At 45.4% G+C, this 72,089-nt stretch overlaps 1 non-coding gene and 1 pseudogene across 1 annotated transcript; one reads left to right on the top strand and one right to left on the bottom strand.

The window, feature by feature from the left end:
• Positions 1 to 40,097: 40,097 nt before the first annotated feature.
• Positions 40,098 to 54,261, top strand: LOC121838207 (annotated as a pseudogene).
• Positions 54,262 to 66,782: 12,521 nt separating this feature from the next.
• Positions 66,783 to 66,855, bottom strand: Trnav-uac. Its single transcript has one exon. It is a non-coding gene; the product is annotated as a tRNA-Val (tRNA).
• Positions 66,856 to 72,089: the final 5,234 nt, after the last annotated feature.

Raw genomic sequence — 72,089 nt, 5'->3', positions numbered from 1 at the left:
CGTGCTGACATTGCAGTCAATAAACACGTCTTTATCCGGACCCAAGGAACCTTCTTTGTTTTTCTAAGTGGTACCCTCAAAGAGGAAAATCCCACAACATGCATCGATTCTTTTCTGACAGGTACCCGGGCGTATGCCCGGGTACCTGTCAGTCTGTCAGTCTGTCAATCTCCTGAACCCTCCATCTACCACTGTACCTGGGCATGTCCCTCTCCTGTCGGGATAGGAGTCATGCCCGTACCGAACCCCACTACAACCTCCTGGGAGGCCGCTCTACTCGGCTCACGGCCCGTGGGGCAACGAGCGCTGCTTGAACGGGCTAGACGGGTAGCGGTGGCTTGTGGCGCCTTGGACTTGAGAACCGGACCCGGGGGGCTTCATCACTGAACAGACTTATGGCGAATTCAGGTGGTCAATCGCCGGCGAGACCAAGCCGGCGGAACCGGCAACCAGAAACGCGCCGGCGGCACACCACGTGACCCTCAGCACCCGAACGCGAAACGCCAGACGGTGGCAGTTTACTTCGCCTCTTGCCTGCGCGACACCGCTAGCGAGGGGCTGTCGCCACCGTCACCCATGTCCCAACGGCTTGGGTTGACTCGAGTAGTGCCTGCTGAAGTGACTTCAGATCAGTTTCATTCTTTCGTTCATTTTTTACACTGACCTTCTCTCCCATTTTGGAAGTGACGACAACGGATACAGTCTGGCGCCTGCTCGCCCGGCCGTTTGGAGCTCGGGCGGAAAAAGCGCCGGAAAGTTGCCGGTGCTTGCTGGAGAACCACCACCCGAACGGTGCGCGCCGGCCGGAAACTGACCACGCGAACACTATTGCCAGTTTTCCGGCAAAATAAGTTGCCGACGAATGACCAGCCGAATTCGCCATTAATTACAGTTTTTACCACCACCTCCACCTCTCCTCAACAAACGTAGTTTGCCACAAACAACTGCCGCAAGTACGCGCCTTCGGAAGCCATTTCCTTGAACTACCTGAGGCTACGTAGGAAACTTGAGACTGGTGGAGAAGCCATTTTCTTGAACCACCTCACACTGGAAAGCGCTGTGCGGGTGCTTGTTTTCGTAGCCGTATACTGGCCTAAAACTAGCCTCTCACGTCAACTATGCTGCTTGATCTGGATTGATTTTTTCGGTTTCCACATGTTGATGCTGAATAAAAATGTTGGTTCCCGTAAAAGCGGCCCGCTGTTTTGTGTATTCTGAAACCGTCGTGATTGCAACCATGGCTTCAATACCCGAGAAGATGCCTACACAAATAAGAACTTGCGAGCCATTTGGCTGGAGGCAATTTGGCGATCCGCAAGCATAAAGTTTATCTAGCTATGTTCCCGTCATTTCCCTTCAAAAGTTAAGTAGCCAAAGGAGGACGACGATGACGACGCACCTAAACGGATGCTTGATTCCTTACCTCTGCAAGTAAATCAGTTTTTTACTATTATTTTGGTAATTTAAAGTACAACCCCCTGGGAGCGTTCGCAAAACCTCTTGGGCAGTCACCCTGACCGAAGCCCGTACTCCGAACGATGCAACCATGAGCGAATCCACCCCCGGCTCTGAGAGCTTCGATGACAACGATATAGATGACGCAGAAAAAGAGGGTTCCGGCTGGACCCTCAACTGTAGGAAGCGACGCCACCTCTCCGGGGGCTCTGCTTCAAGTCAAGCCACCATCATTGATGCCCATCGCGAGAACCGGACGGTCACCGTCAAACCCCAAGACCCGACAAAGCTCATCGCGAAGCTTAACCCTCTAACCCTATCTCAAGAGCTAGATTCCACCACACCCCATGGAGTGATTCAAATTCGATCGACCTACAGACTGAACCTCCTTGCAATTGACATGCGGGACAACAGCTCCATGCAAACGATCCTTACTTAACAGTTCTATTAGGGATCAAAGTCCAGACCTACGAAGCTCACCCACGATCTTCGGCCGTAGGAATCATTCGCGACGTAGACAAGGACATCAAAGCGACCTCAGAAAGGCTATAAGCGCAACTACGCCAGTCATCCTAGTCAAAAGGCTAGGCGCTTCAGAAACGGTGAAACTTGTCTTTCAACCGAGACCATGCCAGAACACGTCGTTGTGGGGCATATACACTTCAGAGTACTGCAGTACACCGACAAACCACGACAGTGCCACGATTGTCGGCGGTTCGGGCACATTCAGACCGCATGCCCCCATGTGCAACGTTGCAGCCGCTGTGGCGGCACTCACGACCGCATCGACTGCCAAGCCGACCAACCTAGGTGCGTCAACTGCAAAAGAAAGCATGAGACGACCTCTCGAAGCTGTCCCTTTTATAAAACGGAAGCAGCTGTATCGAGCTATCGTCAAACCCACAAGGTCAGCTACCCACTAGCGAAATCAGCTGTCCTCTCCGACAACAAGAACAAAACTGCTGGAACTCTGAATCCATCTTCCAGGAACAGCCAAAACGAGAAAGTGGAGGATGCTATGATGCCGCCACTAGACGACGATCACTTTCCTGCTCTTCCACGTCAGTCAGCTGCGTCCACATCCGCATCAACTAGCGTTGGATCAGAAACATCACCGCGGCAACGCCAGGACAACTTCGCAAGAGTGACAAAAACTTCTGCTCAAAGGGCTAGCGACACAACGTACCGATCTCGTATCCAAGGCTCCGACAATAATACTGAATCTCAAGGACTAGGATCCGCGGTGTACACCCTTGCGACGCTACTACGTACCTTTCTGGCCACACTGGAGCACCCGCTCGCACGAGCAGGCATTACCCTAATCGACTTCAGATTACCTCTCGTCCACTCTTGGATCAAGTAGACTCAGACAACTGCCAGAGCCTTAACAGATATTAATACCAACACCATGCTTGATACCCAAACGATCTCCCAAAAACGATCACAAACCCCAAAACGCCTTAAAAAACTTCCATCTATCATCCAATGGAACACCAATTCGTTCCACCGTCGCCTGCCAGAGATTCCTCGCAGACTCATTGAACTTAAAACAGACGTACTTGCTCTGCAGGAGGGTTTCCAGCGAATCTCCCCTTACGTGGAGTACCACAGCGTCACTGCTCACCCCGGTGGAAAATCAAGGGCTTCCCTTTTAGTCAAGCGACACTTCCTGCATGGAGAAATAGATCTGTCTGACCTGAACACCACTGTTGCCGAACATGTTGCCGTCAAATTACAGATTGCTGATCAAACAATCGTAATTATATCATCCTACACCCGACCAGCCCAATCGTGGGACCCAGACCTGCTGAGAGTAATACGAGACCGATGCCCAGGGCCTATAGTCTGGTGCGGAGATTTTAATGCCAATCATTACGCCTGGGGAAGTGACACAACGACGGAACGAGGAACCGCGCTGCTTGAAGTCACCCGAGACCTTGGACTGCGTTGTCTCAACACCGGAGCTCCAACATTCGTTCGCGCGAATCTACAAAAGGCGAGTGTCCTTGATTTCACTTTTGTATCAAAAGAAATAAGCTTCCTATGGGACATCGAACCAGACACCTGGGGGAGCGACCACCTACCAATCCGACTCACCCCACGTTTTGGCACTCAACCAAAAGCCAGGGTTCAGAACATTACCAACTGGGACAGGTACAGAGAAGTATTCTCAAATCTGATGAAAAGCGCGAAGGCCCCTTGCTTAGAAGAAGCTATACTAACGTCCTTAAATATAGCTACAACAAAAATCACCCTTTCGATAAGCAAACCCGTACCCGATCTTACGTATCTTCAAATACGCGCCAATGCTAGACAAGCACAGCGAATCGCCCGACGCACGCACCAAGATGAAGATTGGATAAAATCTCGACGCATCGACGCAGCACTTCGTCGATATACCATAAGGCTGAGGAGACTACAATGGGACCAATGCAGTGAAAGTCTATCGACAGATACTGGGTCAAGGCGGCCTTGGACCACTGTGCAATGCCTCTTAGAACCAGTGACTCCCCAATGCCCCTATGCAGCAATTGCAATGGGAAATCAAACATCGCTCCAAGAACTGGCTGAACATTTTGCAGACGAGCTCTCACGCCCCATAAGTTCTCCCCAAGGAAATCCGCCTTCCAAAAGGCCCCCCCTTCCAACCTATTCAACAATCAACATAGACGATGACTTTACCTTGTCCGAGCTCCGATATGCCCTCTCCTGATGCCCTCGATGTGGAGCTCCGGGTTCTGACCGCATCACAAACCAGGCTCTAAAAAACCTAGACGGGTCATTCCTGTCCGGACTGTTACAACTTATAAACAATATTTGGCAATCTGGGGATGTTCCTGACACCTGGCGACACTCAGTAATAGTACCAATCAAAAAAACTAACAAGCCTGCAGCTGACATATTTTCGTACCGTCCGATTTCTTTGACTTCGTGCTTATGCAAACTGACTGTGCGCCTGATCCACCGCCGTTTAAATTGGCAATTGGAACGAACGCAAGCCTTTCCTTCTCAGCTGTCAGGATTCCGAAGAAGCCGGTCAACAACAGATGCCATCGGCGACATCGTATCGTCGATAGAGCAAGCAAAGGCAGAAGGAAAGGTCATCCACACCGTTTTTCTCGACATCCATCGAGCATTTGATGCTCTGCCACACTCTGTAATCCTAGAACGACTACAGAACACAGAAATAGAAGGGCGGGCCCTTCGCTTCATTACTTCTTTTCTTTACAACAGAACATTTGCTGTCCGACTGGCTGGCCGCCTGAGCACGATACAGCGCAGCACCCAGGGGGTACCACAGGGCAGTGTTTTGAGTCCTCTGCTTTTTAACATCGTAATGGCTGGACTACCGACTGCTCTTCCTCTGGGTGGACCTTATCCCATACACTGTGCCATATACGCGGATGACGTTGCGCTATGGTGCGCTGGGCCTACCCGACTGTCCACTACCGTCCGCGCAGTGCTACAACGAGCTCTAGATCGCACGGCCTCCTTCCTCCACCATGCCGGTCTGACACTCTTCTTGATTCTTCTGCAAAACGGTGGCCACTCTCTTCTGCCAACATCCGTTTTCTGAGATTATATTGCGTAGGAAAACGTTAGGTTTGTTTGTTATTTTTTTGCTGTGAAAAACACAGAGGTATACTGCTAGGCAGACGAGCCTATAGAGCTCTTTAAAGAAGGCAGGTTGAGACTCACACATGTTTTTTAGATTCGGATATCAAAGACCCCGACGGCTTCCTCTTGAGCAACACGAAGTGGTTCCTGAGGACGGCGTCCACCTCCGGCCGAAAAGACCCTTGTCCATGACGAAAAAAACTCCCATCTTGTCCAACTCGAGAAGCTTCAGCCGGGCGCCGCGCAGCTCCTCGACCACTGAACGCACAAGGGACTTGCCTGGTGGTGGAGGCAGGTGGGCTCACACGGATCAAACTGCAGCTCGCATGAACTCCTGGCGGTCATGCTCTTGGATGGGGACGGCTACATGGTGTACGGAGGCCAGCTGGTCCATCCTCAAACCCGAATGATCAGGAGCGATCTTCGGTCCCTGGGAAAGGAGCCCTAATGTGAAAAGAGTCAAAGTACAGGCTAGCTGGTGGAAGTGTGGAAGCCCTAATGTGTCCGGGAAGAGCGGCGTGTGCCAGGGTATACCCTTGGAGGATCCGGTCTGACAGCGGGACTGCTACACTCTAATAAAAACCTGCGCGTCTACTTACTCGCAAAACACTCGAAGAGCCCATCTCAACGATCTACGAAATCAGCTCAGCGAATGATGAAGCGGAACATCCGTTTAGACCTAAAAACGAAGTTATTAGGTCTAAACGACGAAAAAATTTCTCCGCTCAATCTAGCGGAAATATTTCCCCGCTAAATGTAGCGGAAAATTTCCCCCCAAAACGGGAGGCGAGCAGGGGAGGAAGAGGGGCATAACCTCCTGTCCGTACCTTGCCCTCTTCCTCCTCAAGAGCTGCGCTCTAATTCCGTGTTACAGGGGGTTGTAAACGGCTTTCATTTTTAAAGGACTTTAGATGTCAAAATAATTGCTAAAATACTTGCCTAGAGTATTTTTGTACCTGTGCTGAGACCAAATTTCACGATAATTTCGACCCCAGATACTTTCATCCTTACCTTACTGAACGAAGGAGCCCTTCGTCTGTAGCTCACCTGAGGAAAGGATAAGGTTGGCTTCTGCAACGAAATGACGCTTTTCCTTAAGTAAAGCGATTTTCTTTCGTTAGGTAAGATAACAATACGCAGACAGGAAAGGCCCCTTCTTGAATTCAGAGGTTAGTCCATCATACTTACCTCAAAACGTAGTTTCACCAGGCGTCTTATGTCTATTTCCAGATCTATTTTGAGATAGGAAAAGATTAAAAATAACGCAATGTTGGAATTTCCCATGTCCTATAACAGCCTGTTTGTCGTCTGGACACTGGTTTATAAGCTAGCTCCCAGGTGGCTTGCTGAAGGCGAAACTGCTGAAGACAAATAGCCCAGGCTGGCGATGAGCGAGGTAATCACAATAATTATTAGGCTTAACCAAATATATATAAATAATGATCGCCTGCAACAAGCTCACAAACCAGTGAGCAGACGACGAACACCAGGCAGATAAAACAGGAAATTGAAGGACGCCGTTTTTGCTCTTTTTTATATATATTTTGCCACGTCTGTCTTGAGCATTAAACAAATATACATAAAACTTCTTTGGAAACTAAGTTTGCGTGCCCACTTTTAGATATGTACATTGGGAATTCGAATTTCGCAACGCGCTCCAAATGTTTTAAGCATAGAACAAATGAACGCTGAAACTCTACACAGCGCGGCACTCGGCTCTCGCTGCTAGGTGCACTGTGCAGCATTATCTGAATCGAGCAGATCTGAGTGACGCAGCGCCGCTATAAAAAGAAACGTATTGACGCCAGCACCGATTGCTAGGGATGCTGCCGCGCGGTGTTCGTTTTCGTCCCTCATGTGTCCCCTGTTTCAGTTCTTATGACCGCACCGTGTATTATTTAAGAGCTGATGCAAGGAGAGTAATACAATAAATCATCACAACCTCCACAGGCTTCCTACAAAATATCTAGTCCCTAAATGCAGTTTTAATTGATTTACTCCCACTTGGCGTAAGAGAATTTAATAACGGACCAAAAAGGTTGTACTTTGTAATGGCTTCTAGAAACAAACGAAACGAGTGGTTGGCAGCACGTCTTCACAAAACAAAAAATTTGAAAATATTGGAAGAACACAATAGAATAACTTCAAAATATTGTCGAACACCAACTCTTTCGCCAACACAGCTGGCATGAAATATTCCATGACGCGGGGATCAGAATGCCGGGAGCAATTCCGGGTAAGAAATGTACAGGTTGATAAAAAAAAGCGAACCAAATAACGCCATTGTTACTTGCTCAAAAAGTGACTGCCACGTTAATCGTTACTGAGATTCGCCACGAACACATTACTAGCTCATAAGTAAAGCGTTAAAGCGGAAGCCGCTTTATAATGTTGTGGCGTCGCTAAGAATGCCTGGATTTCTAAATGCATTCGTGGACATACTGAATTTTCAGATCTTGTCATATGTTAGACGAAATAATCACCTCGAGGTTAGCCTTGTGGTGGGCGTAAGCACCTGTTATGTATGTGCATATAAGCGGTCTCGTAACCAAAATATACACTCAGTTTGAGGTACTAGCTGGTTGCTGATAGGATTATTTTCTAAACATGGAAACGCTTTTTAACGCCACCCCTAATCGCAAATTTTCTCCGTCCGTCCGTTCGTCCATGCATTCCCGGCTAAACTTAACGGGGAAACAGAATCTGTGTTTAGGTCACGTGATGTCAATTGATGTCACGGGACCTCACGTTACGTGGCCTATACTTTAATTAAGTTTTCATGCCAAAAAAAGGGGTAGGAGGAGGGGAGGAATTTATGTCATAAAAAATAAAAAAATAAAATCCCGCATCCTGAAGACGCGTTTACTCTTGCGGATTCTCGGGAGGATTAGTACGGGCAGAACGAGGATTGTTTAGGCGTGTGGAGAAATAGGCTTGTCCCTGGCGGAAAATCTGGATCAGTCCGTAGCGCATACCTGGGTTTTCCGCCAGTTAGGAGTCGAATTCGCCACCCGGCTCCAAAATCCGCTTGCCGCGTGGGCGGGTCCGCCCGCAAATCCGGAAGTGTAAACGCGCCATGAGACGGTCTTTTTTCTCGCAAAAACACTACATGGATATATTACCACTCTTACAATATATATCTGCAGAGCGGCATTGTTAGAAATACTGAAAGTTTGAGGAGGTTCGTTCTGTAAACCCCCGTTTTTGTGCGATTGATTATGTATTATTTTAAATTTCTTGCCACGTCTTTTAGTTTTAAACTCTACATGTGCTCCACTGTCGTCTGCGTTGATCTTCTAGGAAGTAATTCAACAAAAAAAATTAAAGTTGAAAAAATTAATTTTTCTACGCAAGTAGAAACCTATACCTCTTAGTGAAAGGTAGGTTTCTACCATAACCTACCTTTTAGTGAGAGAGGTGCTTCAATATTTCGTCCGTTTTATGTATCTTAAAGTTCTTAAACCATTTGTAGTGAACAGTTAATTTCGGTCTCGTGTCGAGTTGAGTTTTGGGGCCCCGTCCGTGAACCAATGAGATTTGGATCTGTGCTTCGACGGTATTTCGCATCAACGAATTCCAAGAAACGTCGGACCTTAATGCAAACTTTTAAGAATCTGAATTTGTCCTTTCGTTTATTCACGCCGTATGAACGGTGAGCAAGTTCAGGAATATCAACACCTAACCTGGAGGCTGTGTACCAAATGTTTCGGACGCTCCTGCTCTTTTCGTTTTGGAGATGATTCAGGAAAAAAAGAACGAATTTGTCATTCCAGCACAGGAGGTACCATTGTTTACCTCGGACAAACCTCATGCAGACTGCGGATGAGCGGTTGCAGGTGTCGCCACGTTGAGAGAGAACTCGGCTTAACAAGAATTGGGCGCTTCACGACTCCGAAGGAGTGTATTTTACTCCGTGCCCCCAGCCGCTCTCCTAGCACAGGGGAGGTGAATGTGAAAAAGGTAGGGTTTTTCATCGAATGCCGGTGTTTTCTGCTCTGAAGATACTCGTGCCAGGTGAGCTTGTGGCAAACGTGGAAGGGCCAGGACAGCAAGACGCAGAAAACATATAGCAGCAGGTCGCGGCAGCACTCAACTAGGTCTCTTGATGAACACACCCTTACAATGAGCTTGCATGGCAAAGCGTAATGCAAGTTTCGAGCTGCTTTCAGCATTAACAGCAAAGGAAGGACAATAAGGAAGTGAATAATCTGTATTGCTTGCATACACCTAAGAAAACCCTCTCTATATGGCAATCACGCCCCAAACAACGTAAAAAAGCGAATAAAAAAACTTTAAGAAGTAATAAACAATTTTTTTTAATTGTTTTTTGGCTTTCTTACTGGTTCGACATTTTGGCTCACCGTAAATCTCTTAACTCGTTTAATCTCTTAATTGCACCTCTCGGATCACATTTGATGTCTTGACTTATGTTGAACAACTCAAAAAGTATAACTTCTATTCGCCTTTAAAACACGGCATATTTCACTTCACACATATATTTCAGGACCCGTGATAACAGAGTGCAGTGTTAGTATATTGTAGCACAAAAACCCCGATCGAGGACTAGAATGACCGCCTTCCAGCAAACGTTTTCTATAAACCTAAAACAAAACAAAAAAACAAAAACAAAAAAAAAACTTGACCGGATATTAATTTTTGATTAGCACCGCTTATGTAATAGTGAGCTTGATTCAGGTAAACCAAATTCACTGTGGAGTTTAGGTTTAACTAACCACAGTTATCTTTAATAGTAGATCTTTGCAGTCGTATATATTGACTCGTTAAAACTCGACTTGTTGGACATCTTGACTTATATTGAATCTCTTGACGCGTTTGATCGCTTGACTCATTAAATCTCTTCACCCGTTGGATGTAGTGACCTGATCCAATCCACTTGAAACCGATGACATCTTTAATTTATGCACCGTGTCTCTATGAGTTGGAGCTGAAGGGAATCTGCAGGAACGAGCGCAACTCCTTGGTCGCGTCTTTTATGAAAGCGCGCTCGTAAAATAAACGCGCCATTCAAAAAAAAAAAAAAAAAAAAAGATGGCTTGTAGCACGGCCACTCGATCCCCCCTGTTGGTGCGGCCTGCCGATGTTTTTCCGGAAACAAAAGAGCGCGCGTGAAAGGAGAACTTTTCCCATTTTCTGTGGGGGCGCTGCATATCGGTGAGCGGTCTTGTGAGCTGAAAGCTATAGTCTGTGTCGCGAAGGCGATCAAAACATGGGCTGGTCCGTTCGTCAGGCAAGAATCGAATCTTTTATTCTCGAGCCAACGCCGCTCTCGTGCTCCCTGACCTCGGCTCGCGGCAGTTCACGAGCGTCGGCGCCAAACTGGCGGATTTGTAGTCGGCAGCATTTGCCGATGCTACAGGGCTCCCCCTCGAAAAAAGAAAGTGAGTAAAGTAAAAAAAAAAAAAAAAAACAACTGATGTTTGGATGACAAATGAAAGCGTACAGAGTGTCCTAAGAGGACTGTATGGTCATCGGGACTTGTCCCTAGCAGCGGTACTAGGGCGTGGTGCAAATGGCTGGGCGTGTGGTTCACGTTGTGGTGAAACTTGACTGGAGTGTTTGGGGAAGTTCGAAATGAGCTATGGTCGACAGCAGTCCTGTCAAAACACGTGGATCACTGTCTTCACGGTAGTCGGCGTGACGGATGAGGTGTTGGCGTCGCTACGCTCGCGGTCGAGGGTGGGGACGATGTACCGTCATCGTTGAGATAGGCCGGTTTCAAACGATCCATTGCCACTACGTCATGACGTCCGTTGACGTCAATGGTTATGTGTTTTTCTTTCCGATCGATGACTTTATAAGGGCCGTTTCTGTGAAGATGGACGACGAGGAGGACCAGGTACTCGCATCGCAGCAAGGGTGTCCACTATCTCGTCGAGCCGTTCTTCCAGGCGCGCGTGGAGTGCTTCGTGTGAAGAGCTTGAAGGCGTCGAAGGGGTCGACACGGCAGCAACGCCGCAGGGGGCTGAATAGTCCGCGATGTGGTCTGCTGTTTCAGCCAACTTGTCCAGATTCATGATGTCCGTCGCGGCCAAGACAGCAACCATGTTCTGTGGCAGTCGCTGTAGAAACAGTTCTCGCAGAAGGGGGCTATTGGAATCAGCCGCCTGATCACCCAGCAGCTGCCGCATACGGTGCAGCATCTGAGAAGGCCTACGGTCGCCGAGTTCTTCGATCGTAAGCAGTTGCTGTAGTCGAGCGCGCTCTGACGTTGTCTTGCGAGCGAGAATCGTTGCTTTAAGATTTTCGTAGGGTTCCGTTGTCGGCTGAGCAGCCAGGACATCATCGAGTTCATCGGCCACTTCGGGTGGGAGTGACGACACGATGTGAAAGTACTTGGTTAGCGACGATGTGATGCGGTGAATTTGAAATTGGGCCTCGACCTGGACGAACCATACTCGGGGATTTTTCGTCCAGAATGGTGGCAGTTTGAAATGAACGCCAGCGAGTGATTGTTGCCTGGGTACGGTGGAGCCTTGGGATTGCCCGGGATCTCCGTTCGCTGCTGCAGAACGATCGGCTGCGTCCATTGCTAATTGCGGGAGGCGATGCCGAAAAAAAAAAATCACCGGGATCACGTCCGGGTCACCACTTGTCGCGAAGGCGATCAAAACATGGGCTGGTCCGTTCGTCAGGCAAGAATCGAATCTTTTATTCTCGAGCCAACGCCGCTCTCGTGCTCCCTGACCTCGGCTCGCGGCAGTTCACGAGCGTCGGCGCCAAACTGGCGGATTTGTAGTCGGCAGCTTTTGCCGATGCTACAGTCTGTTTCACCTTATGTTGTACCGCAGGAAAGGCTGTAAGCGCGAACTCCTTGCTCTGGGGCAGATCTCGGCGGCACAAACTCTCGTGCAGTAAGGGCAGCTGACAATGCTATGAGCTCGCGCTTCTAGCCTTCGCTGCGGTACAACATCCGGTGAAACGGAGTATGGAGAAGGCGCCCAACACGCTCTTGCTCCGCTACCCAGATAAAATATCTGCCTGTCATTGGCTTCGCCGATACCGAGGCGCTGCCGCGGTTGCAGAAGGCAGCAAAACTCGCTTTCCCTCCACCTATGCACCTCTGTGCTCGGCGAAAATATCGTAGTGTCACTCTGCGCTCGCCTGTGTGGTTTGTGTTGGCATTTTGGAAGCTGCCGGAAATGTAAATGCGCGTTCTAGTTCTGAGTTCCAGACGGCGATGAAATGTGCCAACTCCACTTGTGAAACAGGAAATCCTGCAGTTGATGAAGTACAATGAAGTCTCTTCCGAACTTGAGTTCGCACCGCTGACTTACATGGCTGGCTACCTGGCCTTCGTTTGCGAACAAAAGGTGACCATTTTTATTTGTAAAAATTGTCGTAAATTCAAAGAAATTAGCTGAAACATTCAACCTAGCAAAGCAATAGGAATTTCTCAGTGAAAGCAAGGAAGGCTAATGTGTAGAACCCGCTAAACTTTGCAGGTGACGTGTCCTGATGCAAGCGCAACTTAAGGGAAATGCATCACATGACGGAGCATATCAGCCCATGTTTAGCCTTGACCAAGGAGGTCTCAGCTATCCACGACCTGAAGCTGTCTGGCTGTGCAAGGTCGTCTGCACTTTTGTCGAGAGGGCTCTACAGTCGGCAGAGATTCGTTATTTTGGAAGGATTTGCAAGGTCCTCTCGAGCGCTGTGCTTCCACACTTTATGGACTGCCCGCTGATGTGGTGCGTTAACTGCCGAGACCCTACCACAGCGAAGAGCTCAGCGAGCTCTTTCTCAGAAAACTCCTCAGACCTTTTTTGGCAAACTGGGCTGGTGACCTAAACAGCCCACTAGAGAATATATTGAGGCTTTCGCGGAAGCCTCTTTCCCGAAAGGTACTCCGCTTGTGAACTATATGACTCCCTTGGTCTGTTTCTTGTGAACAATGAAGTTTATATTGCTGAAGTTATGCACGCGGAATCCGATTTTATATTGTCCTTCACAGATGAATAAATGGCACAGCTCGCGTGTGCTCGAGCGTCGGTTAAAACCGGAAATCATACGGCCTAGCGATATCCAACTATAACTCCTATATTACAGTGGTAATAGAAACGGGGCAACAGTTACGGGAACAAGAAAACGACAATGCGCTCATACTGCCAGCAGAATGCAGCTTTAACGCGCAGCCTGCAGCTGAGTGAGCTTTTCACAGAAAGATTCATATGCTTTTATTCTACACAGATTTGTCACATCATTCATGCAATCTCGTACTCGTTTCATTTGAGACTTGCGGCTTCATGAAAAAAAAAAAAAAAATCTAAATAGCCACACCGGGCCGGGCCGGGCGTACTGCTTCTCTCTCACTATATTTCGTCTTACCTTAGCACGGACTAATCGCGAACGCCGTGCTAGCGCGAACGGCTAGCCTTTACTGCCTTGGCTGGAGCGCTCGCTGCACGAGCGCTCATGCAGCCGCTGAGGCTTCCTTTGAAGCTGCTATCTCGCGCTTTTAGCACGCGCGGCTAACAAGTACATACTAACGTGAAACGAAGTATAGAGTTCCTCGATATGCTCCCCCGAAAGGAACTCTATCTGTATGTATGTATGTATGTATATTTGAGGCACAATCTCTTTGTAACGAGAGTCTTGTAAGATATGCCAATAAAAGCAAAAAATAAAAACTAAATAAAAATATCTTTCACCGATAACGAGCGCCACGGCTGGCGCTGCGGGGTAAAGCAGAACTATCGCTCTCACCGGCGGAGTGAAGCATACGGCAGGCCGCTCCCAAGGGGAGTCCTAGAGTCACTAAATGAGCTGCGCTTAGAGTATCGGCACTCCGTTCCCCGGCATTGCTGTGGGCGCCGCCATTTTAGCTCGTATGCAGAGCAGACGCAACTGCCGATCGTCATGATTCAAAAGTGCGACTTCCTCAGATTTAGATTCGTTGTTAAGAAGGTCACGCAATATTGCTTTGCTCTGTTACGAACTGTTTAAACATTTGTGGAGGGCGGAAAGGCGTTTCCTGTGATTTCAGATAAAGCTTCAGATAACTGGCAACCATGATTTTAAGACACAATATGGCCAAGTGTCGTTACTCTGAAGCGTAGCTTATTTAGTGGCACTAGGGAGTCCTAATCGAGCGGCCGTGCTTGTAGTATATCGGCTCTGCTCATACTTATGGTTAGTGACGATTTCACAATTTGTCGTCTTCTAAAGTACACGGTAGCCCAACGGGAAACATGAACGCGCGAGCACATCGCATGTTGTCCCTAGAGCCACTGTATATGGCAGCGTAGCTGCCAGAGTAGCGACACGGCGCAAAATTGCGTCGTGCACGACGTGCATGAAATGCACGACGTGAGAAGCGCTGATAGTGATCTCCATTTTGGGCCTGGAGGTTGCCATGGTAACCGTGCTTCTAGCGACGCCATTGATATCTCCATTCGTTCATTGAAAAGTGGTATAAGGCACTTGGCATCGCGGTACGGCAAGAACCTCTGGAGGTACGGAGCCTGTTTTTTCTGAAAAGTGAGACGATTCGCAGCCCGGGGACTGTCGGGCGACGAGAGCTGTTATGGTATCGTACGTGCACGGACAAGGCGAGTGGTTTTTGGCGCCGCCGGGATGGCGGCCGCTTCGTAGGACGAACGTACGGTCCTAGTATTTTCGGACTTCGCTCTGATAAAACAACATCCGATTACGCCGGCCACGACAGGATGATTGGCTCGGGACATGGCTGCTGCTCAACTGCCCCATAGTGAGCGAGTATATGTTTAGCACCATACTTCTTCAAGACCCGATCATCCCTTCAAGATGAGATTTTCTCACCGACTGGCGAGGAGCGACGCCGACGGGGTTCAACCAAGAAGAACGGCATGGTGGTCTGTAGAGAATTGTTAACGCCATCAAAAGAGACGGACGCCGGATATGAGGCGTTCTTGCCTCCAGGCCAAAAAGTCGTTCGGTAGTTTACCGGCATTCAAAAAGTCAATATTTTTATCTGGTGTAGCACACATATCCGTTTTAAAGGGGCCATGAAATTATTTTGAAACTTCTTTTTCCTTACCTGTAACCCTCAACTCAAAAGCGAACTGTGAAATCACGCAGTCGTGACATGCTAGGGCGCCGGTGCGATAACCCCAAGCTTTCACCGTGCTTTTTTAAGCACACCGTAGAACTTGGCATTCGCAAGTGGTCATAAGTTCCATCAGGGCACTCATTGGACAGGAACGCGAATTCAAATATCCATGAACGAATTGATTGCTGACGAGCGCATACATCCGAGCGACGCAGTTTTCGTGTCCAATGCGTGAGTTGAGGTCGGCTGACGTCATTTTGGCCTCTGTTGGCATTGTAAAGAGGATATTTAGAACCATACACACATGATGATAACGCGGGCCCAGCTACAGAAAATAAATATTACACTCGTAAGAAATAAATACGTATGTAACTTGTTAATTACAACGACGAACACACCTCTGAGCATCTAAGTTTAATAGTATGTGTTGATGCATTGCTATTAAGCAGGACATTTTATATACGTTACTTGAGCAAAAGCCAGGTTTTCACTTGAAAAACAAACCAAAAAACACTGCGATCAAATGAAAGCTATTGCAACGAAAGCAAGTTATATTAAAATCTTCAGAACTGCCAATTCGTAAAATTGGCGATTAGTAAAAAAGGTTTAAGATCGCAGGAGCTTTCTCGCTAAGAAATGCTGTGATTATTCGCTGACCCAGGACTGAGACAATTTCCCCTAGGCCCTACACGCGCCGTATACCTTTCGTTATGAATCTCAGAAATTCAGACATTCAAAGGAAGCTAGAGAAATGCGAAAATTTTATCCTAAAAGCTATGTGGAGCGCAAGTTCGTCTGCTTCTTTTTGCAGGGGTTGTGGTGACGTCAGAACGCCGAGATCTGAGTGGCTCCGATTGAAGGATAGTGGGTAGACCTCAAAGCAAGCTGCCTTGAGGCTTACCCAATCTTCTTTATTCAGTACCAATCAGAGCTCCGCGTTCTGACGTCACCACAACCCCTGCAAAAAGAAGCAGACGAACTTGCGCTGCGCATATCGTAAAATCGTTGATAAGTATATACTTGGGAGTTGTGTGAATATTTATACAGCGTGTAGGTTGGTCAGCCATTTCAAGTTGCGACGAGCCACTCGCTGTAGACGAGCAGTCTAGCCAGTGCGGTATAACCGCTAGCCTGTGATCTTTAGGTCTTTAACGTGCACCACGCAGTAGTGATATACAACCGCAGGCCGGTACGATGCTCATCCAGATCAAAACGGGCAGGGGTGGGGATGGAGACCAGGTTCCTTGGTTGATTAGTACAGAACGTAAACATCGCAGGAGCGCGTGTGCTTGTCTTCCTGAGCGTCTGGTATGAGATTGATTTTTCCTGCGCTGTCACCATCAAGTATCGCAGGAGCTTCCTCGCTAAAAGTTTGTGATCATGCGGTTACCTGGGGCAAAAACAAATTCCCCAAGGCCCAACATGCGACGCATAGATTTCGCATCGATTCTCAGACACTCCAACGTTCAAATAAAGCTAAGAGAACGCGAAAATTGCATGCTAAATGTCTTATAGACCCTCAAACACATCCGGGAACCCGAGCACCGCTAAGGCGATATTACAGATGCTGTCGCACAGGTGCTATTATCCAGAGCGATCTTGCACAGGAAGGGTATAAAGTATCATTCTTTCAGATCTTCACGTTATACCTACGTCAGAAAGCACGAAGAAGCCCTAAATCGTCGGCAAGCTGTGGCACATGACGACTCCGCGCACCGAACAAACTCGCATCCACCACCTCTGGGCGCTGCCATCTTACCGGTGACATCCCGGCTCTTGAGAGGTCACGTGACGAGTCGTCACTCGGTTGCTACGGAAACCGAGCCAGCTCAGCTCGTTGCTATGGTACCGCGTGTGACCAATCGCCGTGAGAGGCAGCACAGGGAAAAGCGTGGCGCTACTCTGGCAGCTACGCTGCCATATCGAGTGGCTCTAGTTGTCCGCAGAACAGGAGGCGATCAAACGTGGTCAAAACACGCCCATTATTGATGCCCTTGAACTCAGCATTCTCAATTTTAGATATTTTTTTAAAGGACTTTAGATGTCAAAATATTCGCTAAAATACTTCTCTTGAGTACTTTCTTACCTGTGCTGAGACCAAAGTTCACGATAATTTCGACCCCAGATACTTTCATCCTTACCTTACTGAACGAAGGAGCCCTTCGTCTGTAGCTTACCTGAGGAAAGGATAAGGTTGGCTTCTGCAACGCAATGACGCCTTTCCTTAAGTAAAGCGATTTTCTTTCGTTAGGTAAGATAACAATACGTAGACAGGAAAGGCCCCTTCTTGAATTCAGAGGTTAGTCCATCATACTTACCTGAAAACGTAGTTTCATAAGGCGTCTTATGTCTATTTTCAGATCAATTTTGAGATAGGAAAAGGTTAAAAATAACGCAGTGTTGGAATTTCCTATGTCCTATAACAGCCTGTTTGTCGTCGGCACTCTGGTTTATAAACTAGCTCCCAGGTTGCTTGCTGAAGGCGAAGCTGCTTAAAACAAATAGCCCAGGCTGGCGATGAGCAAGATAATCGCAATAATTATTAGGCTTAACCAAATATATATAAATAATGATCACCTGCAACAAGCTCACAAACCAGTGAGCAGACGACGAACACCAGGCAGATAAAACAGGAAATTTACGGACGCCGTTTTTGTTCTTTTTTATATATATTTTGCCATGTCAGGTCTTGAGCATTAATAAAATATACATAAAATTTCTTTGGATACTAAGATTGCGTGCCAACTTTCATATATGTACGCTGGGAATTTGAATTTGGCAGGGCGCTCCAAAAGTGTTAAGCATGAAACAAATGAACGCTGAAACTGGGCACAGCGCGGCACTCGTCACTCGCTGGTAGATGCACCACAGGCGCACTTCCCTGCATTATCCGAATCGAGCAGGTCCGAGTGACGCGGCGCCGCCAGGAAGAAACGTATTGACGCCAGCACCGATTGCTAGGGATGCTGCTGTGCGGTGTCCGTTTTCGTCCCTCATGTATCCCCTGTTTCAGTTCTTACGACCGAACCATGCATTACTTAAGAGCTGATGCAAGGAGAGTAATACAATAAGGCATCACAACCTCCACAGGTTTCCTACAAAATATCTAGTCTCTAAATGCAGTTTTAATTTATTTGCCCACCACTTGGCGTAAGGGAATTTAAGAACAGATGTAAAAAGCTTGTATTTTGTAATAGCTTCTAGGATTAAACAATAAGAGTGGTTGGCAGTGCGTCTTTGCAAAATAGTAAATTTGAAAATATTGGAAGAACACAATAGAATAACTTCGAAATATTGGAGTACACCGACGCTTTCGCCAACACAGCTGGCATGAAATATTCGATGACGCGGGATCAGAATGCCGGGAGCGGTTCCGGGTAAGAAATGTACGCGTCAATCAAAACAAACGAACCAAATAATGCCATTGTTACTTGCTCAAAAAGTGACTGCCACGTCACATGTAACTCAGATTCGCCACGAACGCATTACTAGCTCAAAAGTAAAGCGTTAAAGTGGAAGCCGCTTTTTAATGTTGTGGCGTGGTTAAGAATGCCTGGATTTCTAAATCTATTCGTGGACATACTGAATTCCCAGATCTTGCCATATGTTACACGGAATAATCACCTGGAGATTAGCGTTGTGGTGGGCGTAAGCACCTGTTTTGTATGTGCATAGAAACATCGACGTAACCAAAACACACACTCAGTTTCAGGTACTAGCTGTTTGCTGATACCATTATTTTCTAAACATGAAAAGCTTTTTAGCGCCACCCCTAATCGCCAAATTTTCTCCGTACGTTCGTCCGTCCATGCATTCCCGGCAAAACTTAACGGGAAAACTGAATTGTACAGGTCACGTGATGTTAATTGATGTCACGGGACCTGACGTTAAGTAGCCTATACTTTATTTAACTTTTCATGCCAAAAGAAACTGGAGGAAGGGGGAGGGGAATTTATGTAATAAAAAAATAAAAAAAATAGAATCCCGCATCCTAAAGGCGCGTTTACACTTGCGGATTCAAGGGAGGATTCGCGCAGGCAGAATGCGGATTTTTTAGGCGTGTGGCGAAATCGGCTTGTCCCTGGCGGAAAATCCGGATCAGTCGGTAGCGCATATTCGAATTTTCCGCAAGTTACGAGTCGAAGTCGCCTCCCGGCTCCAAATTCCGCTTTCCCCATAGGCGGGTGCGCCCGCAAATCCGGAAGTGTAAACGCGCCATGAGACGGTATTTTTCTGGCAAAACACTACATGGATATATTACCACTCTTACGATATATACCTGCAGAGCGGCATTGTTAGAAATACTGAACGCTTGCGGAGGTTTGTTCTGTATACCCCCATTTTTGTGCTATTGATTGTATATTATCTTCGATTTTTTACCACGTCTTTTAATGCTAAACTCTACATGTTCTCCTCTGTCGTCTGCGTCCATCTTGTACGAAATAATATCACAAAAGGGATTTAAAGTTGGCAAAAATGAATTTCATTATGCTAGTCGTTGAATTCTATAACGTACCTCTTACCCCCCATTCACACTGGAAGCGGATCCGCGTTCGCGAAGCGGTTGCGAACGCGGTTGTATAAAGATCCAGTACAAATGCACGCGCATTTGATGTCATCAAATGCGCGTGCAATTGTACTGAATCCTTATACAACCGCGTTCGCAACCGCTTTGCGAACGCGGATCCGCTTCCAGTGTGAATGAGCCCTTAGTGAGAAACGTGCTTCTCTATTTCGTCCGCTCTATGTATCTTAAAGTTATACAACCTTGATAGTGAAAAACACATTTTGAAAGCTTCAATTTGTGAAGGACTTCAATTTCAGTGCACCCGAGATATTGTAGTACACCACATTTTTATTCCCCATTTTAACAATCGGCAACTTCCAAAGTTATTCCAGAGACAGGAGCAACCCTCGTTTGGTATATCATACTATTGCGCCTTTATTCTAAGCGTATCTCGCCCCTGCTGTTCTTCTCTATTAGCGGCGAGATGTTTTAGTGGCGCCCTTCTATGGTTACCTTTCGTGACGTCATTACCTTGCGAACAACAAGTTCGATGGTGTTTGTAAGGAGCATGGTGGAAGCTTGAAATCATTGCGCTCTTAAAACAACACTACAAACACCGTCGAAATTGAAGTTCTTCCGTTGCTCTTATTTCCGTCGATGAGAAATCCTTTGCTGACGTCATAGTCAGCATCTGGCCAGTCGTGGAAGGCCGACAACAGCGACGCTTTTGATTGCTCACGTCGCCAATCCTTTGAATCCGCACCCCTCTTCTTTTTGCTATTTTTCTTCTTATTCTGTTTCTTCTTCTGTCACACTATCCACTCCCAAAAATATTAATGACAATAAGTTTGGTTCAAGCTGAGCAGACCTCGTACAAAGAAGTGGTTTCCGTGAACCACAAGCATGCGCGAACGAGTATTGCGTTGCACGTGGTATACCACATCGTTCAAGCGCGTGACAACAATGAATGGTCCTTGACAGCTACGCTGTAGCTTGGGCGAAAGCCCTCGTTTTTGCAGAGGGTTGTAAAGTCACACTTTGTCTCCCGGTTGAAACATTTCTTGCGTGATGTGCTCGTCGTATCGTGCCTTCATTCGCTAGAAAGCGATAGACAGACGCCCTCGAACGAAGTCGTATGTCCGCTGAGGACGCGTCATCAAGTCACCAACGTAAGTCGCGGGGTCAGAAGAACGGTCTGGCGAACCTGACAAGGCGAGGTCGCGCGGCATACGAATTTCCCGTCTAAAAAGAGTCGCGGCGGGTGTATAACCGGTACCTTCGTGAACTGCAGCTCAATAAGACGAACAGAGGGACGAAGCAGCCACAGTCTTCTTGATAGCTGTTGACGAACGTCACCAAATTCTGGAGTATAATTCGATTAAAACGCTCCACGAGGCGATTGGACTGGAGACGAAGCGGCGTCGATCTTGTTTTCGTGATGTTAAACGGTCGACAGACATCTTGGAAGGCCTTTGACTCGAAGTTTCGTCCCTGGTTTGAATGTAATGACAAGGGTGCGCCTTACCGTGTTATCCAGTGGGTCACCAAAGCATCTGCCACGACAGGGGCGGTTTGTTTAGGAATTGTGATGGCTTCTGGCCATTTTGAGAAATAGTCTACTATGAGAAGAAGAAATCCGTTGCCAGTCTGTGTTCGTGGTAGGGCACCTAGGACGTCTATGGCGACCCGTTCAAATGGTGCTTTACTGACGCGTTCTTGCAATGGCGCGTCTGCCTTTTTGTGTGGGCCCTTACGCGAAGCCCACAGGTTGCATTGACGGCACCAAAACTCGACATCGTTCTGGAACTGCAACCAGTAGAAACGCTCACGTATCTTCTGTAGGGTACGGTTGACGCCAAAATGGCCTCCTTCGAGACCGCTGTAAAGCTGTCGAATATCTGGGCGCCGAATTCGGGTGGTACAACTAGTTGCCACACGACTCAGTCATTAGTGTGTGACTCCCAGCGTCGGTACAGAAGTCCGTCACGTAACTCTTGTGCGTCCCACTGGGCCCAATATCTTAATGCTGCTGGAAATAGGCGGGATATCCCAGTAAGTTAAGGCCGACGGCCGTCTAGTTTCCACTGGACGCACAGGCTGACAGCAGGATCACGTGACTGGGCCTCTTGTATCCCTTGCGGTGACCACATGCTGTTGGAGATGGTGACAGGGCAAAGGGTGCGACTCGGGCCCGAATTACGGCGAAAAGTGCTCATTTACTGTCGACAGGAGCCCTCACTACATGGACGCCTAGAGAGGGAGTCAGCGTTAGTATGTTGTGATCCCGCACGATATTCAATCCCGAAGTCGTACTGCTGGAGATGTTCTAGCCAGCGGGAAATTTGATCTTTTTTTTTCTTTTTTTTTTAACCAAAAAGCCATGTCGACTCTGCGTGATCTGTACGGATTATGAACTTCCTGGCACACATTTAGTGACCGAAATGGGAAAGAGCATTAACTATAGCGAGAAGTTCACGTCTTGTGGTGCAATAGTTTTGTTATGGCTTTGTGAAGGCTTTACTGTAGTACCCAATTAATCTTTCATAGTCTTCCTGTTGTTGAGACAGTACTGCACCTGCCGTATTGCTCGCATATGTGTCCAGAATGAACAGCGCTTTGTCTCTTCGGTAAGCCAGCGCAGGGAGCAACGTTAGCGCACACTTTAGTGCGTCAAAAATGCCTTGGCATTCATTAGACCATTTGGATAATTCGGACTTCTTGGTCAAGGCATGTGGAGGCTTGGTGACTCGTGAAAAACCAAGGACGAAGCGCCGGTGGTACTTCGCCAGAACGAGGAAGCTCAGAAAGTCACCACCTGATGCTGAAGTTGGCCACTCGATGATTGCTGATAACTTCAGTGGATCAGGAGAGACGCCACTGGCTGCAATAACGTGTCCTAGAAATCGGATTTCCCGAGCAAAAAAAGGTGCATTTTTTAGTGGTCAACATCAGGTTTGCGTCTTGAAGTCTCTTCAGCACCAACTTAAAATTAGTCAGGAGTTCGGTGAACGTATTTCCAAAGACAAGAATGTCGTCTAAATACACAAGGCAAGCGGACCAGGTTAGTCCCTCTAGGACTTTTTCCATTAGACGTTAGAATGTTGCGGAGGCGTTGCATAGCCCAACGGGCATGACTGCGAATTGATAGAGCGCGTTGCCGGTGTTGAAGGCTGTTTTTTCGCGGTCTGATGAATGTACGGGAACTTGATAGTAGATGCTCTTGAGATCAAGGGTGGAGAACCGAGTAGATCCAGCGAGCGTGTCTAGGATATCATCTGTCCGGTGTAGTAGAATATTTCCTTGTGATGTAACTTAGCTTAATATAATCGACGCAAAATCGAGTTGATCCATCCTTCTTTTTACCAGGCTGATCGTGGAAGACCAGGGTTCATAGGCCGGCTCAATGACATTTTGTCTGAGCATTTCTTTAACGAGGTCATTCATGTGCGAACGCTTTGCTAGTGGTACCCTGCGAGGCGCTTGCCGAATGGGGTCGGCATCACCGGTTATGATGCGCTGCGTAGCCAAATTGGTATTTCCGAAGTCAGTGTCACTAGCTCTGAATAGAGTCGAAAAACGTGATAGAAAGTTTTCCAGTTGAACAGCATCATTACTTTGAAGGCGAGGAGCAGTGGCAACATAGAGAGGGATAAGGTGAGTTTTGAGACCAAGGGAACATGGTGTTAGCGAGTTTAATGGCAGCCCATATGCATAGCACACTGATACAGTCGCCGAGCCGAAATGAAATGCTTGGGAACCAACGTGAAGGATACCTTGAGCAAATTTGAGCACGCATTTGTGTCTCTTTCAGAAATACATTATTAGTATGCAATCACCATGACATCTGCTATGACCACGGGTAGTGTCGTCTGCAGGCTACCAACTTGGAAGAGAACATTGGCTTGTCCCAAACCTGCATGGGTAGCGCAGTTGCAGTCTGAAGACTGGAATCAGGTCCCACAGGCATGGCTGACAGATGTAACTGATCGAAGACTGTGGGTCGGACGACTAAGTTTGTCGTTCTTGTGTCTATCAATGCTCGCACAGGGACGGCGCATTCATTGTACCTTCGAGGTGGATGGCTGAAGGTGAAGCTACCGAGCAAGTAGAAGTAATTTTCTGTCGTGACGCATTTTGAGCACCTATTGTTCGGGCATCTTGGGTTGTAAGGGAAGATAGCATCTGGGCTGTGTCCTTCTTGTCGGCAGTTCCAGCAGGTTATCTTTGGTAGGACTGAAGTGGGTGCAGCAGCTGGATGCCTCGTAGCCAATCGTGATGCTTTGCGGGCGGCCTCCACTTCTAGGCCAAAAATGTAGGCGGCTCGAAGTGTTTGAGGACGAGAAAGGCGGACTGAATCTTGGATCTCAATTAACGCAATTACATTAATGAAAGCCGTAGTGCCAACGGCAATTACAGTCTCTTCAGGCGAACCTACGAACGACAAACGTCTAAGACGCTCGATGTCGTCAGCGAGCTGAGACAATGCCACATCCGAATTTCGCAGTGTTGTACGGAACGGCGTTCCTGGAACGCGTTCCTTTTAGGAGAAACGAAGGAACGCCGCCGTTCCATTCTGCAACGGTGAAACTGGAACGGGAACTCGTTACATTTTTACTGAAACGGAAAAAGTAACGGCGTTCTTTTTTTCGTCCTGTGGGGCAATTTTTGCTTAATTTTTGAGAGGGAAATTTTAAAACTATAATAACAATATATTTACGAAGAGCACAATCGCGATAACGTTTTTGTTACTTAATCTAGGGTTTATGTTGCAGCGTCCTCGCTTTGTAACAGTCGGATAGAGGCGAGCTACAACAAACGACGAGGGCCAAAGGGTCATCTAAAGCGCGATCCAAACCAACGCTTCTTTTTGCGCCTGTAGGTCGTGCGGCTGCGGATGTGACGCATTTCGTGGCGTTTTTGCTGTTTCCGGGCGCGCTTTCTGAGTCAGAACCGTGCGCTTTGGTTTGGACGGGCGAAACTTCGGCACGAGCGCGCAAGCAAAGTGCAACTGCGACAGACTGGCCGGCCAGACGGCGAGAGAAAGAGAGAGAGAGAGATCGCGTTGTCATGTTGGAAGATAATAAAAGGGGGGGAGAGGGCAGCCAGACGGCGAGAAACGCGGAGCCGGAACAAGCTTGCCCTCCACCGATTGGCCGGGACACAGGAGCGTCCTACTACGTCACCGCGCGTTTTTGTGCGCGTTGAGAAGTTGAAATTATCCAACTTTCTTGTGCGCGCCCGGAAGGAGCGAAGAAGCGGCGCGACGTCACGAAAATAAGTCACATCCGCAGCCGCACGACCTACAGGCGCAAAAAGAAGCGTTGGTTTGGATCGCGCTTAAGGGGCGGTATCTTTGTGCGCTCAAAATGCAGGTGCGCGTTGACCCATGTTGCGAGCCCCCTCTCCTCTCTCTACCGCCTAAACCAGGGAGAGCGTTCGTTAGTCAGAAAAGAAGCCACCGCCATTAGCCCCGAGAGCGAACACAAGCGTCGCTGCGGTCGCCACGCCCTGATTGGGTGAGGTGTACCGTGACGTCAGGGGGAGTACTCCGCTCCGCGATCTCGCATCGGCTCGCTTCCCAGCACCGGTTTCCTGGTTTGGCGAATTGTGTGCTGCAAGCCCATCGAGGAGCTGGATTTCGTATACACGGTGTACAAGACGTTGAGTTAGGCCGACATTGACGTGCTTCCGTACATTTTATAAGTTTGCTTGTCCCTTTTACTTTTAAAATTGGGTTAAGAATCCCGAAAGCAATCGGCGGAGGCAATTCCAACGATGAACCTCCCCGTCCGTCCGAGCGACACAAGGCAATCTTGCGAGGGGTCCGTGAAGCGGTGGCGCAAGTGTTTCAGACGCTGGAATTCGGTTCCTTGCATGTTCATGATTTAGGACGATACTACATCCCGCTTTCAAGGCATTTGAAGAGGCATTTATACCATGGGCCATTGGGTGGTCGGCAAATTAGCTCGCGACCCCGAGTCTGCGCTGCCACTCTGCATGCGCTGGTTCGCAGATGTTTTAAAGGCCCTGTGTGGTTACCTTTGAAGTGCTCGTGAAACAAAGTTGTTTACATAAATGTAGTTTCTTCGTGTATTAATTATATTGCTTATACACGTATGCAGGCATATTTCCTAGAAGATGCACAATTACTTGAAATCAGTTTGTATGGTAGCACCAAAAACGGACGAATTGCCCCCAGTTGCCTGTATGATATGTATTGAACTGCCCAAAATATGCACAACAATAGTGCCGTAGTTTGGAATGTTTATACTTTTTTCCTGACATTCTTTATTCCAGTCTTGGGTATTCGGAAAATACACCGTTTAGTCTGAATGAACCTTTTCCACATACCGACGGCACCAGGCTGTGGCTGCACGAACTAAAAATCGAGGAAGTGACCTACCTGCGCTACCAATCGATTATGGGAGCTACGCTACCAGTTGCTTCGCTCTCTGAGCAGCGGCGCCTGCCCAACGCGACTTTAAAGATGGGCATCCGTGGCGTCCACCCAAACGTCATGTTTTCCTTTCCGTCGACGTTCTTTTTGTGTGTAACACAATTATATATATGCTGCAGTTACGTGTTCTACTCGCTGATATACCGCCTCCTTCCGAATTTCCTCGATTTTTCGTTCCGACTTCCGCCGCTTGGCATCAGGCGCTCGCGCGTGCGCAGAACGCTTCTCGGAAAAGGTCCATTGTCCTATTTCCAATTAAAAGAGACACTGCTGCAGGTCCCCAAAAGCTTCCTCAGCCTCCAAACTGCGTACAGCTGAACACTCTGACAACAGAGGAAAACAGGAGTAAAAGCAAGCATTCGAACGTCTGTCCAGTGGTAGATGCAGCACTAGTGGCAGAAAATGTGGAGCCTGTGAAGGGCGACAGTCTGCGTGAGAAAAGCTTCTGGTATTTTAGCTTCAGGACAATTCGACTTAAGTAAAATTTCAATTTTAGGGCTTAAGGGGCTGATAACGAGCTAGACACGTTCCCTTACGTTTGTGATGCATTACTTGAGGGTTGATATAAACAAGTTCACAGATACCACCCGTGTAGTCCATTGAAATACTATCCGAATCCAGCAAAGGTCAAATGCGAGCAATGTATAAAATAAATGTTCCTTGTTTTTTCGTTTTTTTTTTACTTTGCCCCTGCACTTGGGCTGTCTTACTTGTGATTCTCTTGTCATGGCTCAGACTGTATTTAGCATGTTGCTCGAGCAGCTTGCAGCTTTTCTGCTTCGGCGATCTTGTTTAAAAACAAATACAAAAAAAAAAATAGTATGCATAACCTGCCAATTCATTGAGAACACTCAGCAGCATTTATTGCGCGGAATGTAAATCTATAGTGATGCTCCTGCAATTGTGGTCATACTTCTTTATTTTCATATACCAGCTGTGATTCATGCGTTGCCTGACCTGTCAACCATGCTTAAAATGTTGGTTGACGTTTCGCCTGTAGCTACAGGCCATATCTCAATAAAGGCACATATAAAAATTTACACTTCCTACGAAAAACACGCAAAAAAAAATTAAATAGAAACGAGCGCGCCGACAGCTAGCGTAGTCACAGCCTCCACAGGGCGAGCGGGGCGAGTCGGGGAAGAATTCTCTCCTCGCCGTGACGTCACCCCAGTTCGCCGTAAGGGGGCGCCACGCGAACTTCTCGGGGCTAATAGCATGTCTAGCTGTCGGCGGGGCGCGCAGTGTGCCTCAAAAAAGGCCAATCGCGTTCACGCCGCTAGGCGGCGACAATCTGCGGCGTCACATTACAAGGTGACACGAGTGGTGCGGCTGACGACATTTGGCGGTGAACAAGTTAGGTTTGGCGGCGAATACAAACCCCAGCACCGCGTGGTGGAGCGCTAAAAGCGTTGGGCCACGTAATGCCAGCAAGCAAATCCGTGCGTTAGTCAGAAAAGAAGACCCCGCCGTGGCATGTCTAGCTGTCGGCAAGGCGCGCATTTCTGATATGCCTCAAGAAAGGCCAATCGCATTCACGCCGCTACGCGGCGGGGCCCTATTGAAAATTCCATCAAGCTACGTAATTTGGGACACTGACTGCCAGTCAGCAGCGTTGGTGGAACGTGATGGACCATCAGACGTCATCTGATGGTCCATCAGATGACGTCTGACTGCCGCTGCCAAGGTAATCTCATCAACAAGGGCAGCATTTATATAAGAGTAAAGCTATACGCACTCATAAATATCGCCAAATGCCTCAATAAAACAAAATGTCCGAGAAAAAAAAAAAAAAAGAGCAGCATCACCGCGCATCGAACCCGCGACCACATGCGTACAAAGCGGACACCGCTATGCTACACAACTTTTTTTTTTTCTTTATTGGCTATGCTACACAACCGTTAGAGAAACTCAATTTGACTATTCGTTTTATACGAAATGCTTTCGCTGTAAATGCAGTTAAGCCGTCAGCATGTTATGCAAAGCACTCGTACATCACTCGCCGTACTTCAGTTCTACTCACCTGCCATGTAGAGTACGTTCGCGTCGTAGAACGATCCTTGTGTTCGCGCATCACCGGCCCAGTAGACCTGGTACACCCTGTCGTCTTCAACTACACCGCTAAAGTCCCTTACATCGTCGGAACTCACAACAGGCTGGGTCTTGTCGAGTAGAAATTCTACTAAAACATAGGACATTGTAGAGCCCAGGCGGGATCGACAGGTTGGAGCGAGCGGGCAAACAAAACGAGTCGAGAGCGATCGTTCATGAAAGCCCGGGAAAGCGTCTATGGGCGAAGCGAAGTGCGAAGTGTCGTGTTCGGCGCTTCGGCGGGCTTCTGATCAAGGTTGTCGGTCGGTTGCGTGTCATATCTCTAACGTCAGCGGTTTTATGGGCTCACGTCCCAAAATCGTTTTCTCGTGCATAGATTACTTTTCGTATTCATAGATTTGACGAAATAGTGGTATCCGAACGAACTTTACGTCCTTTGACCGTACGTCTGTCTGCACGTCAAAGCTTTCTGACGTACAGTCAGAGACAATCGATGTACAGTCAGAATCACCACCAAGACATCCTGATGGCATTTCGCGGCGGCCGACTGCAACCAGGAAACCATCAGAAAGCCGACAAGCGGGGTCTGACTGGAGTTTGACCGTCGGTCAGAGTAACTTGTTGGCCAATCAGACATGCTTGACGTACAGTCAGGCACAGTCAGCGGTCCACTAGAAAACATTGACTGCCAAACAGGGTTACATTGATGGATTTTTCCTTCGGGGGGTCTCTGGCGGCACATTACGAAGTGACACGAGCGCTGCGGCTGACGATATTTGGCGAGAAACAACAGTTAGGTTTGGCGTCGAATACAAACCCCAACACCGCGTGGTGGAGCGCTAAGCGTTGGGCCGCGTAAAACCAGCAAGCAAATATCTCGAGGCGGCATCTCCATGTAGGAGGCGGCACCTATGTACGCGCGAAACATGGGCGCGCATTTACCTATGGCGCGAGGTGTTAGTCAGCGGTAGCTGTCGGCGATCGTGCATTTGTGACATGCCTCAAAAACGTCCAATCAGGGATTCCGCAATAGCCCCATGGTTTTACTCTATGAGGACGCAACTATACGCGCCCGGTATTTGTGGCGAGGACGCGCATTTTTGGGACTGGATCAACGGACCTCCTCTTGTCTTCTGTGGTTGCGTAATAACTGCCACAATGAGTGCCAACGTCTAAGTGGACTGTCTCTGGCCATGGCTGTCAACAATGTTCAAACCTGTCCAAGACAAGGGCAATGGTAACATAACATACCAATGCTTGACTCGTGCACCGTCAAGCAAGACGATCGGACATGTCCAGGTAAGGTTTATTTATATTTCTTTCATGCTCGGCCACTGTTGGGAGTTCGGCATTACGTGTCTAGGTTAATGGTTTGTTATTTTGCATTCATGTTACGTATCGCCCTGCGGACAGCAACATCGAAAAGCAACTATTGTTAAGTTCCAACAATGAACTTTGTTAGAATAAACGTGGTAGGTTGTAAAACGCCCGTGCAACGTGGGGCAACCCTTTAATAAAGAATAATAAAATTGACTTCGCTCCTACTCCCGGCGAACAGTACATTTTGCTCGTCTGAATAGCTCACCACAAACATGGATATGATAAAATGCTGGGATTTTTAAAGATGAATAACTGAACAAATAGAACCTTGCTTCAGCTTTGCTTTTCTTTTTTTTTGGTTTCCTGGCGTCCTTCCATCACGGTATTCAAATTTGTATGTTGCCTCTTGATGGGATAGATAAAAAACTTCGTTTAATTAAAATACAGCTAACAATAATTTTAATTAGCTAAAAAATTAGCTAATTAAAATACAAATGTAACGTATATGTAACGATACGTTACATTTTTTAAACAGTAACGGGAACGAGTTACTTTCTCTCAGATGGAACTTGTAACGGGAAGGCGTTCCAAAAATCTGAAGGAACGAGGAACGACCTTTCGTTCCTCTTCTTGAGGAACGTGTACAACACTGGAATTTCGTCGCCGGTGGCGCAGTTGGGTGTGGTGTAGGTAGCGTTGATGCCCATTACCGAAGCGTTGCTCGAACGCTTGAACTAGAGAGGTGTACGACGTACTAGATTCTGGCGACAAACGGTGAAGAACCTGCAATGCTGAACCTCCGAGATTTAGTGCAAGTGCCTGTGCCTTTTGCTCGTCGGTCCATCGATTGGCGGCAGAGAGGATCTGAAAATGTGTCTCGTAGGCGGACCAGGTGCCGGTGCCGTCAAATTGTGGCGACCGTAGCTTGAGATCCGTCGCAGACGGAGCGATGGTCGGTAGAGCCGTGGGTGGAAGTCAATTTTCACCAGCTGGTAGAGATCTTGGCTGTGCCAGCGCTCGGAAGCTTTCAACGATTACGCCTGATGTTCTCTCGAAGGAGCTTGAAATGGCCTGCAGGAGAGCCGCATTGCGTTCCCTGAGCTCTTTTGCAGCCCGCTGGTGGTGGACGTCCTGCAGAGCTGCTATGGCGGTCGAGGCATCGGCTTGTATGTTAGGCTCAACGGGATCAGGAACTGATCCGGGCGGGATGGCTCCTCCTCCAGGTCGCGGAAGCCCATCCTCGTGTTGTCGAAAAGGGTCCAGGCTTGCCGGAAGACGTTGTGCCGAACGGAACACCACCTCTAACGCCAGTTGTTACGCTTTATTCTGAGCGTATGTCGCCTCTCTTCGGAAACTCTTCAGAAGTAAAAATTTACTTCCGAAGAGTTTTTAGGCGCTTTGCTTAAAGGGATACTGCACCGATATTACGAACTCACAAAACGAGGCTGAACGAATAGACGCGACGCTGCAAGACCCAAAAACATCAGTCATACAGCAATAACGGATCGCTGTACTTTTTTAAAAAGAAGTGAGCTATTGCAAACGGCCGACGAGGCCGACGATACAAGTCACGTCACGATTCTCAATCCCTCTTCTCCTTGCTACATCCCGCCGAGCTGGTGAACCGAAGCGAGGAGCATAGAAACGAAACCGCTTCCCTTCATTCCCAAATCTTCCAGGAGGACCATCACGTCATAGACCTCGCTTGATCACACCCTTCTTCTTCAAGAGTACGACCATTCCTTTGAAATATCGATGTCTGAGTGGTGCTTTGGAGTTCATAGCGTCCCGTTCAACGCCTCTCCGGCCTTACTTTTCCAAATACAAATTTTAGTCTAGCATCTCTTTAAAGGGAAATTTAAGCGAATTGTGATATATTTACAAAGAGGAATAATGAGTCTACGTTGTGTGGAAGACATATTTTGCGTCATTCAGATAATACAATTGCTCTCCTTGGTTTCATGGCACCTTATTGGCGAGCGTGAATTTAAGTAAAAGTTCACTATAAATCTAAATCTATAAAAGCATAATTTCCCAAAAGCACATACATATTCAAATTAGTTTAAATCGGCGATCATAGCACAGACCCTAATCTTCGTCTCACCCTACGATGGACTAAAGGCAGAAGCTACGAACCGCCAGATCCCATCACGAGCCGCCTAGACACTGCGTGGGATTTCGCTTCGATACACGTATCGGGGCCCGCGTCTCGGGTCACTGATGGAAATGGGCGGGCATTGGTTTGGATTGAGTAATGAGTGACTCAACAATTTTACATTGCAAAGAAAGCCACGACGTACAGGCCCCTTGCAGTGCCGAAGCTATAAAAATGACGCAGCGTTTTTGGATTCGGGGCATTATTCGTCCAAACCTAACCAATCCTAATCGTGCCATAGTTTAGCGTGGAACGTGATTGGGCCTAGCGGCCCGTGGCTTTGGTTTTTAGTCCATCGTAGGATGAGACAAAGTATAGACCCTAGACATTCGAGAGCAAAATATTAATCCAAGCCCTTCAAAAATTCGATTCAGTAATGTATGATGTTCCCTTTCACATAGCTAATTTATTTGCCCTGTTCCATCTCCTGTTTTGAAGCTTGTTGTGGCTAAAAACACAGAGAGCTTACCAATCGCAGCTGCGTGGCTTCTTAGTTTAACTTTTCTTGCCTCCTGATTGGTTCCTTTGCGTTGGTATCGGCTAATGTCGCAGCCTCATTGGCTGCGGCTAATGCCGAAACCAACGCTCGCCAACGATAATGATATGCTCACCACACCCTCCGTTTCCAGTGTAATCGATGCTACATATTTTTATTTTTATTTATTTACGAGACTTTTTCTGCTGAACTCGTGTCATACGCTTTTGCAGTCGTGCTTCTTGAACTTGACATTGGGCGATAAAAGGGCTTTTGTTAACAACCGGCTGTTGCCCCGAATGTGACGAATGAATGCACCCACTCGCAGCAAATATGTTTTTGACGCTGTGTACGTAATACACGTGTACGGCATCTGAAGCATAGAGAAAGGATTCTAACGAACTCGGTGGAGTTGCGAAGCTGGCGCTCCCTGATTTGCCACGTCGCCACTTGGGGTCATCGTGATTTCAATTACATATTTTCTGACCGCGCCCATACGCGCTTGGAAACCACCGTTGATCCGTGGTTTCCAAGCGTCTTCAGGAAGTTAAATTTAGTGCTGAGAATTATGTTCCGCAATATCGTGGATAGCCGACAAACTGTACTTTCACTTTCAATGTAGGTTTGAGCTTTATCACAAGCTGGTAAGCTGACAACCCACCACCCCATTCCAGGGAACGGCTCACTCACTACTGGGAATGGTGGTTGCATTGTCTTGCATGGTTGCATTCTCCAACCATGACGGGAGCGCCTCAAGGTAGTAGGCGGTGTTATTAACTTAGGTTAACTTTTCTTGCCTCTTGATTGGTTCCTTTGCGTTGGTATCAGCTAATGCCGCAGCTTCATTGGCTGTGGCGCAATAATGATATGCTCGCCTCACCCTCCATTTCTGAAGCTGTCAGTGTCGTCGAGGCTATACATTTTATTATTATTTATTTATAATACCCTTTATTTTTTCTAAACTCACGTCATACTTTCTTTAAAAGCATGTTTGTGGAATTTGATATTCGACAATAAAACGGCTCTTGCCAACAACCGGCTGTTCGCCCGAATGTGACCGAATGAATACACCCACTTGCAGCAAACATGTTTTCGACGCGGCGTACGTGAGACGCTTGAACGGCATCTGCAGCAGAGGGAAAGGATTCCAACGAACTCGTTGGAGTTGCAAAGTTGGCGCTCCCTGATTGGCCATGTCGTCTCTTGGCATCATCGTGCTTTCAATTACATGTTTCCTGACCGCGCCCACACGCCATCGAACTCCGTTGATCGTTGTTTTCCAAGCGCCGTCAAGAAATTAAGTTTAGTGTTGAGAATTCTGTTCCACGATCTCGTGGATACCCGAAAAAGTGTCCTTTCACTTTCAATGTAGGTTTGAGCATGATCAAAAGCTGGTGGGTTGTCAAGACTATTCTTGACAGCCCATCAGCACATTCCTGGGAACGACCTAATACTGGGAACGGTGCTTGCATTGTCCATCATGGCTAAGAACTTGCATCAGTCTTTGTAGCAAAGATGGACTTATTTGCATAATTAAACTGTATCGTGATATATTTTTTTAGACCTCGTGACCTCTGGGGGACACTTTAAGTTATGTTATAAACGTCGCGTAACAGATGGTGCTTGGTATATAATTTTCGATGCTGTCCTGAGCCGGCGTACCCGTTTTGTGTTCCCAACATGGCGGACAAAAATGCCAAAGAGGAGCTGCAACCAAGGCTATGCCAAAACCAAGGAAGAACACAGAGAAAACAATTTGCTGGGGATGTGAGCTGTGGTCCCTGTTTCACCAATATAGTCTTTCGTTGATAATCACACATTTTATAAGGGCTAACTCTCCGAGAAATCAAAACTAAGCAGCGTCATTCAGAGTAGACCAACTTTCACAAGTAATAGCCATGTGTCCGGGGCAGACTCTGTATACTCTGAGTTGTTTTCTTTGACGTTTAATTTGACGTAGCTGTAGAAGTTTCTGCGTTTACACGCCTCCCGCATGAACATCATAATTTCGAAGTATTGAATTTTGAAGTCTTCTTCCTACATTGTACTAACTTGTTTCCTTGAAAAAACAACTAATCGGCCACATTTTGATGTGTCATGTTGCTCCATACACAAATTAGTTAGGAAAATAAAAGCGGTTGCACGGGTCTTCCGAGAATTACTACTTTGCCCGTGGTCAGGAAAAAGTTAATAAGTCACTTCTTACATCATATCGTGGGAGAGGAAAAAAATGTTTCGTATGCAGGGTGTTCGGAAGTAAACAAATAATGGCGGAACTTCCGGGGCGGTCTGTTACTTCCGGTTGGCTATTGTTTTCGATCATTTATGAGGACACTCAGTGAGTAGAACATACCTTGCAAGTCTCAAGGCCGAGGACTAAGTTCGGTACCTCCCTGAATTTACTTATACGGCATTAATATCCCTTCCTCTTCTCTTGGGTGAAAGGAAAGAGCACTCCATCGCCCCAAGGAAATGTCAAAACTGACGAAGGTATTGTGGGTACATTTCCAGGACTACCTGTTCGACTCGTCTGGTCCTTTTAACTGAAAACAACTTAGAACCTACAAATCCCTAAACGTGGTCAACCACTTCGTGAGCGGCAAAGCGTCGGAGATGGGCACCTACCTCCCCCAGGCACCGAACATACGCCGCGCAGAACTTCCCCGCAGGGGTCCCCAAGCCGGGCCTTCGTTTTAGCGGACAATCATCCGAAAGTTTTTATTCCGCTTCATTTAGCACGTCGCGAGTGTCTGTAGTGCAGAATTTTCTTGAGTTTTGACCACCTTGCGTCGGTATTCAGTTTATTTCCAAGGACACCATGCACATTACATTTGTGCGTGCCGTAATGGCTCAACGTTTTCGGAGATGGTTGGTGGGTCAGTCGAGGTACCGCGGCCGCCGCTGCGCCGGCTCCGGATTCTCGTGTTTGTCCCGTTGCCCCATCTGTCCGCAGCACATGGAAATAGCTAGCTCCTTCTGCCAATGCCGTAGTCCGGCGATCACCCATGCTTGGCGGCGTTGGTGTTGTCGATCGTCTCGAGATAGTCGAACTAACTTTCCCTGTGACATCTTTTTCACGCCGGAACGCATCGGAAACTTTAAGAATGAGTACACGTTGCAGAGCGCGTTGGATAAACTATAGTTCACACAGAAAGAATGAAAACCCTTAAATAGACGAGGAACAGACACTCACAGTTCTTTCATGCGAAAAAACTGTGAGTGTCTGTCCCTCGTTCATTTAAGCGTTTTTTATTATTTCTGTGTTAATTAAAGCACGACACCGGGACATTTATAGAGAGTAGCTCTCACGGAATTGGTCGCTAGCCGTCGTTCACCCAGCCAAACGCAAGGTAAACATAGGAGGATCGGAAGTAGTTCCCTCCCCGTGTCATGGCGGCCGGAAGTTGAGCATACACCGTGTACATGCCTTGTTTTAAAGTTCCGAATCTCAAGCCACATTTTTGTAACTTTTCAACATTCAAGAATCATCTCACAAAAAAAAAACACATTTATTTTTGCTATTGCAGTGTAACCCCGGTTTGTTTGTTTGTGTTGAAACAAACTCTTTGTAAATAAATTATCCCTGAACGTTCCCAAACTAAATCTACGATAAGTATTTCAGTTTCACCTGGTGGCATAAAAACACAGTACCAAAAAATGGCATTAATCCTCTGGCTATTTCCATTAAAATACGCACACTATTTTGATAAAGTTGGGTTATATTAAGAACGTGTCTCTATCGCTAGTAGATAATGCGAAAACTTGTGAGAAACCAAATTTTCAGAATAAATTATGCTGACTTTTTGTTTTCTTTAAAATGTTGAAACTCTATTTGCAATCACATTTCCTTGAAGGCGAAGAGTAAACCTTACAATACCACTTGAATAAAAACTAGGTGGAATTGTTTTTTTTTTAGCTTTGCAGGCTTCGAGAAGAATATTCCGCATCATTACGTCGCCCGTTATAACATAAATATAATTCTCTTGTTATATAGAGCTTTTAACTTACTATGCGTAGTCCTCTATATCCGGCAAAGGATGGCCTATAAAAAATTTTTTATTCAAGTCATCACTTTATACCAACTTTACTATGAATTTGAATCTAACGTTTTCCTCAAAATATCCTGAAATATTTTTTACAGTATTTATATTTTTAGGAAGTTTAATAGCCATTTAATATGTGTTTGAATGAGAAGATCACTAGGTAAGAAAAGTTTATATCAATATGAACACAGAAAAGGCTGAATAAATTTGAATAAATGGCACCATTCAACTTTCTTCCTTGCGTCCACTTCCACGACAAAAAAAAAACTAAAACTAAAAAGAGAGTAAAAAAAGAAACATGACCGAGGGATATCTTAAAGATTAATCTTGCATCGTTCAAAATATCCGTCATGCTTTTTATTGATTTCTGGAAGCATACCACCGCCTATCGCTAAAAAAACAATAAAACAAGATTGCAATGATTACCGATAGGCAACTCGCAAAGTGCATTAAAAAGGTCACAAATCTTCATCCTAGAGGTTGTTGTTTTTGCCGCTTTGCACTTATGGCGCTGCCCAGAGACCGCTATGACATCGTCTCAAATCACAGAGGCAATGGCAAAAATGGGTGCTGTGCACGAAGTTCCCTGAAGAAAGTTTGGCCGTACGCTTTTAAAAGGAGATGTGACAAAATGACCGAAAGGTGTTTTCTAGAGGTTTTTATAATTTAAAGTCCAAAGTGCCTCATATTTTCCTTTTTGAAGCAATGTAGCTAATAAAGACGCTTCATTACCTCAAAATAAACCTAATATGCTATGCCAAAACATAGAGCTTGGTTAAGTTTAAAATGATAATGACTCGAAAAATAAAGCGTAAATTAAGATATATTTAAATTTACAATAAATTCGTTTAAGTCGACAGAAAAAACTTGGTTTAAGCAGATAAACTTGTTTACATTATTTTATTGAAGTAAATTGTATTTATTTGATTAAAACATTCATTATTTTTTATCCTGATTCTGCGCAAAGCTGATATAACTGTATTATGATTAGAAGTGTGGGGTAATTCCTATTTTATTCAGGATCTCGTTTTATATAAGATAAGGTAATTCGTCTGGCTAGAGTATCATTTTGCAGTCGCGTCCGTTACATCTTTCTTGAAAAGGTGGGACAGAACTGTCTAATTTTTTTACAACTGTGTTATGGCCTCATAACTATTTATCCGGCTCTCAAAGCTCTCTTACTGTCTTTAATTATTTAACCTCTTGGAAGCCTCCTGAGATATTATGCGGACTCACCAACATAGTAGGCAAATAGTTTTTCTGGGTGACCAACCATATCGGCATTCTGAGCAATGAGACATCCCATCATGCAGAATACATGCCAGTCTGCCAACCTTGTTGATTATGAGTAATGCCTCATCTAACAAGAAAATAATTTTCGTATCGCATATTAGTCTGTTTTGAATAAAAAGTGCAGGTACGGCTGTAAAATATTTCTTCATTCAGTAGCGCATAGAACTGTGCAAAATGGGTTAAGGCAACAGCGTCGTATCTTTCTGCTGCGTTTGGTTGAAGTGGAACACAAATCAAAACAGTAGGCTTTGACCAATGTTTATAGTTAAATTAATTGGTTCATTCTTTTTTTGCATACAATTCAATATCTGCCTTGAGTGTACAATGGTAATTCTGCTTGACGAAGATTATGTTTTATACGATTTTTTTTTTACTTGTTTCACTAAGTTTACCAATATGCTGTATGGGAGTATTTCACACAGCCTGAATCTGAGTATGAGATTTTAACCTGCCTCATTTTTTGTTTTGCAGGAAAAGTAAAATAATACTGAAAATATGGTAGGCAATGTGGCAGTTTCAGTGTGAGAGGAAGCAAAGCAGTGGCTGAAAAACTGTTTTGATACATTGCGTGCCGTCTTGCTTTTATTCTAATGTCTAGAAAGGCGCGAGCGTCTTCTTCCCCGCTGTGGGTTCGGTGAGCGCAAGGCCATTATGTATAAAGAAGTCTCAGCGTTGTAAAGGCAAATAAGAACAAAGCACAAAAAGGTGTAATTTAATTATTATAGTTACCTAACGTAGGAGATACCGAAAAAAGATTGTACCTGTCTTCGGATTAACGTTGGAGGTTTCGGATTCTGAAATTGGGGAAGAAAAATGGGGTGGACTACATTAGCTCAGGTGCACCGAAAGCAACGCTACTAAAACCGAGACCGAGCTAAATACGACAACAGCACCACTCTTTGTCAGTTGTCTTAACTTAACTGTAGTCACCTTGAACTTTTAGAGAGCATGTTTTTGCGTAAAAACCAACGGGAAAAACTTTTTTTAGTAACTTTTATTGGAATTTAGTGCAAAATGTGATGTTTTCTCAAATTTCTAGTTATTAAGGTTTTCCAGCACAATTATATTGTTTCTATACAACCATGCCTCAGCAGTGATTTCAGGTAGCGCGTCCCGACCTAGGCGCATTTTGACTTCGCGGCGAGCGTCCGCTGGCGAGATCGGTGTGGCACCCCTGAAACCCCTTCCACCGTATCTGTTTCGGCGCCAAACTGGCCGATTAAAGCCAAAATGGATGTCAGAAGTCACGTGCAATTCCTCGAGTGGCCGCTGTGGGAGAAATGGCGGCGTTGTGATCGCCATTAGCTCGGTTCGGGAGGACGGGTCGGTGCCACTTTTTCAGAGTTTCCCAACTGAGGGGTGCTAGTAACGTTGACCAAAAGTGAAGTTCTTCAGATATTCAAGTTTTCAAAATGTGTTGTACACTATCAAGGAACATCGAGATACATTGAACGAATGAAATAGAGAAGAACCCCTCTTACTAAGAGATACGTTCTAGGATTCGACGATTAGCAAAATAAAATTAACTTTTCTCATCTTTAAACCTTATTTATAATGTTATTTTATACAAGATCGATGCAGACGACGGTGCAGCGCTTGTGAAGTCTAATAATAGATGACTTGGCAGAAAATTCAAAATAATAAATAATCGCATAAAATGTGCTGTTTTTCTTCCAAATCGTGTAAACCTGGCATCTTTTCCTCTTTTTATCTCCCTTTTGGGCAGTTTTTTTGTTTATTTCCTCCTACCCAGACTTGGATATACTTCGGGTCCGCAAATAAAAACAATCTATAGTCACAGACAAAATGAGAACGGAAAGGGGCCTGTCTCACGAATGCCCAGATTCGAGCACGCGGTCTTGCGCTTTGCTTTGGCTGAGAGCGCGCGATCGAGGTGCACGGGACGCCTAAACCTTGTCGAAGGTTGGAAACTCGCACTGCAGGGCGGACAGCCGAAGCTAATCCCTGCCGTTCTAACCTTGTCAGTAACTCTAGTTATGTTCACGTCTATAAGATTCGTTATATGACGATTTTAGGAATATAGGAATGTGAATTACACAAAAGTTATTTCATTTTCACACTAATTTACGTGTGTTCTGTGTTTTTTGTGATGCAAAGATTTCTACAAAATAGCGCGTAGTGTAAAGCCTTTACGGTACCTTTTACCTTACGACAAACCACAGCGGACGCCGCAAGCCCTTCCAGCCAATCGAGCGGGGCGAAAGTATCACGTGACCATACGCACCCTGCTCGTCATCCCCCCCCCAAAGGTGACGTGACGCTCCCGTGGCATTTGGTTGGATTCTATGCCTCGTCGTTGTCGTTCGTGGTCCAATTGACGTCACGAATAAGCAGAAACTTATATGTACAAGTGTTGAAGGTGTGGCTGTAATTCCAGCAGAATTCACTTTACTGCGAAACAACAACAACAACAACAACAACAACAAAACACATGTGGGTGTAAGGTTTCGCAAAAATGAGCAGCGAAATTGCGCAACAAACATAAGCAGCAAAGTCTATATCGTTTCTCCTTAGCAAAGGCGTGCCACACCTACGATTTTGAAATACTTGGAAGTGTATTTGGAAAATAAGAAGTACGTCTACGTACCTTAGCTATAAAAGCGGCACGAAAGAAATCCCAGAAGAGCTTCAAATGACAGTTGCAGCAGTTCCAATGGGTCTCCTGTACGCAGCTTTGTTCGCTTGCATCGCCATTACTTGTACTTGGCAGGTACAAATGAACACCGACCCTTAAAACAACCCGTTGCTTAACGATCCTGCCCTTGGACCTCTCCAAAGCGCCTGGAAGGTATGTGATCAACGAAATGTATATATATATATATAGGAGGGAAGTTACACTTATTTTTCAAATGACTAATAAACAATAGCGTTAAAATTCACAGTGCTCATATTATAGCGATGGCTAATCGTGACTTGTTGTTGTGTTTTTAATTTTAATAACGTTGAATTTATGTTTTGCATATATTCCAGTGATCTTAGTTCGTATATGATGCAAAATGAATTAAAAAAGAATTGACTGAACGTTTTTATGAGGGGAAATTTTCTGCTGAAGCCGTTTTGAGTTCAGCCGTCCCTGGTGAAGCTGCTAGGAAAAATCCGGTAGCAACAGGAAATTTTATGAAATTAAAAGCAACTTCTCTTAGTGGAGTGTTTAATCAAAATGTATATTTTAGCGGTATGTTCTGCCTTGAAGTCTTCAGAGAAAGGTTTGGGATGCCTGCATAAGGAGCTACATTGCCTATCTCAGTTTTGAGGAAAGGCGGCTCTGCTCACTGCCTGCCCACTGACTACTCCGTACAGGGAATTGTTCTCTGCCTCCGTCCCTTTTTTGTGTACCTTCTTCATGGTTGATTCAATATATTGTCTTTGTTGTCTACGTATGCGCTGAAATATTAAAACTTCTTTCTAAGGAGGTTGTGATAATAGGGAAAACAGTCAGTGTGTCAGGTTTTTTATCGCTCAACATGGGGCACTGCTTATTTTTCTGGAATATGTAACTTTTATTATGTTTTTCTAATTTGAAAAGCATCTGAATTGCGCACAATTCTGATGCTCATTCTCACAAAAAAAAAAAGTAATATAATTAGATATAGCTCAGATGTGCACCGAATAGTGAAACACACTTTTGGGAATTTCAGACACCGGAAAAGTCCTAGGAACAATATGAGCTACAATGTATTTAACATCTACTATTTGATGAAAAGAAATACGTTTCTTCCTTCAGATATTGACGATAATACTTTGTGAGATTGGAGTAGGTTTATATCGTTACCTTCGAAGAGGTAGCTTTTGGCGCTATTATATCTTTGAAGTGGTAGAGCCAGAACAAAATCAGACGTTATCTCATACACATTGTGCTGCTTTGGCCTCGGCCCCGGCAGCTTGTCCCTCTTTCATGAGCTGGCACGTCGACATCGATGGTGTTATTACTCGAGAAGGGGAATGAAGAGCAAAGCGCTAGATGAACTGATTATAATCATAAAGACTGCCTTCCAGAAGTATTTCGACGAGCTCTACACCCGTTGGAGAATGAAGTTCGCTGCAAAGGGCAGGAGGACATATATTAAAGCAATATGTGTTTCGGGAATCCCTGAATTGTCACGAGAAGTGCCAATTTAGTGAATGTCATCGTCCGTTTCGTGGTTATAAATACGTGGTTGTGCAGTGTAATTACTGCGCCAGACGTCGTTGTCAACTTTCTGTTAAAACAAACGTTGCAAATGGAAATCGCTGTTGCATTGCTTACTTTAAGTATAAGTAGATTGCGCATAAGATTACTATTTCTCTCTCGTCCAATCATAGCCTATGGCACGCATCCGTTTAGAAAAAAGAGAAGCCCCATTCCTCTGTTCTTCCCACGAAAATATTGCATTATAATATCTGAGGAGATTTAGCTAGCCATACAATGGCGTATGAGAGTGCAGTAAAATACATAAGGCTGTAGGTCAGCTTTAAGGAAAACGTGGACATCTTGTTGTATCACTACATAATAATGATTCCGGATTAATTCATAAACAATGAGAGCTAAAACACAATTCTCAGGTTATATTTTATACTTGATAACAAAAACATTTATTTTGTTTTTCAGGCCATTAATAAAACAAAGAATAATCCATTTGTCCTAATGTTTCGCTCAAAAAACCACGAACCCAGTATTACTTGTGTCCGAGTTACAGCAACTCTCCACGATGAGTCATCAAAAATTGCAAATTTTACGAGAACGTATTATAACAAGACTTCTGGAAATAAGTAAGAATTTTTAATGAACTCATGTTTGATGAGGGTTCAAATGTTAAAAAGCTTAGATAGAACATATGACCGTTATTTGAATTGAAATATCGTGCATAAAAGTTTGGTTTTAGAAAAGATTAGATGATGCCATAGAAAACAACTGTCCAATTCTTGACGGTTTTGTGGTTAAAAAATGCTGATTGATTTCTGAACTGTAACTTAACCTTCACTACATGACAGTTGCAAAATTTCTACATAAAATAATTAACCAATTCTGAAGTGGCTAAGCCATGAAATTTTTTTTTCCATTGGAGGAATAAAGTTTGAGTTACGCCATCTATTTGTCACTGATGCGCCTTATGATTTGCTAGCTTGTTCATACTAACAAAAATACCCGTGGTTCTTAAAAAAGAAAGAAAGCCGCTATTCATTTATTTTCACAAAAAACAAATATTGCACCAGTTCTAATTTTGTGGACGTATCGGTCAGGAATGTAACCGAATAGTTTTGTGTGTAACGGAGAGTTTGGCCGATATTTTTTAAAAATGAAATAATAAAATCAATATACTAATAGAATTCTAAAAACAAAATCCACATTTTTATGCGAAATGATACCTGCCTATGGTCCACGGGAAGCTAAAGCGAAATCTGTTATATTTTCGCACATTCCAAGCATTACACTAGTAAAATGGTACTTGAATCTAGCCGGATTTAACCAAGGGAACCATAACTATAGAGCTGGAAAGCATTCTCCCACTGATATATTCGATGCACTGAAGTCTTCACAAAAAAGCCCCTAATGTCGTCTTCAAGGCATCTGGAGAAAGGACCCCCGTCGCCATCATTCTTATTATAGGTAAAAGGAGTAGCCCAACTGGAAAAAAAATGCTTAAATACATGTTCTAAAAACGAACTAAACATCGCGCGAAGACCTGAACGTGCGTAATTTTTTTTTCTGTGCAGTATTAAAAACACAGATATACACGAATTAAACAACAAAAAGTGGAAGGGGGCATAGGGGAGGTGTTACTGAGCAGGAATAAAAATGGGCTTTTAACGAAACCGTATCTGCAAGTCTCGTGAGGTACATTTTTTATGGCTTCTTACTTGAAGATTTTGTAGAGATATCTCAGCGTGTTCCATTTTCTGTCTGGTGTTTGTCTTGTAAAGGAAATTTACTTCAAGCTCAAAGGAAACAAAAGACGTCAACGTCGTTACACGAAATACTGTGAAGCGTGCCTGAGTTTCTCTAGATTGGCCGACTGCTGGTCAAGCAACAGCTGTACAGGCGGCCTGAAGCTTCTCCCTCAGTCGAAATTGAGACGCAATTGTGACGTCGGCAGAAAACAATTGAACAGAAACATTAAAGACACGACCAGCACTTGTTTCGAAGACGTGTTTGAGGCACCATATAAGGCATAAATTTGAAGTAGTTAAGCAATAATATTTTTTTTGCATTAATTATTTAGGTACGAGAATAAAAAGGAAATTGTTCAATTTCAGCGAGACTTTAAAGTACCAAGTAACAGGTCTGAATCAAACCGGCTACAAACTGGAAAATGTCATACGTGCAGATTGGACTGGTATGTGACTTTAAAATTTATTATTCAATATTATTTTAGCCGCAGTAGTATTTTATGTCTTATAAATCTAGGCTTTATACAGTCTCCCGAAACTATTGTAATGAATAAACTGGAATGCACACATGAGGGTTGTCTTTCATTCGTGGGTGGGAAACAATGTATTCTGAAGCAATTATCTCGGTAAATGTTTCTAAAACATATTTTCTGGTTTGCGTATAATTTGACCGAAATATCAACAATGACACGTACAAAGTGAGAAAATAGGAGCAGTGTAACTAACTATTACTCTAAATATATTTATGGTAGATGAGATATGAGCAGTCATTTACGAGTTTCTCAATCAAATAATTCTTTCCACCTTGTATTGTACGGCATTTTTACCTTGTACGGAGAGAAGCACAGAGACACTCGAGATATAATGAAATAAGCAGAATTGAGGGAGTGATCACAGAATGTGTTCTAGAAGCCAATGGCGTAGAAACAGGGACATGATCCGTAAAAAGTTGATCTCGCTATCTCCCACTGTAGGTTTAGTTGAAAGAGAGGAAAGACCGAGGAGGTACATGATGCAGAGGGCAGGATTTGAATTCAAACAAATGAAAGACCTCAGTGACAAGAAAGCATAGTTTTACGCTAGGTTCGTGGTCTCTGGAAGGGGTTAGGTTACCAGAACACTTGGTGGCGGTCGCTACTTGGAATGAGCGGTTCATGCAGTGGTTATTTTTAGCTAGGGTAATACGGATATTTTAGAGGCGGGAAATCATCTTAATTTTTACCAAAGAGAATACTAAACAGCATTTTAATAATCCTCACCTGCTTAGGCTAACATTTAAAAAAAATCTAGGCTTTCATTTAGATACAACACAGTTCTTAGGCCGAAGCGGACTGTATTCTGATGGTTATTCCCTAAATATAAACTAAATATAAGCTAAATATAAACTGACAAAAAATTATGTGACGCTTTATATATGGAGAAAATATCTGGTTGGATAAAACCACCCAGGTCTATGTATTCGGGCATATCAGAATACAATAATATTGCATATTTAACACACTAAACTAATTGTTATGAAGGAACGTTTTAACATACTTTGAATAAGTAAATCCGGTTCAACATCGTGTGTTAGTGGTTAGACGGCATAAGCCAGTTTGCCTGACTTCGTTCATGGCAGTGCCATAATTTAGATATAAACACTAACGTAATGCAAACCAAATGACTTTAAAGCCCATGTGATACCTCTTCAAATCCAAACGGGGAGAGTATATTGATAACTTGTAAACGTAAAAAGACGCTTAACAAAAATAGTGCATCGCACAGTTTACACCTAAGGTCTTGCGGCTGCTGTAAAAGAAGAAAACAATATTATGCGAGTTTTAGTTTTCTTTCATAATGTACGACATAATTATTATACTGTCTAGAAAAGAAACTTCGGTTATTAAGCGTCACTAAATACTGATTGTTAATTAGAGAAATTGTCAAATAACGTACCAATATTAATAAAGAAAATAAAACCAAGTTTTCCGGCTGACGTAAACAAACTGCGCATTGCAGAAAGCTGGAACTCCTTCATATTACGGCACTAGCGATGGGGATATAGGATACGAAAGTTCGGGAGCATAACATCACCTGGTTACAATAATTTAAAAAAAGAGCAATTACAACTCCCACCGTGAGCCGACGTTCATATAAGCCTAATTTTGCTGAAACAAGAAATAATATTTTGGATTCCTGTAGTACTTATTTCTGTACAACAAACTTGTCAACAAGAAATGGAATATTGTTTGCTTTCTTGCTGACAAGGCTGTTTTACCACTGGAAATGCCACAGGCGCTCACATTTATCGCTTCTTGTTTTGATGAACTTGGGCTTAGATGGACGTCGGCTCCCCCTGAAATTTCTTCTCTCCCTTAGATCTTCTGATCCAGGAAAGGTCTGCCCAAACTTTAGCATCATATTTCCACCGCTATCGTCATATTCTGACGGAGTTTCAGCGGTCTACTATACGTGGTTCGTGTATATGGGCCGCGAAACCGGGTTTCATTTTCTATACTGATCCCGGTATATCCAATTAACGATCATTAGTTTTTAGCAGGCAGTTTCCTGAACAAAAAAAGATAATTATGTTTGTTGGCTTTCGAGTACAATAGTGGTTTTTACTCCATAAGACTATTAAGAAATCTGAGCAGCAGAAGAGGCTTTATTTTTGACGTTTCGAGCAGAGCCTGCGCTTTTTGAAGTGTATTTTTCTACACTTGATATAAAGCAGGCTCTGCTTGAAATGTCGAAAATAAAAGCTCTGTTGTTTCTCACAATTTGTTCTACGTCTTATACTTTCTTGGTGAGGAAAAGTTTATTAACACTTTGGATTCGTGAGACGAGGCTATTTTACCCATAGAGTACAAAAAATATTTGTTTCAAATATAATCTACACGTATATACTTTGTTTTCGTCGTAAAACTAGGCACTCTAAGTGATGAACCAACCCCTCTGGGAAGCAACATGTACATCGAGTATGGTGATTACTCCTGCAATTCCTCAAGCAAACCGCTATCAGATATGGGTAAGTTCAGCTTTCATGAGCTACCAATATTGTGAATGTGTCTGCCTTCCGAAAGTGGACGATTGTGCGCTGTAACGTTTTCTCCGCACGCAGTGAGGGCCGCACGAGATGCTGATTCTAAATCAACGGAACCTGTGAAAGGAGTTAATTACCTTGACTTCTATGTGGTCTACAACCAGCCGTCATGCAATATTCTAAGGTATCCTTTCCTCAAAGGAGGTAAGCCGGGTAAAACTATACTTAATACAAAAATATTCTACTCATAAAGGTAGAAAAAAAACAAAGATAGTTTACTGACGGTAGTCAGAAACGAAACAAGCCGAGATATATCATAATTCCACCGGTATTTTAGAGCACACACAAAAGTAGATCCCTGTGTGGGTAACCGTTTAACCATTCGGATCCCATCCCTATACGTGGATTTTGTAGGGTACCCGAACCGCATCCTCATGGTTTTAAATTAATGTCTCTGCATCCGATCTTCATCCGCGTGTTTGTGTCCATAACTGACCTGTAATCCGAGCATTCATTTTACATCATAAAATCAAGCTGAAATGAAGAAAAAAAGAATCCGGATGGGTACATTTAAATTGTTTGCTTCTCATATGCTTGAAAAAAACCGAAGAGAACCGAAGAAGAGGGGGACAAACACAAAACGTTTAAAGGGGTACGGAAACGCAATTTTAGCGCCGATCTTTCTGCATAAATATGGGCTAGGGACAGGCACCACCTCGGAAATGTCAATATCGCGCTTTAAAACACAGGAGAACTAATTTTAAACTTAATTAAACGATTTCAAATTCGCATCTGGTGGATGGTGGGAAGTTCTCGTGACATCACTTGTGGCATAGGAGCAGCGCCGTTCTGCGGCAATACGCGTGCCGGCAGAATTAGCCTAGGTCTGAACGCTTTTGCAAAGCCTTGGCGGAGACAGCCAAAGCGTAGTTGGCCACAGTGAGCTCGTTTTCGTTGCGGCTCTTTGCACGACACAACCCGAGCTTGCTTCTGGCACGGCCGGTATTAGTTGCTGAGAGTTGCGAGCAGACGTTAAAAAAGATGTTTGAACTACGAGAGTGTCAGCAAGAGCCACGCAAATACCTGTTCACACTCGGAGCGGACACGCGCGTTTGATCGAAGTGCTGGATTCGCTCTGTTAGACCGCGTTTCGGTAAGCGCTTCTGGACCGATCTCTTACGATTGCAACTCGATACTGACATGGCACTCGGCAAAGAAAGGTTGGACCGACAATCGCGTAGCTCCCACGAACTGCTATAGCTCGACAGTGACCTAGCGTCGTGTCAGAATAAAAATGGCATACTAATAACGAAGTATACATACCGTGTTGCAAAGGTAATCCGTATGTCGTTTATTTGAGCTCTATATCACACAAAACAAGGAGATAGAATCAATGAGAGCCTCTTTTCGACGACAGCGTTCGTCACCGCTGTCTCGGAAAACAAGGAGATGGAGATGACAAGGGGAAAAGATTGACCTCTGAAACTTAGTTCAGGGATCAAACTATTCATCCGGGAAGGGTCCACAAGGGTCACGCGGGCATATTCTATTCAGCAGGCCAGCCGGTCGTGGGCAGACGGTCTTGGCCAAGGACCGCCGTAGGAACGGTGCGCCGAGTCGGTGTTGCTGCTAGGCCTACTATATTCTGCCGAGCTCGCCTGGTCGGTAGAATCCTGGCCGTTGTAGCTCTTCTCGAGTGTTTGTGGATCCTGCGTTCTTGATCGTCGTGGCCTGTTTCAAGTGCTCCTTCCTTTTTTCTTGCTGGTTGAAGTCGGGTCGCACGAGAAGAGCACGTAGAAAAATAAATGTCCGTTGGTCGTCGCTAGCAAGTAACTGAACGACGCTGTCGGCCATGTCGATTTGATCGTAAAAGCTGCGGAGCTGTGGTAGGATTCTGTCGTAACCTGCGCAAAAGTTACGACAATTTCGTTTCGAGGATACGGGTTTTCTTTCAAATTTGTCGTGCGCACTTTTTCGACGTAAGTTCGCTTTGAGAATCCGACCTCAGAGCTGGCTTTCTCAGTGGTGCCGTGGTTGCCGACTTGCCGTGGTGCAGCGTGCGTGCAGCAGCCCTTGCACATCCCGAACGGCCACGTTGTCACAGGTCGTAAATCGTCGACGCGCCACCAAGTGGCAACGCTCGTAACCACAACATCCACGCCGTAGCCTTTCCCGGCTGGCACAAGTGACGTCACGCATGCGCCCAATATCCTAAGACGCATCGCGCTCTCCGATGGCTGATTTTTGAGCGCGCGCCCAATCGGGCCCCTCAGGGTGAAAAATATAGCCATCCGTTCAAAATACAAACGCCCGATTATGATTTACGGATATCATTGATCATATTAAACCTATTTCTGACCATAATAGGTGTATTTCAAGTTTCGCTTCTGTATCCCTTTAAATCGCAGCTACTAAACTGTACTAAAGTGGGAATTTGAGCTAGTTTGTACATCACTAAGATTAAGCATTATTGGCACAACCGTTTATGTGTCATCACTCACAAAGAGATGGTGTTTGCCATATAGATGCCATATTTTCCAGCGTCACAGAGATGGTATACTATATACCATCTGTCACAGAGAGATGGAATTCAGAGAACAACCTCATTTCCCACGCAGCACACGTCTCCCGCAATTTGCATACGTCTTTGTGGCCTTCAACCGCGGTAGAGACCTTACAAAACAATGGTTCATCTAATTGTAAAAGTCGGTTGTGTTCCTTGTACGCTTTTTTGTAAATATTCGGGCCACCTTACGATGTGTCCAAATTGAGTGCCTCTCCTAACGCTGTAAAACGCTGTGCATCTTTTTATTCTCGTGAATTGAGCTGATTTAGTAGTCGTTGATGATGCCCAAAAGAGTTCCAATTGAAACCATACATGGAAATGTACTAATTTGGAATGCAGTTGATCACAAGTAATTTAAAACGTATCTGAACGTTACTCTGTTTTTTTTAATGCACCCCTTGACAGAGACGAATATCACATCAACCTATTTTACTCTAAGAAAAAAATGGAGCGCGACTTAGTCCCTCAGGGGACTAAACGCGCTGTCACTACCATTGGTCCGCTAGGAGACTGACGTGGACGAGAGCAACCTTTGCTCCACTCCCGTTAGTTCCTCAGAGATGGACTTCCAGGATTAACTTCTGAGCCCTTGCATTTACACCCCTCGGACTAATTGGTGGTGGAGAGTACGGTGGCCTGATCGGCTGGTTCTTTCCGAGGGCGCCACTCTCTCGCCCTCCTCTGTCCCCTCTCCCGTTCCACCTTCATAGTGCACGCCCTTTCTTTCTTTACCTGGCATTGTCATCGCCTCCACCTCACTCCCCCCCCCCCCCCCCCCCCCTTCCCCAATAAGCTGGGTGGCAACATCTGGCGGCTTCTTGTCCTGACGTAGTAGCTAGGCAACACCTGACGTTGTAACGTCACCCCTTCTCCGCTTTGTTGGTAGCAAGTGGTTGAGGTGTATCTATTACAATTTATGTTTGATTCGTTAATTTCAACGAGAGTTACGGGTTGCTTTTGACCTAATTCTTTGGTTTCACATCTCATCAAAATTAAATGCAAGCAGCGCGACAACAGTTGCGTCCCGGCCTACGGAACAATACCCAGCTGAGCTAGTTTCGTGTTATCGTACTGACCACGGCCAAACAGGTTGTCGTCATGGCTTCGGTGAGTTGTCAAGTGACTAAAGGCGTAGATTCTGACAGCATAGCTCCTTTAAATTTTTCTTCTTTTTCTTTTTTTCAGCATGTCGCAAACAGACAGCAAATATAGAAACCAATCGCGAAGATGGCCGAGCAAGCGTTGAACTTGGCATTCCGGTCGCCGGTTGTTTTGCTTTTTCGTAGTTTATTTGCGTAGTTTTAGGCACACACACACAAAAAAAAAAATGCATACGTACCAGATGATGCGAGGGTAACCAATATCGTAGTTACTTGAGCTTTACGTCAAAGAAAGCAGCAAATAGGATTGACTAGTGTATCACTGCGAGGAGTACGTCCGCCACCACAGCACAACACTCCAAAAATGAAAAGGAGAAAACGAAGAGATCAGACTCACCTTCTAAGCGGAAGATCTAGGTCAAGGTTTGAACTATCCATAGATTGGGTCCACGTAGAAAGAAAGGGGCCGCGCGAACATATCCATTTAACGAAGCCGCTGGTCGTTAAAGGCAGGGAGCGACGAGCGACTTGCAAGTCCTTCGGACCGACATTGCTAGGCTTTCCAACCGACTTGAGTGGCCGTCGTCGGGATTGCCGTCGTTGCTTCCGGAATCCGCGAATCGAGCTGCTTTCGCCGAGAATTGTGGTTTTGAGTACGAATTTCCTTTTGTTTACAACTTGAAGTCGGGAAACGCGTGAAGAGCACGTAGAAGTATGCTCGCTTGTTTCCACTGTGAAGTATCCGAGCCGTGCTGGCGACCATGAAGCTATTGTAGAATTGCATCGTAACATACACACAACTTCCGATCGAGTCGCTCGGCATATTCGGATTTGTTTTTAGGTTTCATCCTGTGCACGTTTGGCGTGGTTGCAAAACAAATACACTCAAAAAGACACTGAAAGGGTATTTCTGCTCGCCAAGGTTTTTATTTGTGTATGAGATATAAGAGCCCAACTACCCAGAACACAATTCGAGGCTCGAAACTCGTTTTCTTTCCGCCCGAAGACAGCCGATCGAAAACTGGCCGGTTTGAGCAGGGCTCACTCTCTTTTTCGAATTCGCGTACCGTTTTTTATGGTGTAGACACAACCTCCAAAAATAATCAAAGTCGTGGGTCATCGGAGGCACACACTCACTACAAAAAGAGAAAAAATTGATGTCCATTTTTTGTGACTTCTCAAAAAATGCAAATGCGTTGACTGAAAAAAAGAAAAAAAAAAGTTGCACAGCCACGTGATTTTTTCTAACTTTCTCCTCCTCTATATTTCTTCTTCCTCGCCAGTCCAGTTTCGGTTTCGAGCAGTTGCGTTTGTTTACTTTATTAAACATATATGCGACGCTGTAGCAAAATATTGATCGGGTAGTACTCTGACACCGGGTTAGTGCCTCTTTAAGGTTGGTTCAAACATTTGCGTGAGTCCGACCGAGTGCACGGGTTGCTATGGCAACAGTGCGTCGCCTCCAACAAAACCGGGTGCAAACCGGTTTTGTTGGACCCGACGTAGCTGTTGCCATGGCAACCTGTACGTTGCCATGCCAACAGCTGCGTTGTACTCGAGTAGAACTGCAACCTGTACGTTGCAACGTACAGGTTGCCATGGCAACCTCTACGTTGCAGTTGTACTCGGTCGGACTCGACGCAAGTGTGCGAATCAGCCTTTAGCGAACAGTTTCTGATGCTAATAGCTAAAGCTCACAATCAAAGTAAAGCAAAACAGAGAAAATAGCCGGCCTCGTCACGTGATACTTATCCCTGCGCCATCATCGAGCGAACGCGGCGCTCAAGTCGTTCTCGCTCGGGGCTAATATATACCGTCGTTGTGCGGAGCGGCGCCGCCTGGTACGTGCACGTGTATCACGTGGTTTTGTTGACCATCGCGGCGGTAGTGGTCTGCGGGGTGAAACATGACGGTGACGGATATCGGTTTCCACAGAGTGTTTAAAGTGTGCACGTTCAACGGGGCGAGGATACAACGGACGGGAGGACATTCGCATGTGACCTTGACAGAAAAGCTCGAAGTGAGAAGTATTCCGAGTGTTTTTACGAGATCGCTCATCTTTAGTCGGTGAACCCGCTGAGCCTAACCGATAAAGAAACAGCTCGGAGAGCTCGCCGCTGTTTTACCGGGTTCAATGGACTCTTTAAGGAATTCTTAGGTTTGGTAAAAGTGCGTTCGAAGGCTTGTGTCGTAAAATAAAGGGAGAGCCGTCTATAATCCACTGTAATTTGTGTCACACGGCAATACGTGCTATGTCCTACCGGTGATGCTTGAACAATATTCCGCAGTGAAAAAAAAAAAAAAACGGTTTATAGGCATTAGAAATTTGCTTGTTTTGCTGTACTCATGACTGCTATCGCAGCCCGTTCACTGTCGAAAACGCGATGAGTTGACAACAATTTCCCAACATTGGCTTTTGTTCCGTTCTGCCAAAAATCAATTCGTATGCTGACGATTTTTTTTTATAGTCTACAGTTTGTCACAGCTGTTATTTTAGCACGTTACGAACGTAAATTATGTTCAATCGTCCATCGTACGCTCTAAAAATGCTTTTATGCATTAACAATGTCAAGACGTTTTACCTTCCGCAACAGGTCCGAGAATGTCAGAGCGCTTTGAGCTCAAGAGTTAGGATCGATTGAAAGGATTTATAGTCTTCTACAGACTTTTTGAAGTTGTGTAATTAAAAACGAAAACATTATTGTTTTAGTACTCAGAGGTGTTCTGTTTGGATAAATTCTGATATGTTTGCGCGGGGCAAATTGCGTCAATGGAACTTGTCAAATACCAATAAATTGTGACGAGATAGTTTGGTGTGTGAGTAAACACAATCGTTAACTCACATCCCCATAACGCTCGAAGGTCAGTGTCCCATGTAATGTCTGAACGATCGGTCCACATCAAAGAAATTCGCCAGTTTTGGTCAAGACTTTCAGCCGTGCTGAGTTGAGTCGCGCCGATCCCCAAGACGAGGAAAATTCAGCTGTCTTCTTAGCGATCATTTCGTTCGCCTTCGGGGATTAAAACACACAGATGCACCCTGTCCGAGAATGACTATAGTAAATTACAGGTCAAGAAGGTAGCGGCAATTGCCCCTCAAAGGGAACCATATATCCCTCCGCCACCTCCGCATCCAATAGGGTCCCATCGTTTCCGTGACGTCGCGGCCAACGCGCGAGGAGGGTCGTGCCTTTTTTTTACATATTTGCTTTATCTTTCGACTTTGATTTAGCATTGTGGAAGCCACGAGAGGGAGATTAGAGTTTTCCCCCTCCGATGGAAACAAATACGACTTTCGGGGATTAGGTTCCCCCTCCGATGAATACAAAGGCTGCTTTCAGGGGCTCGGTTCCCCCTCCGATGAATACAAAGGTCGCTTTCTTAAAAAGTGGGATCGGAGACAAGTAGGAATTCATTGAAGCGGAACAAGGGGCGTTTCCAGTGAACCCTTCTTTCGACTGCGGAGGGTTTTGAAACGGGCGCATCACGCTTGTGGGAGGAGCTTCTCATACCTTCTTGACTTGTAACCGACTATAATGGCTGCTTTTGCTCGCGCACGCCTTTCGGTTAGTCCCAGTCAAGCGCAGTTAGTCCCCAGCTTTTGCACAAAGTACCTAGCTTGAACCAGATGGTCCTTTCGGGGAGAAAAATTTCAGTCCAGAGGACGAAATGCTGCCATTATTCCTTTGATACCAGCTTTCTTTCCTTAGCGCACATAGCGATTTGCCAGCGAGGAGCGATTTCGACAGCGTTCCTTGAAGCACCCTGTTTGCTGTCCTTATTAAAGTGGCAATTAATTTATTTATTGATTTCTAGTACCTCTTAAGAGCCCCAAAAGCGGTATCGCATTACTGTCCCCAAAATGTTCGTAACTGATGAACATCCCATTAACCTGTTTTTTTTTGTTTTTTTTTTCAGGATGCGACTTTTGGCTAAAGGAATCAGAGTTCAAAGAAGTGTTGCAACGCGCCGATAATACCAAAAAACAGAATCCTACAAAAGTAGTGGCCAGGGAAGCTGGTGGTGTAAAACAAGCTTCAACAGCAGAAGAGGAAAAGATTAACCCCGCAGAAGCAATATTCAGAAGTCTTCCCACCACTTGCCGCTATGCCTTCATATCTGCATGTGGTTATCCAAAGGATCTGATGTACGACAACAGCATATGCAACAATGCAGGAGCAGAAAAGGCCTAAACCACACCCCCCGAGTTTTGCATCGTGGCGCTTACGCGTATCCCGGATGGTGGTGGGTGCTTTTGTAGGCATGCAAACGACGGGGAAAATAGGCCATCGCCTTTATTGTCCAGCTTGTGCGCGTAGAATGAAATAAAATATTAGTCGAAGAAAATTCCGACTTCGTTTAGTTCTTATTAAGAAAGAGTACACTGTGTCTCGACGTCTGATCGTGCAAGAATAGTGCAGGTCATTTTTTTCTATATATTTATGCCACAAAAATATATGTTAAAGCCATGTCCTAGGGAGGAGCATTCAGCAATATGAGAAGCCAATTTTCTTCCGTAGTAATCTTTTTTTCTATTTAGTTTATGACATTTTTGCTGCAGTACGCAAAAAAAATATATATTAAAAATAAAAAAAAGATGTATGTCAAAAAAATTAATCTCGTTAAAATTAACACATTTCAGAGACACATGTATTCACAAATTATTTGGCAACTTTATATAAAACGACGCTAAATATAATAAAATTATCATCACAATTTTAGTTGTGTTTTTAATACAGAAGCGCACGTCATTTTTCTCAATAACGAAATTGCACGTTAATATATAAAAAAAGAACACTCCACTCTTTATTTCCTTTAAACTCTCACTAACCGTTTACAGTTACTTGAACTAATTTGGGATTGCAGAAATTGAATAGCACCATGCCCTGCTTAAGAAACAAACGACAAAAAACCACTCTAATTGACCTAGCTTGTCTTCGTTATAGGGGCTTTGCCGCACGACGTAAGCTACAAACAGACTTTTTTTATAACCGTAAAAGGCTTAACAGCGGTGGTGCTCTATTGTAGGGTCTAACACATTATGGCTTCTATTGTTTAGATTTATACGTGTGTTTCCTCGCGTTGCCTCCCAATCACATGAGAAGCTTGAGTAATATAGGGGGTATTTGTCACCTTCAGTGCAAGTCTCGTGTATTCGTAGCCTGCACTTCACAAGGCTTGAGCAAGCAAATTTTATCACAGACAACCACAGATGCACAATCATAGGCCCCCATACCCAAACAACAATTCTGCAACAGCGTCTTGCAAAGTAGCGGAATCCATTCGCTTCCTCTATCAGTTCGGGTCTTCTCTCACAGTTGACATGTTGATCGGGCACCCCGGGAACTTTGGCGAAACTGCTATAGGACTGAGGCGCCTGCAATTCAGTGGCGCAGCCAACACGCCCCTAGTATTGTCGTCGACATGGGAATTCTCCCGAATCACTTCATCGTGCGAGCAATTAAGCTTGCACACCTAGGAAATACAAGCGCCTTCGTGCAAGCAACGGCAAATGCGATCGAAGAGGCTACGACAGATGCAAACGAGTGAATGTAGTGAGCTTTAGTCATTTACCGAACTAAAAAACCTTTCGAAACCGTTGGAACGCCATAACAGTGCGCTAAAAGACAGTAGTCGTACAGACGATGCAGATAAAGTTCCGCGTGTTGGTTTCGGTAAGTACCCAACCACGTGAAGCTTCTCGAATATCGAAACGTTAATTTTCGAGAAGCTACTCTCATTTTCACTTCCACGCTTGTTTGACTACATTTCTACATCGTGTGCTTTCTGCAAGAGCAAACAATGACTAGAAAAAAAGGGGGAGTTCCCAACCCGGTGTGGTTCGAGATGACGAGGTTGTCCCGCGGAGTCGCCCATATCCAAGCATCACGAAGATCCTTCTCGTTCGGAAATCGGAACACGGCTAGTCGCGTTCGGGTCTCCGGTGGAATTACTCTTGCATCAAGGGACGCAACATTACAACGACATCGATATGCGGTTGTGACATCTAAGGCAAACGGGCGTGCGCGATTGACACAATGACAAAAATTTTGTGAACAAGACAAAAACAGCTAACAAAAATGTCAAAACAAAAACAGAAAAACGTGCGCTTTTTTTATATTAGGTGTCGAACGCCGACGGATGCGCATTCGGCACCCCGTTGATCTAACGATAAGTTGACTGGGCAGCGTGGCAGGGCCGCGTGACTCTGCAGGGAAAGGGGTGGCGCATTGCGTTCAAGGCGACGTCTCACGCAATTAGGCCTTAGGCCGTCTGCTCTGACGTAGTTTCATGCCATCTCTCCGAGCGCTTCGAGTTTGTATTCTAGCCAGTGTTGCCCATGCCATAGCCTCCTCTCTAGACCTTTCCAGCGGCAGTCTCGAACGAAGCGATTTACAGCGCGCGTCCCAGGTTTTGAGAGTGAACGTCAGTGTTGCCCGACTAAGTTGGGCTGAGGGTTTCCTAGTCAGTGGGCCGTGGAAGCTTGCGTAGGCGCACTTCCGGACGTTGGTTGAGGCTAAATTGCCGCGCTCCATTTCTTTTTTATTTTGTGTTCTATGGCGAATAGAATTTTCCGGGATTTTTAAGAGTGCAGTGTACTATTTTGGGAAACAAAAACAAAGATATCAAAGCTGTTTTGGTGAGTCCATGCGCGACAGAACAAATGCAACTGGAATCTTTGTTTTATATTATGTTCATCTTTTTGCGGCACCATACACTCAGCAGTGTCAATCTGAAAGGTTTTAACCGACGAAAATGTTAGACCACACAGGCTATCCGAACTGCATGGATATTCCCCGCCCACAACATGAAATTCAACGAGTCTCATCAATCGAACAACATATATTGTACGTACCCCACGGTGCCGTGTTATCCGAACAGGATTTGAGAAAGGTCTCAAATAACACAGCATATATAATGCACAGTGTCGACGGTAGCCCCTTCACGATGATCGGACGGAATCTGGCATGTTTTGGTGCACGATTTGAAGAGAGCTCCTTTTTTGCACAGCTTCAAAGCAAATGAACAAACGTGTCTATCCGGTCCCCCACACCCAGGACCCGACCCTATCAGCTATTTTTCGCGAAAGCCGGAATATAGCTGGGGAGCTTTTTGGAGATTATCTCAACGAAAATAATCCTCCAAGAACGTTGAACTGCCTGCGTCGCGTGCTGCTTGATGTTCGCTCTCTTCGTTCGTTTCCTGCGAACGCCGTTGAGGCAACGAGCCCTGGTATTCCCTGGTTCTCACAGTGGAATATAACACACAAGGGGGAAGCATCCTAAACTGGCAAATAAAGTAAAAACGTCCAAGAAAAGCCGGCGAACTCCGAATGCACAATGCGGGTGGGAAGCCACGCTGACCGCGGTTCCAGTAGCTCAGGCGGGTTGCAGAAATATCAAGCTGATTGGGGTCGTCCGATTCGCAAAATGGCGGCGGCCTTTTGCAAAAGTTTATAGACTTTTTCCGCTTACTCTCGCCCCCAACCGCCAAGTAGGCATATCCGGTATGGGCGACGAAAAAATATTAAAACGTTTTAACCTTCAACTAGTAAAAAAATAGAGGCGAGACAAAACGAGAATGGGTGACGGTTACGCTCATCTCCTATCTTCGTCTCAAACTACGATGGACTAAAGGCATAAGCTACGAACCGCCAAATCCAATCACGAGCCGCTTAGTTTAGCGTGGAACGTGATTGGGCCTAGCGGCCCGTGGCTTTGGTCTTTAGTCCATCGTAGGATGAGACGAAGTATAAATGCTATGCATTGCCGTGGTGACGGCAAAACAATGTTTTCGCCCATACTGGGAGTGACGATATTTCAAGATGGTGGCGCCCTTGTGAAAAAGATCAATGCCGACAAAGCCTGGCAGATCGCAACGAGAAGCAGCCGCCGAATTTGAAAAGGTAGAGCGGCAGACAACGGATGAGAGGAGAGCCACGTGACGGGCGCCCCGCTGCGGCGAGACACCGAAACACACCTTTCCCGAGCGATGGAATGTCCGCTCGTGCGCCTCGCGTTCTTCGCGCTACCGCTTCTTTTCTCGTCGGGTTTGCAAACCATGTTTCGGGTGCTCGCCGCTGCAAAAACTCTGCACTGATGCCCAGGTTCCCCGAGAAATGCTCTGTGCTGCCAGATCCTCGCGCTCCAAATCTGCGAGCGGGCACTCATGGCTCCGTCGTCGAACTGCCGGACTTTGTCAGTATAGAAAAGGCTATGCCCATGCACAGGATAAGAAGAGGAGGACGGCACGGAAAATTTTTTTAGGGGTGGTCGTTACTTAAAGGACTGCTAATATAATTAAAAATTACACCCACAATCATTTGACCAAACGCGATGAAATTCGGTAGCTTTAGAGGAACATCGTTAGTGAAACCAATTAGGAAAGGAAATGGTACGGTGACGAATGGGTTTTTAACGTGCACCAAGCACGTTAAGAACCCAATTTTTCATTACAAAGAAAATGCAATAAAGAAATATATAATGGCCACACGTTATCTTTACGGATAGAGGACGCCTAATATTGCCCGATGAAAAAACTACAACAATATATCTTGACCTTATTGTCGAAACCTTCTTAAAAGCAACGAGGGTGGTAGCCACACAAAAACAAATACAACAAAAAGTTATTTTGAACTAAGAGAACAGGCAAAAATCAATTCTGACTAGAAACCAGGCAGAAAACTGTTCTGTCTCCTGATACAGGGCACCACACCATTCTGTACGCGTTTTAGGGCAGAAATATTCGATGAAATAACCGTTTGACCACTCTGCTGAGAGACATTCCGTGAAATGTTCAGAAATTTACCATTCCAACTACATTTCTTGTCGCTCTTAGCGTGGTTAGCGAGGGACTGCATCACTTGAAAAGGCCTCAGCGGAAAATACGTTCTCACACAGACTCCACGAAAATATTTTTGTAACTTCGTTCAACTCAAACACTAAAAAAATGATCGGAAACCACACAGAACACGAATTCATCTTTAGAGTTAAAATTAGATCGCTTAAAAGTGGGTGCACATTGCAATAAAATTAGGAACAATACGAAGTTCAAAATTTCATTCTATCGTCCACCTTTTTTATTACGTTTTTTGTAGATAACATAGTTTTTGGGCACTTTGGAGTGGTCCATATTTAGGACCGATAAGCAAAAGGTCGTTCTCCGGGTTTCTTATGGTCCTTGGTGCCTGCCACGCACAAGCAGTGGAGATGCAAGTAAACAAAACTGCGTACGGGAGGGTCCTTAGAACTGATGCGACACTAACTGCCCTCTGTTTCGAGATCTCTTTCGCAACTCTCTGATGTCACGCCGATGCGGTGGCGTTGCTGTCGGCACTGCGCATGTGCAGATCCTTCGCCTTAGGCTAATCTGGCTTCTGCGCGCGCGCAGTCCCCTCGCCCGGTGGGCAAACGAGGGCTTGTTTGATAACAGTGGGTTGGTCGCTATTTGAGATAAGTAGACGTACTTACTGTTTCAAAATCCACTTGCAAGGAATCGAAGCTCATGGGTACGGCACACCTCTACCAAGAAAAAAAAGGTACAAATGTCGCCGCTTCTTTTTGTTGCCCAATTTCTCTGCCCATTTTTTTCCAAACCTTGCTCACACACACGCGCATGGTGTGTATGTGGGTGCTATTGCGCGTGCGTGTGCGTGTTTGTGTGCGCGTGTTTGTGCGTGTATGTGTGCGTGTGTGTGCGTGCGTGTGCGTGCGTGCGTGTGTGTGTACGCGTGTGTGTGTGCGTGTACGTGTGTTTGCGTGTGTGTGCGTCAGTGTCCGTGTGTGCGTGTGTATCCATATGCGTGTGTATGTGCGTGCGTGTGTGTTTTGTATTACTGTGACTATAGTAAGTACCATTCGCGATATACTGAGTGTGGTTTGAATTCTAGTCACATATTGGACAAGTATACATTCTATTTTACATTCAATTACATTCTATTTTACATAAAAACGGACTGCAGACGACAACGAGCCATCGAAACTAACCAAATGCCGCGTAAGTGTCAGGTGCGGAACTCATAAAGTCACGTGATAATTTCGCAGTTCTGGATTGGTTGGAATGGCTTGCAGCGTACACTGTGGTTCCTAGTAACATATAAAAGATTCTGACTATGGGCTATTCTGAAGGAAAACAAATACTGAAAAGGAATAAACATTTGAAAAAGGACAACCTTAGATGAGTACAAACTGATTAGACTTTGGTGTGATTCCTGTGAATAAGCATTTTCTCATTAGAGGATTGGTTCCCCTCCCCTCCAATCCCTGGCTACGCCGGAGCAGTACAGCGTCCCAAATCGCTATATTTTAATCCATCCGGAAAGCGACCGCAAGAGCCTTGAGTTCTCACTGCAGTACACTTCGACCAGCTTGTTGTTGCTGTTGTTATTGTTATTGTTGTTGTTGTTGTTGTCGTCGTTGTCGTTGTCGTTATCGTCGTCGTCGTCGTCGTCGTTGTTGTTGTTGTTGTTGTTGTTGCTGTTGCTGTTGTTGCTGTTGCTGTTGTTGCTGTTGTTTTTGTTGTTGTTGTTGTTGTCGTTGTTGTTGTTTTTGTTGCTGTTGTCGTTGTCGTTGTTGTTGTTGTTGTTGTCGTTGTCCTTGTCGTTGTTGTAGTTGTTTTTGTTGTTGTTGTTTTTGTTGTTGTTGTTTTTTTGTTGTTGTTGTTGTTGCTGTTGTTGTTGTTGTTGTCGTTGTCGTTGTTGTTGTTGTCGATGTCGTTGTTGTTGTTGTTGTTGTTGTCGTTGTCCTTATCGTTGTTGTCGTTGTCCTTATCGTTGTTGTTGTCGTTGTTGTTGTTGTTTTTGTTGTTGTTGTTGTTGTCTTCACAGTCTATTTGTAGCATGTGAGAGGCGTCGTTTCGAGGAGCGCTGCTCTGCAGCATTTCGTGACGACAGAATCGCTCCACAAATTTCAGAGTTCGGTGGTCGTTTGTTACACGTATTCCAAACGAAAATTCGCCACGTGGTTAAAGCTGAAGAGCTTTCATAAATGTCTTCAATATATTCGTACATCTACTTTATGGGAGAAAGCAGACACTCGCAAAGGAGTATCCCCTGAGGAGCGAATCACGTAGCCTGAAAGAACTATCCTTGGATTTGAGATATAACCCGGCGACTGCGGTACGTTTATTCAGCCAGATGTACTAGTCCCGAACGAAAGATGTGCGGACGACAGAGCGACTGCCTCTTGCTCTCGTCGAGCCATATAATCGTTGTCAGCAGACCCTCTCGCGCAACCCGCGGTGCACCTCAAAAGTACTAGTACACTCTCAACAAAACGGTAGTCGTAGGGTAATACATTTGGGGTAGTCAGAAGCCGTCAGAGATATCGCTACCCCCCCCCCCCCCCCCCCCTTTAGTAATACTAACGACCGCATGGGTAGTCACACGGCATGCAATCAACAGGTAGTCACAGTGAGCACCCCCAAAAGCAACATGGCGGCTGGCAAGCGACAGTGGAGCAATACTAGTAAGGCCTAGCGAGCTGGACTGTTTTTTGCTAAGATACGATTCTCAAGTGCGTACGCCCGTTCGCTGCCTTCCGTGCGCACTAAAGCACTCCAAAACGCGCCTCGAAGCACCGGCACCACACCTATTACCAAAAGGGGCGGCGATGTGAGGGGGGAGGCATTCGAGGGGGTTTGTCCGCGACTGCTTTCGCGCGGCCGGCTGCATTTACTTCGCGGCCAGAAAACATTCAAACAAGGAATCGTATAGCGACAAATGAAATGATGTCTTTATTGAACAAAGAATCTGCTTGCTGTGCTTGCCGCAAGTGATCCGGCGTTTTTGATTGACAGCGGCGAGGCGAGGCATCACCGATTCAAGCGGCGTCGGTTCCGATCGTTCAGTCCCTGGTAATCCCCACCGCGTCTGTGCACGCACTATTCACCGCACGGAACACCCATTCAACTGGCTATGAGACTGATCGTACTGGGACGAGAGGCCGAGAACCGAACCCTTTGTGGCTGCTTTGTGGAGCCATGGAACGCCTCCATGTTTTTCACTCAAATAAGTAGACACGTAAACGCGCGACTCCTTGAATTGGGCGGTTTCACGCGCCACCTAGCGGACAGCGCTCAAACTAAGAAAAAAGAAGCCGTCTTTGCTCTGAGCGTCTCGCCAGACATGCACGTTCACAATTCACACCACACTTCGCACCTACGCGACATACAGACACCACTGAATACTATACATGAACGGGTTCACAAACAGCACAAGGTGCAACATGCGATATTGACACTCTACATTCCTATACACACGACTAGTCGACACCACCAGCTTATATAATGCTGTATTTTCTGTGATTGATTAGGCTGGTGACCACTGTCATATTTTGCATAGATACGAAAAGACCGTGCAAGATTTATCCGTATATATTATTTTCCTCTACTGCCCTTAGGAAAGCGCTCGTATCTCAAATGTAATCCATTGCAAAAGTGAACTGCAGGTTATAAATCAAATTGAATAGTCGCTACACGTCACGTTTTGATCAGTTTCGTTTTCTCGCTTGCCTACACTTCAAGTATACAGAAGCCCGTTTAATTAATTGCATTAATTAACGAAACCAATCTCAGCAATCACAACTTTCTGAACACGCTGATGCATTTTCTTTCCTCTTTTTACATATCCGAATAACTTCAGCGGCGGTTGAGTAAATGTTGAGTACACTGAGCACGCGCAGGTGATTCTAGCGAAGCCCGTCCGCCGGTCCTTCCCGAAGCGTTGTTTCAGTTTTCTTCTTTCCGCTACAATTGTTTCTTTTCAAGCGCATGTCTTTCAAAAATGCGTTCTATGCGCTCGCGGTCGCGCGAAGAGGACAGTGCTGAATTGCCGTTTTGAAGCCTGGTTCAGACAGTTGCGTTTGACTGCGTTGCGGCAGCGAGAAACCAGGACATCCCTGCTGCTTATATTGCGTGCCAAGACGATTCCTTGAATTGGATTTCACGCTTCATACGAAGCACAAATGTGCCGGTGAGTCGCTTTCGGTTCTCGACGCAACGCTGTCAAACGGATTCAAACGCAAGTGTCTGAACCGGCAAACGCAAGTGACTGAAGCATCAAAGAACGCCGAGAACATTGTTCTCTCGCTGCACCTGATGGCTTCTCCAGGCTCCAGCAATACTTTTTCTAAAAAAAAAAAAAAAAAATTTAAACCAAATAGCATGTGTACGTTTGCCAACGCTTTATTTTTGAAAATTTACTTGGAATTCTTTATATAGGTAGAAGGAACGCGTGCCGAAAGGCCTGAAACCTATAGTGCCCTTCAAAGTACTCCATCTTGGATGACACACACTTGTTTGAAGCATTTTTGTTTGAAGCATTTTTTATCGAGTATGCTCGATGAAATGTACCAAATGAGCCAGTGAAGGCGAATCATATATCCCAAGACAGAAAAATACTGAAATACACGGGCATGATCCCAGATATATGTGTACGTTCGTCCTGTCCGGCCTCAGTCGTTATGTTCAATGCTTCATACTTCACTGCACTTGAAAGCAAAAAAAATTGGGTATGACAGGCGTGCAAGTTCGGTGGAACCGAGGAGGCCATTTGCAACTGATCTGCACGCAGAACTGACCGATCACACCTTTAATGAGAGCACGCTCTTTACTGAACGGCATAATTAAAGACGACAAGAGTATCTCGTCCGGCGAACATTCCAGTCAACTCACGCCTGTGCTTAGCTTCCTGAGCTTTTCTAAAGATTTGGTTAAATTCCTCGAGCACGACGCCAGCTGCCAGCTGTATATTACGTTTACTAGCAGTACATGGTAAAACCCGTGACGGAACCAAAAAGGATAACCGCGATACTTTTTATCTGCCTCCGGTTTTAGTAGGTGCGTACCAAGGTTGCCTGTACTCTTTGGCAATGTTTGTTTTCTGCCAGTTTAGGCGAACTGAGCCACACGCCTGTTTCGACCGGTTCAAATTTGAATAAATGGTAACCAACACAAAGAAAACAAGTTTCAAGTACTTTTTGACATTTTTGAAGTGACTTTTACTATTGAGCGACTGCATGCACTTGAATGTTCAATTCAAGAGTTTATAAAACGTGACTACCCCATGCTTGTCACCTGCCAACAGGGCGGTTAGCGCGATCCAAACCAACGCTTCTTTTTGCGCCTGTAGGTCGTGCGGCTGCGGATGTGACGCATTTCGTGGCGTTTTTGCTGTTTCCGGGCGCGCTTTCTGAGTCAGAACCGTGCGCTTTGGTTTGGACAAGCAAAACTTCGGGCGAGCGCGCACGCAGGCGCGAGCGCACAAGCAAAGTGCAACTGCGACAGACTGGCCGGCCAGACGGCGAGAGAAAGAGAGAGAGAGAGATCGCGTTGTCATGTTGGAAGATAATAAAAGGGGGGGAGGAGAGGGCAGCCAGACGGCGAGAAACGCGGAGCCGGAACTAGCTTGCCCTCCACCGATTGGCCGAAACACGGGAGCGTCCTACTACGTCACCGCGCGTTTTTGTGCGCGTTGAGAAGTTGAAATTATCCAACTTTCTTGTGCGCGCCCGGAAGAAGCGAAGAAGCGGCGCGACGTCACGAAAATACGTCAGATCCGCAGCCGCACGACCTACAGGCGCAAAAAGAAGCGTTGGTTTGGTGGGGTAGTTACAGCCGTCAAAACGCATGATGACCTGGGGGGGGGGGGGGGGGGGTGCTCACTTTTTCTTAGTGTAGTGCCAGTTGGTACGACCTTGTATTAAAAAATAATCCGCGCCGATTTTCGCTTGGTTTTGCGCAACATCCGGCGTTAATTGCCGCGCCTTTTCCGTGGTAACAATGCCGTGCAGACATTTCGTATGCCACCCAAAATAATAGTTTTTGATGTAGAACTACCAGCCGATTTCAGAAACGAGCCTCTACTCAAACTCGAATCAAACTCGACTCGAAGCTTCACTCGTGGCCGGTTATTCGCTTCATAAACTCACCTCCACTCCAACTCTCCTCGAATCGAGGAAATACTCGACTCTTTCGTCAAGTATCTCAAGGTAGTTCCGGCGCTTCCTTGAGCCGTCCTCGAAATTCGAGTCGGTTCCTGGGGGAAGTAGTAGCCGACGGATCATTCTGGAAGTTCGTCGACTTCGTCATGAGAGCCGACAAATTCCTCTATGACCACCGAGATGAAAGAGTCCCAGTGCCATGGCGTCGTTTGAGTGCCCCAAGTGGCCTGGTATCCCGCATAAGACTTGCAGAAGGTAATATGTATAAGATTTTCATTGTGATAAGACAACTTAGTAGATGAAATTTGAAATGGATGGAACCGGAACCACGGACGATGTTTCTACTGGTCGACTTGTCCTTTCCCGGGGTCCGTGAGCCCGTGATCCACTGTCGAATTTTTTTTTTGTCTTGCGTTGCATTGAACAAGTTATAAGCAGAATCAGAACGCATTCTGGGACGACTTAATTTGTGTTGCTCTTGTTCACTCCTTTCTCTACCTTGTGTGATACTACAGGTATTTTCCGTTGTTTATTCAGTTCCAACTAGTTTAGCCTTCGGCTGCCCTCCCTATTACTGTACTGGACCCGTCTGCTCATCAGTATCTCCATCTGCTGTAATCTCTGTAAGGGGTATACTAGAGCTCTTAAAAGGAGGAGGAAGGTAACAAATATAAATCGTATTCATTTTGTGTTCTCAACAATGTATTCACAGTCATTTTTTTTAAAGAGAAGTATCTTGACAGTAGCTAGGTTAATATGACGAAGTAAATGAAACTGTAACGCGTTACTTTTATTAAGTAAATGTAACTGCAACTCAAGTACCTATTTGACAAACTATCCGTAATTGTAACTAATTATTTATTTTAAAGTAACTCACCAAAGATTCGGGGGAGCCAAGTCGCCTCTTGACCTCCGTTTTCTCTTCTGAACAATAGAGCTCTGCTCCTCTATCTAAATTCTCACAGCCGCCGCTGGTGGCTGTGAGAATTTAGATACCTCCTTTGCAATCAGCTGTAGAACACATAATTGAAAAAACCGGAGACGACGGGAAAAGAATGGAACAAACACCAAACGTCTCAACTTTGCGACGTTTTGTGTCTGTCCCCTTATTGGCCCGTCGTCTCTGGTACACAACCAGCTCGCCTGTTTACTTACTTTTTTTATATGGCTATAAAAGAGGGTGAACCAGGGCCAATACTACCAGGGTAAGCGGCCTCATCCCTTTCTGCTCTCTCGCGTCTCTCTCTCTCTCCTCTGGACGCCAGGTATAGGACTTGGGCAAATGCAAGGTCGCACAGGTATGGTGTTCTGGTGGCTGACGCCATGGGTACGACAAGTGTAGGCCTGTGAATCAGGCCTAGCTCTTTGTCGTCGTGTGGCATGGGACAACTGTTCCGCTGCCGTAGTCAGCCCATGCGCTCTCGATAGACATTGCTGGCCTTGCATGTCATCAATGTTGAGTGAACAGGAAAGGAGCTCCGCTGTTCAGCTGTTCCGTGCATTTATGTGTCTGATTTAGGTCTTGAACACGAAATGAACGGACGAGTGCGGTCCGGTCGGGTTGATCGCGGATTCATGTCTAGATGTAGGCGAGTTGGTTCATGGTACAATCGTAAATAAACTGCGCGCAAAATATGGAGATAAGTGCAAGAGGGAAGATGCGAACGACACAAGCGCTGGCTTGAAAGGGATTTGCAGCCTGCTTGAAAATTATGTTGAATTCCAGCCTCGATGCTAAAATTGAAAGTCTCTCCTGGGATCTGTTCTCTGAAACTTTATTATGCATACTCCCACTGGCAAATTCAAAAATAGTTCTCATCAGCGAGAACAAAAAGAAACAGGATGGTTACGCCCGGGATCGAACCGGGGACCTTTCGCGCGTAAAGCGAACGTGATAACCACTACACTACGAAACCGCCTTTTTTTTTTCTTTATTGCATGGAAAAAATACGACAAAACCAAAGTGCCTATTTAACGTTCAATTTGTACACTGTTCACTCATACTTCAAAACTCTTTGATGTCTCGCAAATTAGTAAACAATGGTAGCCAGTCGGGTGCGTCTGACAGGGTATCATACACACTTTTGACACGGATTACAAGGTCGATGAAATGCAAGCGTACAGTTTTTGGGTGGACGTTTTCGTTTCTAACATCAAGACGGGATTTCCACATGCTGTACAAAGACAGAAGAATTACAAGGTCATAAGGAAAGGTATCCCCAGGTGAAACAGGTAAGAAACGAATCGTGTAACTTGTAATATCAATGTCTTTCTTTAGAGTGGGCTGCAAAACATCCCAAAAGAACACTGCATCCCAGCAGTGGATAGAAGCGTGCTCTACTGTTTCAGGTGTTTTACACAGGGTACAGTTTTCTGACCATGGTACGAATAGTCCCTTTTCTTGTAACCACACTTTGGTAGGCAATACGGAGCAATGCAGTTTAAAAAAGAAGGTTTTAGCCGCAGCGGGAATGCACATTTTCTTTACCCGACGTAGTGCATCTTGGCCGGGGTTATTATCAAACATAATGCGATACATTGGCGCCGGAAATATGACACTTACTAGGTCTTTTGTTAACTTCTTTCGTGTTATAGTCGTTATATAATCTCTTGAAAATCTTACAGACAAAAAATTAAAGGCATCAACTACTTCTTTCAGGTACCCTATAAGCACACATGTTGGGCTTCCGGCGGAAGATACAATAAAATCTGGAAGAGAGGATGCCAGTCTATTTTGTATGACTTCTCGAAGGAAGGGATGTTTTTGGTCTCTAAGAAAAAGAAATCGTGAAACCAATTGGCGTATGAATAAATGAGGAAGGCCAAGTCCACCGTCAGACACACGACGAAACAAGTTGTCGCGGCGCATTGGTTCCCAAGAGGACTTCCAAACGAAAACGGCAAACACTCTGTGCAACTTTTGAATATTAGTCCGTGCACAGTGAAGGACCTGCAGGACATACCAGAGCTTGGCCGCTAGAAATACGTTACAAACTGTCGATCGTGCAAAGATTGACAAATTCCTGTGAGACCAACTTTCGGCTCTCCTTTCTATGGCAGTCGCAACTTGGGACCAATAGAATGTGCTGTTCTTGAAGTGTCTCAAGGGCACTCCCAGGTAATTGCAAGGAGTGCAACTCCACTGAATGCCTTCATATTGCTCTGGTGTTGTGGCCCAAGCACCATGCCAGACTCCTCTGCACTTTTCGATATTTAGTGAGGCTCCAGTAGCTTCGCAAAAGCGGTGTGTGAGCTCTATAGCGTGGGTCACGCTTTTCTTGTCCTTGCAGAAGTAGGCTACATCATCTGCGTAAGCCTGGACTTTAATTTCTGTTTTGCACAAAATGTAGCCCTGTACTTGCTCACTTCTCTTTATACTTTGGCACAAGGGTTCAAGGTATAATGTAAAAAGCAAGGGGGACAAAGGACAGCCTTGCCGAACCGAAGAACGGACTGGAATGTTCGGTGTGACGTTATTGTTTATGACTAAGCTCGTGTAGCAGTTACTGTAAGACATTTTAACACCTTGAAATATCATATTTCCAACGCCACCATATGAAAGAATTGTAAAAAGCACGTTATGACAAACACGGTCAAATGCTTTCGCGAGATCAATCTGAAGTATTGCAACTTGATTACTGCTGTCGGTTACACATACCAATACACTCCTCGCAATGTGACCATTTGTCTGGATGGCTCTACCACGAATGCCACATGTCTGGTGATTCCCAACTAGTTCGCAAATGACAAGTTGTAATCTATTTCTTAACAATTTCGCGAATATTTTGTAATCTACATTGCATAACGTGATTGGTCTATAGCCGGTTACATGTAAGAGTTTCTGCTTGTCATCAGTCTTTGGAATGAGAATAGTATGTGTACGCAGAAATGAAGGTGGAAGAGAATTAGTTTCATAGGCCTCTTGAAAAATCCCTTGTAAGATGGGACATAAGATATTTTTACCCAATTTATAAAATTCTGCAGTAATGCCATCTGGACCTGGTGTTTTTTTATTTGGAAGGGCATCTACGGCCTTTTCTATTTCAGTCGTGCTGAAAGGTTCCTCCAGCTCTTTTGTGCACTGTTGATCTAACTGGGGCAGTAGAGATACCAGTTCTTTCAGATATTCATTATCTTTCGATGCTGCATTATTGCCAAAGACCTTCTTGTAATGTTCACAAAACGCATTCGCTATAATCTCTTTATATTGGATAAGCACGCTATTTTGTTCTATTTCATGTATTTCTTTCGACATCGCGTACCTTTTTTCCTCCTCCATTGCCTTTTTTGTTGGCTGTTCTACCAAGAAATATTTTTCAGCACGCGTGCGCACAACCGCGCCCTGGTAACGTTCGTGATAAAATTGATCTAATTCAGCTTTTATGCGAGTTATATCTTCTAAACCTTGCCCAGGATATTTGCATTCAAGCTCAACCAAGACGCGTAAATTATGCTGCAGCGTCTTTTCTGCCTCAGACTTCTGAAATTGTATAATACTACCTCTCTCAATTGCCAGCTGTTTGAGTTCTTGCTTGAAACGCTCCCATTTAACAAATATATGCTCAGTTGTGTGTCCTATCTGCTGAAGCAGATCGGTCGTACTAGCCAGAAACTTTTCATCTTTTAGCAGTTGGTTATTAAGCTTCCATAGCTTCCAGTTTGTATTTTTATTTCTACGTTTATGACCAACAGTTAGTGATACCATGCAGTGATCTGTAAAAAAGACTGGGTCTACCGCGTAACCATTTAAATTTTCAATCAGTTCTGTGGAGCAGTAAATTCTATCTAGTCTTGCGTGAGATGAATATTGAAAATGTGTGTATGGAAGCTGTTTTCCGCCAAGCTGAACTGTAGCAGCATCGAAAAGATTGCTTTCATCACCTAAACCTAGCAGCAGCCTTGCGCTCTTGTCAATTCGCGCTTTAGGTGGAGCTCTGTCAGCTTCATCGCAAACACAGTTGAAATCTCCTAGAAGAACCAACATCCTGTCACAAATTAAATAAGGCCGGAGATGGTGAAAAAACGTTACTCTGTTAGCAACGTCATTTGGCGCATAAACACATATGACTCTCCACCTTGTGTCAAAAACTCGAAAATCGCACAAAATGAAGCGGCCACAAAGGTCTGTTGTGACCAATATTTCAGACAGGTGAAAAGACTTTCTAATGAACAATAAACAGCCAACAGACAGACCAACAGCATGGCTCACGCATACTTCGTAGTCTTGCAGAAAATATTGCAAGGCACGTTCTACCTGTTCATCAGTCAAAAGCTTTGTTTCCTGGATAGCCAGAAAATCGACTCCTTTATCTTCAATTAAGCGTTTTAAATGATACTGTTTTTTTCTAGAATTAAAACCCCTTACATTTAAAGTCGCAAAACGAGGGCCATCTACTAGGGGAGGGTGAAGGGGAGTGGGAGGAGGAGAAAGAAGGGAGGGGGAGGGTTTTGCTTATACATGAATGTCTAGCGTGAAAGGGTGGACTTTCGCTTACTCGCGACGGTGCCAGGCGGCACCTCTTTTTTTCCCTTGCTGTCATTAGCGTCCTTAGTGCTGACTGTTGTGTCCATCTCGGTTGGGGGCTCCTCTTTGCGATCCGATGACTTGTGGTCTTCTGTTGTATCTGCTATCTGCCCAGGTGCTTTCGACGTTTCCTGGGTGTCTTCCTGATTGGTCTCCTGGCAAGCTGTTACAACTGCTTGCGTGGTCGCGATGGCTTGACTCTCAGAAAGTCTTTTGTCAGTTGTGGCTTTGCTGTCATCAGAACTCGGAGGCACTGGGTCTTTAGGCCTTTCTTGTGAGGAGAGAACCTCACCGCTGGCGTCTACCACTTCGGTGATGTCAATCAATAGTTCCGAATGGGCGTCTGGTTCGATGAAAGGACCTCGTAGCACGGTTGCATAGCTAGAGTAACACTCGTCACTTTCATGACCAAATCTGTTGCAACGTGCACACTTCAGAGTACGACACTGTCTACGGATGTGGCCGACCTTTTAGCATCGTAGACACAAGGGTGGCCGTCCGGTCATGACCACAAGACACTGGGAATTGGCGACTTTGAGCAGATGAGGCACGTTTTCCGTTGTCGCTGTGTCGTGTAGAGTCAGACAGACTTCTCTGTTCATTGTTTCCATGTTCTCCATCCCTGGAACTCTCCACTTTTCTCGCGTCACGCTCCGCACAGTTAAACAGGGCGCCAACGCCTCAGCGATCTTCTTGTCTTCTAAATACAGTGGCAGCCAGAGAAGCTTGATCTTTACATCTTTAGAATTCGGATCTATTATGAGACATTTCTTTCCTTTCACGTTCAGTTCTTTCACCGCTTTCAGCCTTTCCGCGGCTGCGGGGCTTGCGAGCGTCGCCATCCAAAAATGGCTCATCTGAAACTGCCCCAGGGACAGCACTTCACTCAAATCGATTACATCTTTCAGACCATCGCGAAAGTCTATCGCACGGTAGGGCCGGCCTGTAAGGTCAGCATGGAGAAAGACGGAGTTGAGGCATAAAGCTCCCGGTGGGAAACGAGGAAGGAGAATCCTGTACTCATCTTGGCTTGCCGCCTGCGCCCGGGCGTCCCCTGGGCCTACGGGTACTGTCGTTGAGTTGCCCGGGTACATCCTTTGAATTTCGTTAGTAACGGTTAGACCTGAAGTAGAAGGGTTTCCTCGGCCTGAGGCCGATTGTTGATTTTCACTGGAGAACATGAAAATACGTCCGTTCGAAAACGGCGTCTTCTTCTTTCTCCACTACGAAACCGGCTTGTATCTTCTGCCTCTTCTCTCTTGTCCATGTATCTATTTTTTCGCTCTTTTTGTTTCCGCTTGATCGCGGACCACGTGGGAGCCGGCTTGCAGGCGGGTGTAGATAGGACTTCCCGCAATTAATATATTTGAAACCATCCAAATACATGAAATGTGTATACTGAGCGACACTGTTAGCGCGAATAAGCAGTATTGAAGTATTGTTTTGTTTTTCCTGGCCACGTAAAAAAATTCCAATTTATTAAGACTCTTGTTCAACTCACCATAATATTATAAATCGCTGTGTTAAGAGCTGTATTTATGTCCTGTATACGCTTGTCAGGGTGGCCGTATAATTAAGTTCTCAACTGTCACGACGATGTCAAATATACTATAATACAATTCGTTG

The sequence above is a fragment of the Ixodes scapularis genome, unplaced genomic scaffold (assembly GCF_016920785.2).
Source record: "Ixodes scapularis isolate PalLabHiFi unplaced genomic scaffold, ASM1692078v2 PGA_scaffold5__190_contigs__length_132052651, whole genome shotgun sequence".
In the NCBI taxonomy this organism is placed as follows: domain Eukaryota; kingdom Metazoa; phylum Arthropoda; class Arachnida; order Ixodida; family Ixodidae; genus Ixodes; species Ixodes scapularis.
This window is presented reverse-complemented; position numbering and strand designations above follow the sequence as displayed.